Here is a 72,089-nt window from a genome sequence, read left to right on the forward strand (position 1 = left end):
CTATTTCTAAGAGTTTTACTATAAATTCTGTAGGGACTTGGTGGGGTGCTGGGCGGTTGTTAAGATGTTTTTGAATTACGCTGATTCCTTTCTCTTGGGGGATGTTAGTGTACAGTGACTCTATGTCTAGAGTCACTAGGATTTCACTATCAGGGTGGAATGGTTGTGATTCAATTAGATTGATCAGATGTGTAGTGTCTTTGACGTATGTGGCAGTATTCTGGACCATGTCTCGGATGAAGAAATCGATATATTTACCCAAGGGTTCTACAACTGACCCGCATCCTGACAGTATGGGTCTACCAGGAGGTCGTTCAGTGTCCTTGTGGACTTTTGGCAATGTGTAAAGCACAGGGGTGCGTGGATTTTTATTATTAAGAAATAGAAATTCATTTTTACTTAGAAAACCTGATTCAAGTGCTTCTTGGGTGATACTGAGTATAGATTCACTTATACTCTTAATGGGGTTGACTCTTAATTGTTCATAGTGATCTTTGTTGTTAATCTGGCGCAGGATTTCATTTTCATATAAGGTTCGGTCTTGGATAGCTATACCGCCGCCTTTATCACATGGTTTTATGACGATGTTGTTGTTCTGTTTAAGTCTAATCAGGCTATTTCTCTCTTCCCTACTGATGTTATAAGGCGTAAATTTATAGCTGTCCCTTATTTTGTCCAGATCTCGTAGCACCAAGTGTTCAAAAGTCAGACAAAAGTGAAGCGCCACTGCAGAAATGTACTGAAGGTCTCAAAGAGGGAACATGACACCGAGCAGCCCATGGGTAATGCTTTATCAACATAGAAACATCCCCCAAAATGCATGCCCAAGAGACCAAAATCCCAAGGATGGATGGGTAGGAGCCGGAAAGCCAACTGAATGTCACTCTTTGCCAGCAAAGCCCCAACACCTGCCGTGCGAACGAGCCGTAAGGCGTCATCCACTGAAGCATATGTCACGGTTGAGTCAGCTGGGTCAATGAAATCGTTGACGGATGCACCCTCAGGCCAAGACAGATGATGGATGAGGCGAAACTCCCCCACCGCTTTTTTTGGGACCACCCCCAGCGGAGAGACGATCAAATCAGGGAGAGGACAACTCAGAAAAGGACCAGCAATCCGACCCGCTGCAAGCTCAGCATCCAACTTCTTCTGCACAACCTGAGGGCACTCCATCGCAGACTTCAGATTGTCAGACCACCGACCCACCCGGGGACCCTGATATCCAATCCGGAACCCAACTCTGAAACCCCAGGACAAAGTCTTAGCAGCCTCAAAGTCAGGATAGTCCACCAACCACAAATCCAGAACGTCCTGCTTAATAGGAGTAGGAGCCCTTATGTACAAAGTGCGGAGGTTGTCCCCTACCCCCTGAACCCCTCCCCTGGTCTCCAACACGCTGTCCGGGAAAACACTGTGTGAGAGCATGCCGCCCCCCGCACTGCGCACACTCATGTTTATATCTGCATTCTGGCCGGTTACACGAACCCCTGTTAAAATGCCAGCATGCGCCAGAGGAGGAGGACTGCCCTCTGCCCCAACCATCCACCCCAGGGAGAGCGGGGCAAAACTGAAAGGGCCGATAATGCACCGGCTGCCCGCTAGCCATGTTGGTCGTAGCAGGCGGTTGAGCAGACGCCATCCACTGGAGCCACAACTCTGCATCGACCTCACCCCATGAACGCTCTGGGAAAACACTCACCTGAGCCCGGAACTCCTCGTCGTACGACAACCATGCAAAACCCCAAAATAACTATGGGCCTTCCGTATGACGTCAGCATATTTGAACATGTCCACTGCCTTACTCGGATGACGCTGGCTATACACGCTGGCATAAATCAAAAAGGCCGAAGTCCAGTTCTCTATAGACCTCGGAACTCGAGGCCTCCGAGCCAACTCCAACTCCTCCTCTTTCGACCCTTCCTTAGCTTGTATATCTCTATGGAGAAGCCGAAAAACATCCACAAATTCACCACTCCAGATGCGAGTTTTGGTCTTTTCAGACAGTTGAGACCCCAAAGGCATCGCCACCCCTGAATAAGGCAACTCCTTCGGCAGGATACTATCCTCCGGAACTGGTTTGGGAGCAGCCACCCCATCCCCAACCTTAGAAACTTCCCCTGTAGTTTGCACATTAGAAACATTCAGACTCACCGGCCGCTCAAGCCTCGGTGCCAGAGCGACTCGCTCAATAATAACCCCATCACCCGTACCGATTGATCTGGTACGCTTAGCCGGGAGACTCTCCCCTGGTTGCCACACAGCCCACCATCCATCCTTACCTTTTGGCAACTGTGCCGAAGTCTGCTGAAAATCAACATGAGCCCCTTGAGAAGTTCTACTCCATGCTGTCTCACGTACCACTGCGTGGCCCGCACATGACTCCTGCAAAATACGAGAAACAGGGAGTTGCCCCATCCCACCCCTTTGGGCCCGTGCTGCCAAAAGCCCAACCTCCTTGTCACGTAAATCCCCTTCTTCCAAATCATCATCTTGTACATTCATATGCAAAACATCCCCAGAAAATGAAACTGCTGCACTGTCACTTGGCAACGCCCCATCACCAATTCCCCCATCATAAAACTGCCAGTCAATGTCATGAAAGCTCCGCGCGCGCAACGCTGCAGAAGAGAGATCCGCTCCAGATGACTCTCCCGTGATTCCACTACTGGAAACAGCCGTAGGGACAGTTCCCAAGCCCGCAGAACCAGCCAACAGCCGCCCAGCTGGAGACGCAACCTGAAAACTGCGGCCGCTCAAGCCAGATTGTGAAGAACCTGCAAGAATGCCACCCCCCAGAGAGCCAAGGGAAACAGCCACCGAGAACCCAGCCATCGACGCAAACCCAGGGGCACCACCTAACCCGGATACCAAACTACCTTGTGGAACACCAGGCATCTCGCGAGAAGCCGGGTACAAAACCTGGCTGGGGGCAGGGTGCGCCCCCCAAATGTCCGAGCCCAGACCACCAGAAACATGCGACTGCTGTGGGGCAGAAAGGGGGCCAACAGGACCATGAATCTGGGACCCAGAGGCCAGGGGGGGGTGGGGGGGAAAGCATATCACTGGGCTGGACAGCACCAGAGGCCAAAGGGGCCCCCAAAGGGGGGGGGGCAATGCCAGACAACGCAGCAAGGGGCGCCTCAACATCCGAGCAGCCTTGAACCACAACACCAGGTAAAGGGGGGTTGAGCCTGCCCCAGCCCAGCAGGCGCAGGGGACAGCAAATAACATTGCCCATTAACCCATAAGCAGGGTGAGGCCCCAACCAGCAACCCAGAACCCGGGATGGGGGGACCCCCGGACACAGTGGCAGGAACATGGGCCCGTGGGAGGCTCCTAGGATCGAGACTCCTCCCCCTTCGTGTGCCAGGCCCCACCGAAGGCTTCTTAGCCTTCCCAAGCGGGGCCCCACCCAAGCGCTGTGTCTGCCGGCCCACGGAGCGCCCCGGCCTCCCCCCGGGCGCCCCACGCAAGCCAGCACTCTGCAATGGTAAAAGACATACCTGCTGGTGAGTGCCCGGGTCAACCGGCGGGGGCTCCAATGCTGCAGGACCCAGGGCCGGCAAAGGCAAAGCCGCCGGCATGGCAGCATCACCGTCTTCGTCCTCCTCCGGGCTGGGTGACAGACAAGCAGTCACCGCCCGCGACACGCCCTCAGAAGCCTTGCGAGGGGGGCGGGCCAACCCTACCCACGCCTCCGCCGGCACTCCAGGCTGCAGAAGGTCCTCACGCCCGGCTGCACACAGCGTCTGGACAGCCCTCCTGACCTCCGCCGCCTCCTCCATTGCCCCACTTGATAAGGTAAACACTAACGCGGAGCCAGCAAAAAGAACCTCCCTTCCCCTGCCTCCCGCTACGCACTTCCCAACCGCCAGCCTGACTTCCCTTTTTGCCCTCCCCTAATCACGCCCACCTGTTCCCAGATCCCTCGCGCGAACGCACCCAGGGAAAGACCAGCTCGCGCCTGGCTCTCCCTGGGTCCCCCCCTGCGTCACTTTAGAAACACGGTGGACCAAAAGTTAGAGCTATTGTGTCGCGAGACATTTCATCACTATGTCATCACTGTGTCAATGTCATGCCTTGATTCTGATTTTCGCACAGGTGATTCCCAGGCATAATATGCGTCACAATCATGATTCTTCTATACAATACAGGTGGAAAATAAATATGTAATTTCACAAACTCTACTCAAAGTGTAAGTACACTGAATATTGACATACTTAGCCAAAATCAATGCGTTACATTTGAAAAATATATAGAAACGTTCAGTGGTCTATAAAGAAAAAACATTGAAAAATTGTTTGCTAGTAAATTGATGTATTTTTTATAAAGATCAATTTTGATCCCCTATGTAGCATCATATTGATGTACAGGGAGGTATCGTAGATCCCAAAACAGACTGCAAATATATGTACGTAATAGAAATGTTTCTCAATTCTTGTATGGCAAAGAGTACCATACCCATAATCAGAAGTTAGTAGAGGCAGTGGGAGTGGCAAGGCTTTATGGGGGTCCATACACCAGCTGAGCACTCTTTTTCTGAGTATTATTTACCCCACTTCAGGTAATCTGAAACTCTTCCATGTATGAAAATGCATGTACATTATTCTACACCAGTAGTTTGTCAGTTATGTCTTTCCTGTAACTTAATCAGTTGTTTCACTATATCTATGCCCTACTGCGCAAATTAGAAAATAATGATTAACTAAAATTGTCAGTTAGGTGAGCTGTGTTCAAACATGCCAGAGACCTTAAAATAGAATGTACAAGGACTAGCTTAGAACGTCTTAATGCCCGTCCTAAGCTGTGCACCTTGAACAATGACACATTCTTGTAACTAGGGCCTGTGTCGGATATGTTCCAAAATGCCTCACCTCTCATCTTGAAATGATATTAGACGGGTTATAAGGTTACTTATCAATGGGAGTGCCCCATCCCATGCATTATAAATGAACACACTCTCACCCAGCACATTTTTGTGATACATTGATGACAATTTCAGCTACTCCTAGAATAATATGGTGCCATTCGGTCCTGCTGTATTTAAAGTGAGTACTCAGGTCCACAGTATAAACAGACTGGAAAAATATTGGATTCACGGTTAGATCGCTACATCCACATTAGCAAAGTCCTACCACAGTTTAAAATGAGTATATCAGTACTGTCAAGTACAGGAAGCATATTGCTCTTAAAGTACTTTGTTGACAGAACCTGTGGAGAAGTGTGGCTCACTGGTTAGAGGAGGCACACCTGGAAACAGGTCAGCCCGGGACCAGGGTTCAATTCCCAGCTCGGCAGGGTCTTGAGTCATAAAATGTCCATGGACTCAACAATTCTCGCTCCGGTGCCTACTCGATTCACGGGTTCACACTCTGCGACTCTGGGCAATAGCTTGCTTAATCTCCACAACGACCCCTCGCGGCGGGATGCCTGGCTTTCACCTTGCGGATACCCTGCCGGAGTTATCTCACAGGGCAATACCAGGATGGGTTCCCTAAGCAAGATCTTAGAAACCGCTCGGTGATTTGCGCTATATAAATTCCTGTACATTTACATAGTTTGAACTTAAGCGTGATGCGTATATTTATTTGTCAATGTCAGATTTGTCAGCCCTAGGGTGGTCGTCCGCTAAACCTTTTGCCTTACTTCTTCACTTTTGCTGATCTTGTTTTGTTGGCATTAGGCCTCTGTGCACTTTACCCCTGCTAACCAGTGCTAAAGTGTGAGTGCTCTCTCCTTTAAACTTGGTGCTGCAAAGTCATCCTGTGCCGTGGGCACCCCCAAATTTTTGCTGACTGATACTGGTGGTAGTTGGCTCTGACTGGCCCTGGGCTCTGTCATACCAGGCCCAGGGCCAGTGCTATGCTGAAAGAGACACATTAAAATACATTTAAAACACCTACATATACTAGGTTACACAATGATATGTGGGGTACCCCTGTGATTGGCATGACCTACCCTATAAGCCCCTAGTGTATAATAGGGCAGGGGGATTGAAACTACCTGGAAGTCCCCAGTACCCTGGGGCATGGCAGTTTAGAGGCCAGTAGCCTTTTTCTGCACTTGCATGTGTGAACTGCTGAAGCCTGAGGTCAGATTAAAAACAGCCCTGGGTGCCAAGACTGCTTTTATACGGTAAATTGTGCCCAAACTCGACTTTGGGGCACTTAAAAATGGATAACCTAAACTGTTTTGGCATATTAGGAACCCCCAGCCCCCCCTAGGTGTCCTAGGGGAGGGGGTCAGGTATTTATAAGGTAAACCCTTATAAAATGAGTTTTTATATGCCTGGGTGAAGTGAAACTTCACATTTCACTCCCCACATTGTGGTAAAGTGCTGTAAAAAATTCGACGTTGATGCTAGGAGCACTGTGGAGGGAGGATCTGCAATATTTCTACCGATTCAGAACCCCTAAAGTCTCCTCTAGTTGCAAATGGGGTGGGGTTCCTTTAGCTATAAGACCAGTACTTATACAATATGTTTTTGTAAGTCCTGGTGCTGGAAAAATGACCCCAGTCATTTTCCCATTGCAAATCCCCTGTTACATAGGTTAACATGGTAGCAAGGTATTGATTAATAACTCCTGATAGGAGAGGCCTAGAAAACCATTCAAAGACTTCCCAGAATGGTATTATTAAATCCCACAATGTCAGATTGTTGAATTTCTCCTATGGTGTACATACAAGAAGTTATAAGGCTTTCTTGTTTGTAAGTCCAAATGCAACCTTCCAGTGGTCTGCCCTGATTGGCCAGAGTTAAGTGGATTAGCCAGGCTGCCTTGATGAGGTGCTAAAGAGCCCCTGGGGTTAACCAGCTCTTCTGGAAGGGCATTGTGCTGCTCCATAGGAATGCCAGGCCAGGGGTAGGAGTTGTAAACTATTCTCTTCAAGGAGGAGAGTAGAGACCAGTGTAGTTTACAGCTCTGACCTTCCCACCTTATGGAGATGGTAGGATTAAGGAAGGTACGAGCATATGCAGGGGGGGGAGTCTAAGTAAATTAGTCATCCTAGGGGTGTGTTTAGCCAGCTCTTATCTCTTTGCTGGAAAATCAGCCATAATGGATTTGGAAGATTTGATGCACTCTGGGACAAGATAATGCCACACTCCAAAGGATGTGGTCTTATATTGGAGGAATTACCCTGACCCATTGGTCAGAAGTGACCTCCTGCTTGACCCAGAGAATTTGGAATAAGTATCTGAGAGGGGCAAAGCCCTCCAGATCTGCTGCTTGAAACTTACTGAAGCAAGAAGTACCCTGTAGAGAGGTTTTGCTGAGCAAAGATTTCTAAGGCCTGACCTTTGAAGACTGCACCATCTGAAACTACAGCCCAGTGGATTATCTTGCTGAAAAAGAACTATATAGTGGACTCCCTGAAAACTACAGGTTGAAAGAGCTCATCTGGAACATCATCAACTAAATCTACACCTTGGAGAACTACCAGTGGATTTGTAAGGGTTTTGTACTAATAGATTGTGATAACTAAGGTCCTCACCTTTCAAGGACCACCTTGGAGCTTCCAGACTCTTGGAGTGAGTTTGAAACGCGTTAGGACCCCTTGAGAACCTTCAGGAAGAAGTTCAAGAAGCTTGGAGAACTTTGAAGAAGCTTTGAAAAATAGCCCCATAGAGGGATCAACTCAACCTGGCCAGCCAGGCCGCCTGCTTTCAACCGTGAGCCGGCCAAGTCAACCAGGTTTGTTCCGCTAAAAGCTCCATTGCTCCAACTTCCAGAAATTCACCGGGACTAGAAGAAAACTGAAGCCGGCAAACCCGCACCGAATCCAGCTACATGAGGAGCATTTAGAGACCCAGCGAAAAAAAGCTCCATAAAAGTTTCTAAGTCCGCTCGTCGAAAAGGTGATCGGGAGCAACCGCAAACGGCAAGCCACCTGCCTTCCAGGCGTGCTGGCCTGGATTCTTGGGTTGCCCTGCTGAAAGGATCTTGAAAGATGTTCTACGTCCGCTCCAGAGAAGTTGACGGGGACCTCGTCACAAGTCAATCTGGGGAACCCTCACTGAATTCTGTCTGGCTTGGAGCTTCGAGGGGCCTCGAGGAGAAAAGCTCCATAAAAGTTTCTAAGTGTGAAGGTAGAAACTGAGACCAGGACCTGTCGCGAGCTGTAGCCGCTCAAGGGTCCATCGCACCCAGCCTGAAACTTTGGCTTTGGCCCGGTCTATTGCGAGCAGGTATCACAATATGGTGCTGTAATATTCTAAGTGCTATATTTCATTAAATCTTTGAAAATTCATATCTCTGGTTCCCTACATTGGATTTTTGTCGCTTTGGTGTCATTTTAAAGATTAGAATATTTATTATGTGTTGTGTCTCAATTATTTACTGAATTGGTGTTTTTAAATGCTTCACATACCTGTCTTTGAAGTTAAGCCTGCCTGCTCACAGCCAAGCTACCAAGGGTTGAGCATAGGAATAATTTTATTATTAGACCTATTATGAGTCCTGCCATGTGTTAGGGGCCTTATTGCCTGTGGCAGACCTACATTTGCCCCTACCAATAACACGCATTCAAATTTAATCAAGTTTTATTCAGTATAAAGAAATATAATCATAAAAACATTTCAAGATCAAGGGTATCCATCTCAAGAGAAGTGCTGTTGAAGAATGATTGGATCTGAAAGATGCTTATTTTACAATTCCTATGGCAATGAGCAGCCAGTCTTACCTTCAGTTCATCTGGCGGGATCCAATTTACCAATTGTTCTTCCTTCCATTTGGCCTATCCTCAACACTGTGGTGCTTCACTAAGGGGGTGAGGGCAATGGTAGCATAACAGAGAAAAAGAGAGAGAAGAAGAGAGAGAAGCATTCTACAATAAAAATGTTTCATCGTAAATTTTTAAAACTACATTTTCGTATCACAAATTTTCACAAAAGCACCAACATAAATGAAGCGTATCGTTATATGTGTGCGAGTCTTTACAGTATACACTAAAGATCGACAGGCTAGTCATACATTGATTCATACAAAATAATAAAAGAATCTCAATGGCAGTGTGTCATCATTAAAGAACTTTGTAACAGGGTGTGTAATATTAAAGTGTATCTATTTGATGTCATAGTTCAGCATTTCCAGATATGTAAGATCCTTTCTTCATTTAATAGCCATCTGGATGAAATGGGTAACCACATTACATATCGATGCATTTTTCAGATTACAAACATGATAAAAAGCAGATTTGTAAGAATACAACTTACTAGTAATAAATAATGGTTGTAAATTTTGTTTTCTAATGACCTGTAAACATTTCAGAAAAGTATAAAATGCAGAGTGCTCTGATTGGTTTTACCATCACATGGGCACCTGGGTAAGTTAGGGCTCCACTTACCCATCTCAGGGAATGCTACTTGGAAGTGGAGCATACACAATCTTAATCTTGTTAGATAAAATCTATGTTGTGCATTTCCTGTAAAAATAAGATACGGTTGTATGACCAAAGAAATTGGTCCTTCACAGTAAGATCTTACACCCAATTGTGTGCTGAGATAGGCTACCCTCATTTTTTCTCTAGATTATAAGAATCTCCTCTTGAACTCCAATTTACTATGAGGTTGGATGCTCTCAGGATCTTTAAAGTTTGTTACCATGTTACACTCAGTTAATAATCTACCAATATAATGTAACCATGATATAGTCGTATAGTAATCTAATTTAAGGCAATCCAGGATTATATCTTTAATAAAGTGTGCTTCCTCTTTTGTCCAAATACAATACCACAGTATAAGGGCAGCTGCATTGGTCAGATCGCTCATATATGGTGCATCTAGCTACTTGTGGGCTATATAAATGGCTGTTGAGTTTGGGACCGATAATACCCTTCTAAGAAATGTATTCTCAAGTGTTTGCAATGGGGAGAAATCTGCCATGCCCCATATTGCTCCACCATATCAAACGCCTGTGATACACTTGCTCCCATATAACTTTAAGATCTCAGGTATCAGCTTAATGACTATTTTCCTGAGAGAATTTAAAAATAGCATCACTTGATCTCACACATTTTAATTTACAAGAATTTACATGTACAGACCATGGTCCTTTGCTATTAAAAAGTAACCCCAAGTAGGAAAAAGTAGATGTCCTTTCGATGGGTGTTCCCCCACTTTCCAACACATGGTAAATTGGCTTATACCGGATTGGCACATTAAATGTACATGTATGTCTCTAGTAAAGTGCTCTTCCGTGTACCCAGGGCTGTAAATTAAAAGTGTGTTGTGACACACACTTCAGTAGCCTTTTAAACATGTGCCAGGCCTGAAATTGTAGACTGATTTCGACCTGGCTAAAATAGACCTTTTGCCAGACCTCAACCCTCCATTTTAAGGCATATAATTCATGCCTAGGGTATGCCCTAATAGTCTATATGGCAAGGTGCAAAGCAAATAAGAATTGGACATCTACATTTGACTTTTACATGTTCTGGTAGTAAAAAGCTCTTAAAGTTCATGTTCTCTACTGCAAGGCCTGCCTCTCTCATACAAAAACATTGGGTTACCTTATTATGTTTAATAAGTGCAGATTTTCAATTGGGAACAGGTAGGAATGTCGAGTTTGGTGTTTTTAGAATTGTAATTTAAAACCCACCTTAATGGTAATGTCGGTTTTGAAGTCACAATTAGGAAAATGCTACATTTAGAATGTTACCATTTTCTTGACAACCATTTGGGGCCTAAAGTCTGTTTCGTAGGTGACATGACTAGTTGCAGCTGGCAGTTGATATTTGTATATTGCTCCCAGACAGTGAAACAAAGAGGGAATGGGTGTTGGCAGGGTGGGCCACATCTAACTTGATGAAGAGGAGGAACTGTCACTTTCCACTCTTGCACATCACAAAGCCTCTGTTAGAGCACTCTCACAAAGGGTTTGCCAGTAGTCTTTTTCTATCCCCAGACCAGCTATGGTCAGGCCAGGTAGGCAGGAAATTCGAAAAACCTCCAGTGTTGGAAACCTCCAGAATTTTCTAGCATTTCATACTGGTCACAGGGTATAAACAAAGGACCCTCAATCCTCCCTCTTCATCACACCCCTTAACCTTTGAAAGACTCAAAAGCAAAGTTGTGATGCTCTGCAAGAAGGACTGATACTCTGTTGCCCTGCTATCCTACTGCCCCCCTACCTGAGTAAGAAGGACTGGACCTACGTTTTGATCCCTGGGACACCAGAGTGACTCCAAAGGATAGTTGGCTGGTCTCCTGATCAGAGCCTCAGGGAGAGAAAAGACTCCAGCTGCCACCTTGAACACAGCACTTTGTCTCTCTGTTCTGAGTCTTGCCACCCAAGTGGTGTCATTGCAGTTCTGGACCCTATGAAGTAGGACTGAAGGTGCTCCGTCATCCCAGCTATAGTGGCGTAGCAAGGGGTGAGACGGGGATGTGCGCCTTGGGCGGCACGAGTTTTGGTGGCAGTGCCACCCTCCCCGCTCTTCCATGCGTTTTCCAAGGGGCGTAAATTGTGGAAAAATCACAAGCACCCCTTTCCTCTCTAACACCTGCAATGGGCAGCAAAGGCAGGGACCGCTATGGATGGCACAGTGGCTAAATACGACACTGCCCAGCTGTTGTCCTGTGAGCAGAACCGACTCAGAGTGATGCTTCTCCTCACAGCTGCTTTGGAACCGCCACAGCGCAATGCATTACCTCTGCAGGAATCTCACATTGCAGCTTCCTCAGAACCACCTATGCGTGATGCATCCTCAGTGCAGGCACTCGCATTGCAAGCCCCTTGTCAACAGCAGCCTTGGCGACAATGCAGGACTTCGAATCACAGCCAAGCAGTTTCTACAGAACCACTGGTGCATGTTGCATCTTCGACGTAAGACTTCCCATCACAAGCCTCTTATTAATGACATCCTTGATGACAATGCAGGACTCTGCAATGCATCCCGGCAGCTCCCCTGAAACGGCTGCTGCATGGTGCATGCTCAACGCAGGAACTTGCAACCCTCGCAACTAGGATTCAGAGTAATTTGTTCAGTGATCCTAATGTGCTCACTGTATAGGACACATGCACCATTGCTGTTGACATTAACTTTGTCCTGTTCCAGTGTGTCTAGCTAACTACAGTTGGCTCGCTTTGCTTTGAGGCACTATTTGCACTTACATTTTTAAAATTGGATATGTCCGGTTCTACTGATAAAATATTTGGCATTTTGGTCTCAAATAATTTATTAAATGTTATTCTATTTTCAAAAGTTGTATGAGATTTTTCTAGTGTTGTGTTTTTACTTTATTACTCTTTGGAATGGTGCCTCAAAGTTAAGCCTGACTGCTTTCTGCCAAGCTACCAGAGGGTTAGTCATAGATTAATGTGGGGTTTGCTTGGGAATTTCCCTGAATGAAATTTGTGATTGCATCTTAAGTAGGGTTTCACCTCACTCAACCAGTCACCCATTTTCCGACATTGGTGTTCAGAGGTGGGATTCAGACTTGTACCTATACTGTGCTATACAGTGATTTTGAGTTATTCAATTCTTCTTGATTGGTTCTTTTACCTTTTTTTTCAAAACCACCCTCATTTTACCTGTCTGTGCCTGTGACCATATCTACAAGAAGGAAGTTTGAGCTTGCTATCATAGAAGTCTACACTTTGGCTGAGCTCAAAGAGAGGGAGATTATAGTCTGGGAAATTGGAACTCCAGAAGGCCATGAGGGCCCCGGCAGAGGCTCAGAAAATACTGGCAACAACGAGGAGGGGAATGAGGAGGAAGATATGTAGGTGCAGGGCCTGGATGCAAGCCCTGAGATGCAGCACTCAGGGGAGGGGGATGACTCCTGAATTAAAACTCCCTGTCAGAGCAGAGAGTGGGTTTTCACTAAGCCTGTCCCCAGAGGATCGGGCGAATAGGAAGGAAGAGAGGGAGTTTCGGTTGCAGATGGCCAAACTTAAAATAGAGGAAAAGAAACTGGCTATAGAGGAGAACTCGCCTTAGAGTGACTGCCTCATAAAAGGAGTCTCAGAGAGCTTGATACAAGAGTTAGGCAAGCACAGTCCAGCAATAATGGTGGCAGCATATCCACAGTATCTGAGGGGGGTAAGATAGTTCACATACCTAAAGATCTGGTGCCCAGCTTTATGGTAGGAGATGACATAGACAAGTGGTTTTCTGCCTATGAGGTTGCTCTTAATATGCAAAGGGTCATACAGTTTTAGGGGGCTTCACTCGGGAAACACATGCCTATAGTGTGGAGGGATACCTGGCTTACACTGGAGGTGGGGACCAAATGAAGTGCATCCAAATCAAAATCATAATTTTCACAAAGTTTGGGCTCACCCCAGAGAAGTACTGCATTAGGTTCAGGGATAGCCAAAAGATGTAGAACCAGTCTTGGGTGGATTTTCTGTATAATGCCAGAAAGGCACTAAATGGTTAGGTTTCGGGGCAGCAAATTAGATGATTTGTCTGGATGTTTAATTTGATACTACGAGAGTTCATGTTTAATCTCTGTTTTACACAGCTGCACAAGTACCTAGTTGGCAGGAAGCTTTAAGGGAGCTTTATAAGTGGGCCGACCTCTTGGTCAGCACCATAGTGTCCAAAACAATATCTGGAAGGCTCTCCAGGAGGGTGGCCAGGTGTCCCACCAGAAGAAGGGGCAGTAAAACAAAAATAAGGAGTTCTCATAAGGCCCCTAAAATAATTCCTGAGGGAACACAAGCAACCACTCCCAGTCTGAGCTAAAAAAGGAAGAGGTTCTTTGTAAAACAAACGGAGAGGTTGGTCCCCAAGTGTACTGACTACTGAAAGTATGGGCATTCCAAGGGATACACCCCTCACTAGTGGGCAGACACCTGGGTTGGCAAGTGTGGCACTTTTGGAGGAGGTGGTCTTAGTTAGCTTGGGGGAGTGAACAGAAGTGATTTGATGTCCCTAGGGGATATAGAGCTTGTGCCAAAAGCCCAAATGCCTTCACAGGAGCCAGTATGACTACTGTGAGGGGTCATCTTTTGTCCTCAGACCAGGTCTTCCCTAATACATTCTCCAAGGTCATAATAACAGACAACCATGAAAGTCATTATCTAGTGGCTCTGGTTCCCTTTGAGCTGGAAGGGTGTCTCAAGTTCTCTAAAAGTAGTTTTGAGCCTGCCAACCCTGTAGATTGTCTGTTAGGCAACAACTTAGAGCCACTGTCTAGAAGGAAATGGAGCTCAAGTCACACTGGAGATGTTAAGCTTGCCTGGCTGAGTTTGTATGATTACGAGGACCATGACTGGCCAAACAGGGAGTCAAGGAAGGATGGAAAAATGGCCTCAGCAGCAGGACAAGTGGCACAGAAACCAGCACCTGAAGTTTCCACTGTTAAAGTGGGTGGTCTGCCTGTTGAAGCCCAGGCACCAGGTGATACCACTGGAGATCACCTTATCTTTTAGGAGAATGACCTCCTATACAGTGAGCTTAATGTTCCTGGACCTGAGTCAGCCTGTGCGCTGGTAGTCCCTCAGTTTTACAGGGCCTTCCTTGTGGGGTTGCCGCATGATATACCACTGGCAGGACGTTTGGGGCCAGAGATGACCTTTGCCAGGCCTGTCCCCCAGTACTACTGGCCCAGGGTGAAGACATCCTTGGATACCTTCTGTAGGTTTGATATCACCCACCAAGCCAGCGGGACTAAAGGGAAAAATCTAAAAGCTCCTCTGGTTCTCTTTCCTGCTGTTGGCACCCCCTTTAAAAGGGGGTCATCAAAATTGTTGGTCCCTTGGACCCCAAGACAGCCTTATGCAACAGGTTCATACTGGTCTTTGAGGATCACTCCGTGAGGTTCCCAGAGGCCATCCCCTGAGGTGGGTGACTGTACTTGTGGTCGCTGGGTCCTTTATTAGGAATTTTACCCGCATGGGGTTCCTAAAGGAAGCTGTATCTGATAGAGGCACTAACTTCATGTCTGCATACTTGAAGTCCATGTAGGATGAGTATGTGGTAACCTACAAGTTTTCCACACCTTATCCCCCTCAAACCAATGCAGTTGTTGAGAGATTCAACAAGATCCTGAAAAGCACACTAGAAGGAGAATAAGGGAATTCAGCGTACAAGATACACAATGCAAATATTGTTATGTTGTTATATTAGTGAAGTGCTATACAGAGAAAGAATGTCATCCCTGCATACCCTGATGAATATCATATTGTTAAAGAGCTAAAATGACAGCCCCAAATCAGAGGATTATATTCTTCTGTGAATATACGCATGAAGTTGACAAAGTCATTTGTAATTGCTTGCCACTACACACCAAGAATAGCGATTTGGCCAACAGTGAACACTGTATGCTCTAGATAACAGTACTTATGTAAATATAAACATAGAACACTTGATTTTGGATATGTCCCTAACAAAAAGCTAGACTTTGGAGTATTTCGAATGGAGTGGACAAAGAGATTTGTAATGATTTGCCACTACACACAAAGAGTAGCAGCTTGGCCAACAATGACCCCTGTATGCTCTAGATGTCTGAATTTATGTAGATATAATAATAGTACATATGATGTCCCTATTAATGGCTAGACCCAAGAGTATAGCAAGGGTATGATTCACACAAAGAAAATGGCTGATCCGTCTGTTAATCTAGCTTCAGGCACTAATAATAGTCATACACATGATTTGACGGTTGTTTTATGATATCACAGTCCAGAGAACTGATGTGCTGACATTAGGTTCACATATCGATACAATGAAGGGTGGATATGGGAGCAGGTTGCCATCATGTCAGTGGAAGAAGTTGACCAATGCTTCTTTTGGACATACTACAAGATGGCGTAAACACTAAGAGACGTGGTCCGTCTTCTAAATGAGCAATGACGTGAGCATGCTCACTTACAGATATGACAAACAAGATGGTCCTCACTCAAGATACGGAAATGAGTGCAGTTGCCCAAGAAGTAAGAGACGAGACTGTGGTCCGTACACAGGTAAGCACTAGGGCCTCAGGCATTCGGGATGTTCAAACTAATTTAATTGTAGGATTACATTGATGAAGAGCACGTGATTTGGGGAATGCGGGGTGCCTCGGTGTTACAATCTAGTATTATATGCAGTTTCGGGGTCTGGGGGCACCTCAACTTTACTTATTGAGCAGCCTCTGACATGTTTAGTTTTAATTACAGTATATAAGTAATGGATCCAGTATTTAGTTTGGTTGCTATATATCTGTACACAGCAGGATGCCTTAATAATTTTTTTTTATTGTTCATCAACATCAAGAATACATTTTCATTACGTATTTCATAAGAATAAAAAAATTAGCAAAATTCATTTCAACAAATTAACCCATATCATAAGCTCACCATGCGAACGCTAGCTATATTGATTCTTATCAATCAATCAATCATAGACATTTATAGAGCGCTCTACATACCCGGAGGGTCTCAAGGCGCTAGGGGGGGGGGGGGGCGGGGTGCTGCTACTGCTCGAACAGCCAGGTCTTGAGCTTCTTCCTGAAGGCGAGGTGGTCTTGGGTCAGGCGCAATTCGGTCGGGAGGGAGTTCCAGGTCTTTGCGGCCAGGTAGGAGAAGGACCTTCCTCCTGTTGTCGCTCTTCGGATGCGGGGGACGGCGGCGAGGGCGTGACTGGCTGATCGGAGGTGACGTTTGGGAGCGTAGAAGTTGATGCGGTTGTTGAGGTAGCTCGGGCCTTGATCGTGCAAGGCTTTGTGTGCGTGGGTGAGGGGACGGAAGGTGATTCTCTTGTTGACCGGAAGCCAGTGCAGGTCTCTCAGGTGTCCGGAGATGTGGCTGTGTCGTGGGACGTCGAGGATGAGTCTGGCTGAGGCGTTCTGGATCCGTTGGAGTCTCTTCTGGAGCTTGGCGGTGGTTCCGGCGTAGAGTGCGTTGCCGTAGTCCAGTCGGCTGGTGACGAGGGCCTGGGTGACCGTCTTCCTGGTCTCGGTGGGGATCCACCGGAAGATCTTACGTAGCATGCGCAGGATGTTGAAGCATGACGAGGAGACGGCGTTGACTTGTTTGGTCATGGATAGGGAGGAGTCCAGGATGAAGCCCAGGTTGCGTGCGTGTTCTGTCGGTTTGGGTGCGGTGCCCAGGGCGGGGGGCCACCAGGAGTCCTCCCAGGTGGAGGGCGAGGTTCCCAGGATGAGGACTTCCGTCTTGTCCGAGTTCAGCTTCAGGCGGCTGGTCGACATCCATTCGGCTACCTCTTTCATACCTTCGTGAAGGTTGGCTCTGGCGGCGGTGGGGTTGTTGGTCAGGGAGAGGATCAGCTGGGTGTCGTCGGCGTAGGAGATGATGTTCAGGTTGTGTTGGCGTGCGATGGCCACGAGGGGGCTCATGTAGACGTTGAAGAGGGTTGGGCTCAGCGAGGATCCTTGGGGTACGCCGCAGATGACTTCGGTGGCCTCTGACTTGTACGGTGGTAGGCGGACTCTCTGTGTCCTTCCGTCGAGGAAGGAGATGATCCATTCGAGTGCCTTCTCCTGGATTCCGACGGTGTTGAGGCGCTGCACTAGGGTGCGGTGGCATACAGTGTCGAAGGCCGCGGAGAGGTCTAGGAGGATGAGGGCCGCTGTTTCTCCGTTGTCCATCAGGGCTCGAATGTCATCGGTGGCAGCGATGAGGGCGGTTTCGGTGCTGTGGTTGGCCCGGAAGCCAGACTGTGAGGGGTCGAGGGATCCATTCGTCTCCAGGAAGGTGGCTAGCTGCTTGTTGACGGTCTTCTCGATGACTTTGGCCGGAAACGGGAGCAGCGAGATGGGGCGGTAGTTCTTGAGTTCGGTGGGATCCGCTGTTGGTTTCTTGAGTAGAGCGCTGAGTTCGGCGTGCTTCCAGCTCTCGGGGAAGGTGGCGGTGGTGAAGGAGGTGTTGATGATGTTTCACAGGTGGGGTGCGATGACAGCGTCGGCCTTGTTGAAGATGTGGTGAGGGCAGGGGTCGGTTGGAGATCCGGAGTGGATGGAGTTCATCATGCGGACGGTGTCTTCGGTGCTGATCGGGGTCCAGGCGCGGAGGGTGGTGGTGGGGGGCGTTGGTTTGGTCTAGACAGTCGTGGCGTTCGTCGGATGGGTGCTGAAGCTGTTGTGTATGTCCGCGATCTTGTTGTGGAAGTAGGAGGCGAGGGAGTTGCAGAGTTCTTGCGATGGGGTGATGTCGTTGTTTCCGGCTTCGGGGTTGGAGAGCTCTTTCACGATGTTGAAGAGTTCCTTGCTGTTGTGTGCGTTGTTGTCCAGCCGGTGCTTGAATGCAGTTTTCTTGGTGGCGCGGATCAGTTGGTGGTGTTTCCGGGTGGCGAGCTTGAGGGTGGTCATGGTGTCTGGTGTTGGCTCCCTTCTCCAGGCTGTCTCGAGGGCTCGGCAGTTCTTCTTAGAGCTCTTGAGTTCGTCGGTGAACCATGGGGCCTTCTTGCTGCCGGGTCTGCTGGGCGGGGTCCTCAGTGGGGCGAGTTCGTCCGCGCAGTTGCTGATCCACTTCGTGAGGTTGTGATCTTGTTCCAGCTTCTACGGGCAACCTGTTGCTGGTGGTGGTGGATCGTCGTTCTTTTGAAGGTGAAGTGTACGCAGCTGTGGTCCGTCCAGTGGAGTTCGGTGGCGTGGGTGAAGGCGATGTCTTTGCTGGATGAGAAGACGGCGTCGAGTGTGTGTCCGGCGAGGTGGGTGGGGGTGGATACCAGCTGCTTGAGTCCGAGGTTGGCGAAGTTGTTGAGCAGGGTGGAGGTGTTGCGGTCGTTGTTGTTCTCCAGGTGGAAGTTGAGGTCCCCCAGGAGGATGTAGTCAGCGGAGCGGAGGGCATGCGGGCTAATGAAGTCGGCGATGTCCTCGCTGAATTGGGTGCGTGGCCCCGGGGGTCGGTAGATCAGGGTGCCTCTGAGGGTGGTCTTCGGGTCGGTGTGGATCTGGAAGTGTAGGTGTTCGGCGGTGGTCAGGATGTCGTCGGTGCTGGTCGTGATGCGGATGGTGTTCCTGTGGATGATGGCGATGCCTCCTCCCATCTGGTTGGCGGTGCGGTCCCTCAGGGTGATCTTGTAGCCCTCTGGGATAGCGATGGCGATGTCGGGCGCTGAAGAGGCGTTCATCCAGGTCTCCGTGAGGAAGGCAACGTCAGGAGCTGTGGTGTCGATGAGGTTCCAGAGTTGAACGGCGTGTCTGTGGACGGAGCGGGTGTTGAGCAGGATGCACTTGAGGATGTTGCTGCATGTGTTCGTCTTGGCGGGTGCTGGTGCGAGGCAGGTCCGGATGTAGGTGAACTTGCAGGCGGTGCAGCAGAAGGGTCCGTGGGTGCGTCTCGGGGTGGCTCGGTAGCATCCCGGGACTCCGCCGGTGTTGAGTGCGTTGAGGGTGGCGTTGTCGTAAGTACGGCGGGTGGGCTGGGATCTGCGGGGGCCAGGGGTCCTGGCGCTGGGCGCGGTCCGGTCGCGGACGGGTGCAGACGGGCTTACCTTAGGGCGCGCCCGCTGCGCGTGCACGCTGCGCGTGCACGCTGCGTGTTGCCCGCTCTTCCATATGTGGAGAGTGGGGGGCGGAGCGAGGGAGGGGCAGCTGGGAGGCGGGAGCGGGGCGGCGAATGGGAAGGGCTGACGAGGGGAGGGGCGGGGCCGCAGGGGGCAGCGGCGGGGAGGTGGCGGGAAGCACGGCCGGGGCCAAGTCACAGGGGTACAATAATACAGAAGCGGGGGAAACAGAAAATAAAACAGGGAGCAGAAGCTACACAGGGGGTCAAAGCAACGGAGTTACAGAGGAGCGAGTGAAACAACATGGGGACTAAAAATGCAAGGGAGCACAGAACACACGGGGGGAAGAGAAACAGACGGATACTTCAACACAGACGCGGCGCAGGTGGGGTAAGAGCGCCAACAGCGGAGTCACAGGGTCACAAGCGCCAACAGCGGAGACACAGGGTCACTGGACCCAGCTGAGAGCGGCGGCGGCGGCACTTGGCGGGAACGGGGGGCAGCCTGGGCTCACTCACGAGGAGTGTGCGAGGGGACGATCAAAATCGTTGAGGCCTATAAATATATTGCAACTTCCTTAAGCCTCCCCCAATCTTAACTTCCATTCTATTATTGGAGCCCATATCTGTCTCGCAGCCTCTCTTCTTACCCTTCCCTTTTTATCTAATAGGGCATGTTCCAGCGTGTATATAGCCATAACCCTTGAGACCCATTGTTGTAATATCGGCGGATTGGGGTCTTTCCATAGCGACGCTATACATAATCTACCTAAAGCCATGGCCATATACAAAAACTCATAATGAGGTACTTCCAAGCCATCCTTTGTTACCCCTAAGATCATCACTTCATCCAGCAATACTATATTCATTCCCAGCGAATTCTTGAAAAACTGCTCCAATTCTTGTTTATACGTATCTAAAGCAGGGCATGAAGCAAACATATGGATGGTATCAGCTTGGGTAGACTGACATCTTGGACAAGTTACGCCACTTGTTCCGCCCCACTGTGCCACCCTATGAGGGGTATGGTATAATTCAAACAGCGTTTTATATTGCTGGGTTTGCACATTTGCTGCTCTCAGCACAGTATTTGACAGTTTTACCGATTTCTCAGCCTCATTCCCTGTCAGCCCTAATTTAGTTCTCCATTTCTCATACATTTTTTCAGAGTCATCCTCTTTATATTTACATATTTCAGCATACAGTTGTGATATGGAGCATCCTGTCTCATTTCTTATATCTTCCATTAATTCTATTTTTTGCATATAGGCGCCCCCACCACGCTTCTTTGACAAGACAGACCTGACTTGTAAATATTTATAAAAATCTCTATGCCTTAAATTATATAGCCGTTGCGCATTCTCGTATGTGATTATCCCTGTCGCCCCATGATATCTCCTATAGTTCTTACCCCTTGTCTATCCCAGCCTTTCATTACTGAGTCATGAAATACTCCTGGGAGCGATGGGTTCCCATATAACGGTGTATAGTAATTCATTCTCCCCAATTTAATCTTCCTCTTAATTATGGACCATATTGTTATTGCGGCCCCCAGAGTCTTAAAGCGTACCTTCTTATAGTAGCTTTTCTCATCATATTTAAGAAGCCATCTGTCTGAGTCTTTAACCAAGAGTTCATACACGTCTGGAATCCCATTCCTCCCTCTCCATTTATCCGTTATATCCCCCCCCAACATCCCTCTTATATACTGCAAAACTGTAGCCCAGTAATAGGCTTTGAAGTCGGGAAGCATCAGCCCACCACGTTCTCAGGGTAGTGACAACATTTTTTGACTACGGCGTGTTTTTCCTCCAGCCCAGATGAATATGTTTGTTACCCCTTCCAGCTCCCTAAACCACTTATTATCAAATAAAAGGGGGATAGTCCTAAAAAGATACAGCACCTTAGGTAAGAATGACATTTTTATCAAATTACACCGGTCTATTGTAGTCAAATGTAAATTGTTCAACCTATTAAAATCGAGCTTGGCATTACTTATTATCGGGTCCATGTTTTTTGCCACAACTGTCGAAATGTCTGAAGTGATTAAAACTCCTAAATATACAGCTGTTCCAGTAATTCTTTGGTCTACCATCGTTATTTTTTGATTTATTACAACCTGCGTTTTGTCTGCATTTAGCTTATATCCTGACAACTTTCCATATATCGCTGCCTCTTCTTCTATCACCCGTAGTGCCAGTTCCGGATCGCTTGATGTGACCGCCAAGTCGTCCGCATATCCCAGGATTTTTGTTTCGTATCCATTCAGAACTATTGGCCGGATATCTCTATTCTGCTCTATTCTTCGTATGAAAGCATCTATATACAAAGAAAAGAGGAGCGGGGAGCAAGGGCACCCCTGTCTGGTTCCCCGCCCAATCGTTATTATATTACTCATTTCACCCATGATTCTAAGTCTTATTCTTGGGTTAAAATATAGTGCTCTTACAGTCTTTATAAACATGTTCCCAAGGTTTACTTTCTCTAATACTGCCCAGAGGAATCCCCACGAGACCCTATCAAATGCTTTTTCTGCATCTAATATTATTAGTGACATAGGATCTCGTGAGGCTGCTGTTCCATCCAACAGGGTTAATACTCTCCTAACATGCTCTGCGTGCCTCTCCCAGGGATGAAGCCGTGTTGTCTGGGGGATACAATCTTACCTATTATAGTCCCTAATCTATTTGCCAGAATTTTCGAATAAATTTTTACATCACTGTTCATTAAATAATAGGTCTGTATGATCCAGGATTAGTTGGAGTTTTTTTTTTTTTTTTAAACACAATCATAACTGCCTCACACCAAGACTCTGGGGGGGGGTTGCCACTTTGAATATTAGTTATTAAATTAAAAAAATTCTCCTCTATTTCAGGCATAAAGGTTTTATAGAATTCTAATGGAATAGAATCCGGGCCTACCGCTTTCCCTGTTGGAAGATCCAGGATTGCTTTATGTATTTCCCCCCGACTGAACGTAGTTTCCAGAGCCCCCTTATCATCCTCATCCAATTTTTCCAAATTTGCTCCTTCAAGAAACTCCTCAATATCGCTTATCTCAGCCCCTTGATCAGGGCTATATAGTAGTTGATAAAACTCCTGAGCCTTGCACATATGTCCCTAGGTGTTGTGGCTATACCTCCATCTTGAAGCATGATCTCCGCTATATCCCCCTTTGTGGCCGCCTGCCTTGTTCGTATAGCTAGTATGCGGCCAATCTGCTCACTGTATTCGTATTGTTCTTTCCTCCATGCCAGGTATTTCCCTGCTGCCTTAGATGCAAATATCTCCCCCACTGCTCCTTTTGCAAGTGCTAGTCTCTGCAATATTACAGTAATATCTTGTTTGGACCTAATAGCAGCACCAAGTTCTTCTTCGATGTTAGCCACCATCCTTATTCTCTCTGCCACCTCCTCCCTTTCGGCCTTGCTTCGTCTAGCTGTAAAACTAATTGTCTCTCCCCTTATGCCTGCTTTCATTGTATCCCAGACTATGGCAGGGGAAGCTGTTCCTCTGTTTATCTCAAAAAACCCTTTCATCCATTCTCTCCTATGGTCGATGTACTTAGCATCTTGTAGCAAGGCTCTCTCAAAAGTCCAATTCGAGGTCTGTTTGTGTTGCACCGGAATTGTAATATCTAAGATCAGCGGGTTATGATCCGACATGACCCGTGGAAGCCGACTCACTTTGCCTATAGATGCTATTATAGGGTAAACCAAAAAATAGTCTTACCTTGCTAATGCTTTGTGGGGTGCAGAAAAATATGTGCTGCCCCCCCCCCACGTTATGTTGCTGCTCCCATATATCTACTAAGCCATTGTCTTCAATTAGCCTTATCAAAGCCATATGGCTTCTCTTTTTTCTTCCAACAAATTTTTTGGGATCATTCTTCCATAACCCATTCAAGCCATTAATATTCAGATCCCCACATACCACCAGGGGCTGGGGCCAATTAGTTAGTTGTACATTCATAGCATTAATAACTTCAGGGTCGTCAGCTGTCGGGGCATATAATGAACATAGAGTAAAGTTAAATCCCTGTGCCTGACATTCCATCAACACCCAGCGCCCATATGCATCTGTTTTTTGTCTTTTAACAACCACACAGCCCTGCCGCGCTAGTACAGCCACCCCTCGCGTCCTCTTGCCCTTGTGTCGTACAAGCAAGCAGTTGATAACCTAGCTGCCCCAATAATCCCTTTTGAGCAACCTCTATATGGGTCTCCGGCAGGCATAGCAAGTCAACATTAATTGTTTTTTAATATTCCTTCACCGCCCTTCGTTTCCTCCCATCATTCAATCCACAAATATTCAATGTACCTATCCGCATTGATATACTTGTTTTGTCCTCGTATCCCCATTCTGCCTTACTTCGGCTCTCTCGTCATTCAAATTTTGAAGTTTCTGATCTCCCCCTTGTCTTATCTTGTCTTGATGTGATGATTTTTTTATTCCCCCCTCCTTCCCCCTTCCCCCCCCACCTGTTAGAGCAAGCAGGCCGCTGGCCTCTGTGATGGAGTCTGGCTATCGACTCCCCTCCGCCGACCTTATAATTACATTAAATTACCTGATTAAGTTGCTTCACTTTGATATCCCCCTCACCCAGTTCACCCGTGTCCTTTCAATTACCCTCGTCGTTGTATTACATTGTTCTTGTTTTACCCCATATCATCATGTGCAATCCACTTTGCCCCTAGCCCTCCATCATCCATGCTATCTCTCTGTGTATTATACGTTATGCATTAGACAAGGCTAAACCCATCTAGAACTAACATATCTTTGGATCTCTCCACAACACAAGATGGGCTAAATAGAAATGGAGTCCTCGAGAGTCCTTAAGGATTGTCTCTAGCTTCATTACCGGCATCACCACTGGCATGGATCATGTCCATGTATTCCTTTGCTTGAATTTCAGAGAAAAAAACCCTAGTTGAGTTTTTATAAATTATTTTGAGTTTTGCTGGGTTCATTAGGTAGGCCTGCAGGCCCATCTAATGACATGGATCCAGTAATTCTCTGAGCCTCCACCTTTTTTCAACAGTGCTATGACAGTAGTCTGGGGTTGAGAAGAAGGACTGACTCTCAAATGAGCGTCTAGCGTTAGGCCGAGCTTTTGCGTACACTTCTTCTCTCAATAGAAAGTTGCCAAAGTACACCAATATGGCTCTTGATCTTAGTACCCCCTCTGTGGTAGAAGGTCCTTTCTTTTTTATGGTCATTGGGAATCTGGGCACTCTTTGAATTTCCCTGTCCCAATCCCAATGGCTCAAATCCGGGAAAGCTCCTTTAAACATTTTCAGGGTGTATGTCCTAATATACCCACCTTCTGCCCCTTCCTCTATGCCCAGGATTCTAAGATTGTTTTGTCTCTGGCAGTTCTCTAGATCCTCTAGCTTCCACTGGGCATCCAACATCTGCTTTTCATATCCTGTCAGCCTAGCCGAATCTTTAGCTTGTTGATCTTCCATCATGCCCGTTCGATCCTCCAGGTGAGTCATCCTCGTGTTTGTGGCTGTGCAAATCTTAGCCACCTTCTTTATAGCGCCTTGTAGATGCTTGGTTGCTAGGCGTTTTTTTTCCCCTCGGCTTTTGTTGCATCCTGCAATTGCTTAATTGAATTCAGAATTAGCTGAAGCGTGGGTTCTGTTGATGCTGTCTGTCCCTGCGCCCCCCCCAGCCATGGAGTCCTCCTTCTCAATCTCGTTCTCATTATAGGTATGCTGTGTAGCCGAGTAATCCCAATTTAAACCAGGTTCGGTCTCGGTGCTTGCTATACTGATTCTTCTACGGCCGCTGCCAGTTTTCTCTTGTGACTGCGTACTTCTTTGTCACCTGGACAATCCTTTTTTCCTCGGCTCTGGACCTTTTCCCTTTGATGTAGATCCACTTTCACCTTCCGAGCTTATGGCCAGGCTTGAATCTGTGTGCGTCCCACCATTCTCTTCAAAGTCAGAATGTGTGTCCTTGGATGCATCTGACCCATCTGTTACTGAATAGAAATTATCTGCTAGATCTGCATTATCTTCCAGTCCACTCGGGCCGCTATTTGCTACTATATTCTGTACCAGTAGTCCAGTTTGTTGCGCTATAGTGATTACTGTCTCAGGGGTTCCACCTGTAGTGATTGCTTTCTCAAGCGTTCCATCTGTAGTTATATCCATATTTGTCACCGTTGCTATACATTCAGCGGGGCGTATATCTTCCTCTGCAGTATCCACTATGTCATTGATGTCCATTATGTTACCCCACTGAGTCTCTGTTGTGGGAGTACTGGGCGTACTGGGCTGCTCAGATGTACTAGCAGCAGCATCTACTTTAGCTGTGTTGGCTGTATTGGAGGGGGCAAAATATCCAGTAATGTTTTTTGATTGCTCTGTTAGCTGTGCAGCATTCATTGCAGCTTGCTTTCTAGCTCTCGTTTTGCTCCAAGCCGTTGCACCTTCTTCATTCAGAGCGTTAGAGGCATGCAAGTCCTTATCTGCAACTTTGGTTTTATTGAACTCCTTCTGCCCAGAAGGTTGTTTCCCAGAGTTTTCGCCCCCCTCAGGCGCTTCCCCCCATTCGGGTAATTTTTGGTGCCATTCCGACCCTTTTGGTTGCCTCTGCCACTTTTATCAGGTTGTGGTTTTGCTAGGATTCTCTCAACCATTCGAAATTAGGCAGACTCTGACTCTGGCATTGTATACAGCTATTTATGAATCTTACTGCTTCCAAAGCCCTTCCAGTCAGAATTGTCAATATCAAAATCTCCAGAATCTCCCTTACTGCCCCTCTGACCCAGCGTGCTGCCTCTTCCTTACCCCTGATGTCGTGGTTGACTCTGCAGTTCTTGCAGTCCTTGTGCGCAGCGGTCAGGGGTCCTCCAAGATCCTCTCCATGAAGATAGCACCGTGGCAATGTGCCCCACTGCTTACACCACCTCCGTTGTCCTTGCTTCAGCCACCGTTGCGTTTTCTCCGATAATCTACTCCTCTGGTCTCCGCCGTATCTCCTGCGCCGCTGGGTGTCACAGAATCCGTGAGCTCTGCACTCCGCACGGCCAACTCCGCAACTTCCGCAAATTTCGCCTGCTCCGCCGGGCCACCGACACCGCTGCACCTCAGCTGCCGCCACCGCCGAGATCAGCCCCAGGAACCTTTCAAACCTCATTCAGGTACAGTTAAAGCATACCCATATGTTCATTCGAGTTTTGGGAAATCGGAGTGTTTTTTTCTTTCACCAAGTTTCCTCGTATTCTTTATGCCCAATAGGCCGGCATCGGAGCGTTCTCCCCTAGCCGCCTAGCCAGACCCCATCTTACACTGCAGGATGCAAGATTTAACTGGTACACACAAATTCGCATTGTATCTATGAATACCACTTCTATGCCCACAAAGTGGGGAATATATTCATCATGGATGTATGTGATCTTTAGATACTATACAACAAATTATTAATAATATACCAGCATAAGAATCGTTTTCATTATAGACATTTACCCCCCTTTAGAGAGAAACTGCGGGCAACAGGTGTCATCTTAGAAGGGTGATGGTCACTCTTTTGGAAATTGGGTGATCTCAAAAGACTGTTTGAAATACAAAACACTAGTTATGCTTCCAGTGTTTTGAGCTCTACTGTGTCTTATGCTTATATGAGCTTTATGCCTTATATACCTTTCCTTATAAAATTGCTTGATGTTACTTCACATAATCTGCCCGATTAATGAATTGGTTTTACACATTGAAACATGAGTTTACAGGTCACATCTTTCAAATGATAATTTACCTCTCTAGGTTGTAGTGGCAACTAAAGTGATTGGATGCTGCCATGAGCTAAAGTATGTCGCATGTAAAAAACGGTGCACCGGATGTAACGTGGACCACTGTATAATGTTTTTATGAGTTGAGAATAGCATGGGTTTCCATTGGGAAATGCACACTGAGTACAATGTGTATCAGCTGGTTATAGTTGCAACAGAAGAAATAGGGCACTCAAATGTAATAAAGTGTGTCACATGTAAAGTACTGTACTCCGAAAGTGATGTGGATTACTGTAAAATGTTTTTTCAAATGGAGGAAAACATGGGTTTCCACGGGGACTGCACTAAATTGAGTACAACGTGTATCAGTTGACATGAGCACTGGGTGTAATGTTCTAAATGTATACAAAGGATGACTTTGTAAGACACATTTTAATTTAATCTTTCCAGCCCTGAGGAAGTTGTAGAGTTACTTACCCATTGACAAAACACATGTTGGCTGGCAGAGCAATCAGAATCCAAATAAAGAAAAGAATTGGAGACTAGAGGACGACTCTTATTTGTGTTTATATATGATTGCATGTGCTCAGAGACTTGTCTCATTTTAGATCCTGAAGGGCATGAAAGCAAGCCTACCTGAGTCCTTGAGGTGGAAGCGGGACATCCTCTTGCCATACCTACTATTCGCCTACTGCGAGGGGCCACAGAAGGGGGTTGGGTTTAGTCTAGTTGAATTCCTTTATGAACACCTCTCAGCTTTATGAGACAGGGGTGGGAGCAAACTCCCAGGAAACCCCCTCATGATGCAGTCAGCTACAGGCTGGCACTCGGTAACCAGATGCAGCACTTCTAGAAAAAAGCTCAAGTCAATCTTGAGGCCAGTCAAGAGGTAATGAAACTCTGCTATTACCAGGTGGCTACTCTAGTTCAGTTTCAGCCTGGCCAGAAGGTGTGGATCATGAAGCCTGTAGAGCCTGGATCTTTCCAAGATTTTTGGAAAGGCCCATATGAGGTGAAGGAATGGAAGGAGGAGGACCTCAAGACCCCTAGAAACTCAATAGTGGTTCTCCACATCAACTGCTTAAAACCCTCTTTGAGTGGCCCAAAGCTATGACACCGTAGGTGACAAATGACCAATGAGAAGAAATGAGTGAACTCTCCCTGGCTTGATGTCTTCCAAGGAGCATGATGGGTCAGTAGAGGGTCTTGACCTCTCCCAAACTCTGACCCAGAACATGCAAAGTGACTGTCACCAGCTACTGGGGCAGTTCTTTTCTATTCTCTGTCACTCTAGGGCTAACACACTTGTGTACCAACAATATTGATATTGGAGACAGGATAACTGTTAAAACCAAAATTCCCAGGTTGTCGGATAAGGTGAGAGCCAGTGTCAAGGAGGAAGTCTCCATGATGATGTTGTTAGAGGTAATTTGGCCCTCCTACAGACCCTGGTCATGTCCAATTATGCTGGTGCCTAAGATTTCCCCATGGGGCGCAACCGCAGAACTTAGATTCTGTGTGGGCTACTAAGGGCACAATTCCGTTACTATCACTGACACTTACCCCATCCACCGAGCTGATGAGCTCATTGACAGGTTGGGATGATACCTTTTGGCTTAAAGAATGCCCCTGCCACCTTTCAGATGTTGGTTAAGAAGGTTCTGCCTGGGAAGGATGCAATCTATTCTACCAGCCTAGATGACATATCTATCTTGGACTCCAGCTGGGAAGAAGACCTGTATCAACTTCAAGAGGTGCTGAATGCATGACATTGTTCTTCATTCTGTCCATCAACTGTTGTTTTTGCATTTGTCACCCCGAGTGGGACGGACATGCTCAGATGCGAGTCCCGTGCTCTCCATGCCACTGGAATCAAGCTATCCAGGCAGATGAGGGCTGAAAGCCCGAATCCAGTCCTTGGATACTTGTTTCCAGCCGAGGGAGGACCTGGCTTGGCAGTTCTTGCTGGACTGTTCCCATGGGGCACAGGGTCAATACTGATTTGCATATGGCTGGGTTCAAACTGGAATGGCATGGTGAGCAAAAAAACGATGGATTTAGGCCCAGATCTCTGTACGGGGGAAATGTATGACATTGTTCTGCATTCTGTCCATCAACTGTTGTATTTGCATCAGGCCCTGCAAGAGGCCGGCCTAACTATCGAGACAAGTAAATGCCAGATAAGGTAGGGTGCTGTGATGTATCTTGGCCAGGTAGTGGACAGGGGCAAAGTGTAACCCCTCCAGACCAAGACGGAGACAATCCTGGTCTGTCATCCCATCAAAACACGGACTGAGGTGAGGGCTTTCATGAGTTTCACCGGATATTACAGGAGTTTGTTAAGGGGTATGGGAACATTGTTGCCCCCCTTAGCAGAGCTGACTTCAAAGAAGCAACCCAAAAAGGAGACCTGGACAGAGGCCTGTCAGAAAGCCTTTAACACACTCAAGGAGGCCATGTGTACAGTACCTGTACTCAAGGTTCCAAACTTCTCGAAGGAATTCATTGTGCAAACAGTTACTTCAAAGCATATCATTGGGGCTTTCTTAGCAGCATTGTTAAGTTAGGAGGGTCCAGACTAACCTGTAGCCCTCATTAGCAGGAGCTCACTACCACAGGAACAGAGATGGAGTGTATTGAGAGTGAGGGCTTTGCTGTGGTTTGGGCACTGAAGACACAGAGACCATACCTGTTTTTGACTCACTTTCAGGTTCGGGCAGACAACAGGTCCCTCAGATGCCTCATGCAAATGAGGGTTGAGAATCCCAAGATGTTGAGGTGGTCAATCTTCCTAAAAGGAATGGGTTTAATGGTGCAACACCGTCCTAGGTCAGACGCTGCCAATGCTGATGGTCTCTCCAAGTTCTTCCACCTTATTAATGATAATTCCCAAGAGGTTGGGTAGTTATCCTCACTGTCAGCTGAGGCAAGGAGGGGGGTACATGTTAGTCGTATTAGCCTTAGGGTGGTCTTCTCTTAAGCCTTTTGCTTATTCCTCGATTTTTGCTGATTTCAATTCTCTTGGCCTTAGAACTTCGCATAATTTACTGCTAACCAGTTCTAAAGAGACTGTGCCCTCTCCTTTAACCGCATCGCTGCTGCGGTGATTTTTGCGCTGTGCGGCAAATTGCCAATTTGCTGGTGTCATGACGAGCTCAGCTCGTCATCAGCACACGACACCCGTGGGTGATGACGAGCTGAGCTCGTCATCAGCATCGAAAGGGTTAAACACCCAGTTGGCACCTTTAGTTTACTTGTGAGTCCCTAGGAAAGTTGTACTACATGTACTCAGGGCCTGTATTTTAAATGCTACTAGCGGGCCTGCAGTACTGATTGTTTCACCTACTTTGATATCCCCTTTAAACATGTATTAGGCCTACCATTGCAGCCTGGTGCATATTTGTAAACTACCATTTCAACCTGGCCCCAAGCCTTCTTTTGTAATGCATATGAGTCTCCCTTAGAGTAGGCCGTAAACAACCCATAGGGCAGAGTGCAGTCTATTTAAAAAGTTGGGTACGCAGTTTTAACATTTACATGTCGTGGTAGTGAAAAAGTCTTACATTTTTTTCATTACTGCAATGCCTGCCTATCCAATAGGATAACTTTGGGTAAACCTTTTACATTTAATGAGTGATAACTTTCATTCCGGACCAGGCAGGTACCTCAAGTTTGGTGTCTAAAGAATTCTAATTAGAGCTCCGTTTTCTGTTTTTACTGATTTTTACAGATATGTACAGACAAGTACAGACAGAAAACATTTATTTTCTTGTTTGTATTTATTTTTAAATGTGGATAAAAACGGAAAATAGATTGTTTTTTCAGTAATTCTAAATACTGTTTGCCACGCCTGCCAGGCCGATAGCTGTATAGATTGATAGGTAAGAGGGTAAAAAATAAAGGAATTTCGGTAATGAGGCTTTAACAGCAGGAGATATGCACAAGGCTGATACTGAAATGTGCACATTTTCATATAAATACATTGATTTATCTTCTGTGGGTGTTCCTATAATTGAAACTTGCCAGCCATTCAAGCAGGAGTTCATATTTATTGGTTAAAAAAATGTGGAAATATACTAACTTCTGCTTAATTTTTCCACAAAACCCAAGATAAATATAAATAAAATTAGCAAAAATCAAATATGGACATCTACAGATAAAATTAGCAAAAAAATAAATGTGGATAAATACAGACGGAAATGAGAAAAAACATAAATACCATAAAACCAGGAGCCCTAATTTTAATTTAAAGCCTCTTTAATGGCAAAGTAGGGTTTTAATTCACAATTACAAAAATACCACTTTTAGAATTTTTACATTTTCTTGTCTCAACAATTTAATGTCTTCATCCTGTATCTTGGGTGTTAGAAATGGGTTTTCTAGTTGACTAGGGTATGCGCCTAAGTCAGGCAGAACCCATCACTGTAGTCTGGGCAATTAGGTTTCACAGCTAAGATACCCTGTGCTCACCCTCTGGCAGCTTGGCGCAGAGCAGTCAGGCTTTTCATCAGAGGCAATTTGTAAAGCATTTGTGAAACACACTCATACAGTAGCACAATCATTACACCACAAAAGAGACTCCACACAGAATTATTTAAACAAATATTGTATATATATCGTACATAAATTATGGACCAAACAACATGAATCAATAATTACTTTGTCCATTTGACTGTTCTCAAAACATCACAGTTAGTGCAATAAGATAAAATCGTATATGTTACACACATCATGAAAACATCATCACTGCACATACAAATGCAAATCCTGAAATAATTCTCGTTAGTCTGACAATGCAGTATTATGGACACTGTGACCATATACATACTTCAGGATAACCCTGTTTATCCTCTACAAAATGAACTCACAATGGGTAAAACCATGTGGGCCAATCTAGAGCTAGACATCATTATCCTGCACAAATCCTGAGCAGAATGATATCCATACCATCTGTACTTACAAGGGACACAATTCCTGAGTGGGGAGACAGTCCTACCAAAGTTCCCCTTAGGCAGCACAGGATAATGAGTACAAGTGTCTCAAACAGCATTGTTTCAGCATGCTGGAAGCCCTGCTCACTGTGCTGGACAAGGAGGCTCACTCCAGACACAATTAGCGAATACCGACAATCAAAAGTGAAACAGACAGCTGCGAGGTGTGGCCCTCTTCTCCAGACAACTCAGGCCAGATCATTAAGGGAAAGCCAGCAAGCAGCTTCTTGTGATGGGTGCTGGACCATGTTGAAACAGGGCGGCTGCTGAGCGGCAGGCAGCACTTTGTAGGGGGTTGCCAGTGGGGGCAGGGACCTCGCAATCAGGGTGTCAATGGCCCGATCTCTCCTCTCGTGTGAGGGTATGTGGATGGACAGCTTTAGGAACTCCGCTGGTCCCGGTAATACCAGAGCATAAGACCATAGAGAGACGAATGGTCTCTGGGGCACATAAAGGAGTCCTAACAATGAAGGAACCCCAAAGCTGATGCGTGCTTGTGCCCTGGTGAGACTACTGAGTATGCATCACGATAGAAGCACTCCAGTAGGTCCCTGATTGTGCCTCGGAGGCTCTGCACAGTGTGCAATGGATCTAAGTAAAGGAATAAATGAAAGGCATGCTGAATTTTATGATTCACACAGCAGTCTGACAAGGTAACAGAAGTTTTTCTGGGCCATTAAACCAATCCCAAGAACAGGGGGAGGGGATGAAAGCCCACAAGCCCCTGAAGTACATGGAGGAACACAAGCAAAAATATAGGCAGCAGGCCAGCGTACATAATTCTTGTAGTAAAGAGGCAGTCCTGCTTGTAGCCCAGAGGGACAAAGGTCAGCACAAACATGTGAGTCCAGTGGCGGTTCTTCCTGGCAGCATAACAGTTCCTTCTGGCAAGGTGCAGTCTGTAGAGCCAGTAGCATCTGTTTAGAAGTCTACGCAGTGTCTAAAATCATGGGGTCATAGCCCTTGTACTAATACTCCAAATATCTTTTACGTGGAGGTAACTTCAAAAGAACTTTAGAAGTGCAAAACATCCCCTTTCAATACAGCTCAGGTTCCAGGTGTGCAGTAGGGCGTAAACAAGCCCATTGTGTGAGGTCAGGACACAGCCTATACAAATGTAAGGGCACCCAGTCTCCCTCCCTCCCAACCCGAGAACACCATGCAGTATGCAGATGAAGGCATAGGCAACCCTGTAATACCCCAACGTCCCTGTGTTATTGCTTTCTGAGAAGTATGCACAAAGCCTAGCTGTCACTCTGTCCTAAACGTTGTTTTGAGTCAGGCTGTAACGCTCAAAGAGTCATAAGCACATATACATGCCCAAATACAGAACTCGCTGTAGTGAAAAATAAAATAGGGTGTTTGTCACTACCAGAACATGCCACAAAATTAGGGAACATTTCCTACATTTTATCTGGATGGTACCTTGCCCATGGGGCTACCTATGGCCTATCTTAAGGGTGACTTATATGTAGTAAAAAGGTAGATTCAGGCTTGACAAGTAACTTTGAATTCCAAGTGTTAGATCTGGGGGTCTGTAGTTGGCAGAGGTAGGTACCAATGTTAAAATAGGGACCCTTGCTTCTAGTCAGGGGAAGGGGGATACACTCTTTGGGTAACCCCTGCTCACCCCCTTGGTAGCCTGGCACGAGCAGACAGGCTTATCAAAGGCAATGCGTAAAATATTAGTACCAACACTAACAGTAACACAGTGAAAACACCACGAATGGACTCTGCATCAGTTTAGAAAAACAAAGTATCTTTATCTAAACTACACAAGACCAAAACGGCAAAAATCCAACATACACTGTTCCAAAATAAGTCTTTAAAACGAGTTGAAGTGTTTGCACCAAAATAATCGACAGTTGTGTCACTTTTAGCCCGAAAAGTACCTGTAAATGCAACAAAAGTTCCAAGCGGCAACTGCAGCGTCAGAAAACAAGCGATGTGTCACTCCTGAGACCCTGGGGAGGCGATGTGACAACCCTTCTGCAAGCAGCAGGCAGGTTGCAATGAATCTGATCTGTATGGGGAGCGATGCGATACCTTGTATGGATTCCGGTTTGCAGGTTCTCCGGTAGAAAGCGTCTCGCCCAGGCACGATGCAACGATCTTCGGGATTGTGACGATCTTCGGTGCAGCGGCGATGCACGGTGCATTGTCGATCTTCTTCTGTCGCGGCCCCTCAATACGTTGAATCTGCGACGTTGTTCGCAGCAACTGGATGCGGTCCGCAGGCAAGCAATGCGACGAGTCTCACAGCGATGACAGGCTGTGCGACGATATTTGCAGCAACAGGAATATTCCCGCACCGGGGAGATGCGTTCTGCAAACAAACGATGCGTCAGTTCTTGCAGCAGCAACAGGCGCTGTGACAATCTATGCGGCGACGGGAATTCTCTCACACTGTCGATGATGTGCTCGGCAAGCGAGTGATGCATGCAAAAATGTAGATCTTCTTGTTTTCCAGCTCCCCAACAACAGGAAACAACCTCCAGAGGCCCAACAACTGGATCATGCACTCTAGGTAGGTCAGAGCTCCCACAGCAGAGTTCATGGGGAAAGCTGGGGGTGAAGTCCTTTTGTACCTGGGACTTCTTAACAGGAGGTCAGCTCTCCTCAGGCCCTTGGAGATCTCTTCAAGCGGGGGACACAGCAACAACAAAGTCCTTCCCTTCTCCTTGGCAGAATAGCAACTGCAGGTCAGCCTACAAAGACACAGCAGGGCAGTTCTTCCTCTTCAGTCTTCCAGCTTTTCTCCTTGTCAGAGGTTCCTTCTTGATTACAGGATGATCTAAAGTCTTGGGGGCTGGGCCCCAGTATTATACCAATATTCTCTTTGTTCTCTGAAGGCAGAGAGGCCTTTGCCTAGTCCAAACCAGTTCTGGTCCATCCTGGAGCACTCTGTTTTGAGAGAGAGGGGCAGGGTCATCAGCCGTCCAGCAGGAGCTGAAGCCAGCATTGTGGAAGCAGGCACAGCCCTATTCAGGCCCAAGTGCTATCCCCTCCCACCACTCAAGATGCAGATGAAGCCATTCAGCCTAGTGCTGACTCACCCAGCCTCATGGATCCACCTCAGCCCCTGTCACTCACAAACCAGACATTCCATTCACAAACTGGAAAAGGCACACAAAAAGGTAAGACAAGAAAACAGCCACTTTCTAAAAGTGCTGTTTTCAAACACAGGAGTTAAAAACCATCATTCCTAAAAGATGGGTTATTAAATTCTGAGTTCAGGGATACCAGACTTCAATTTTGTATCTTGCACCCATGGAAATATATGAGGGTAAACATTATACACAGCATTCCCCATTCTAGCCTATGGGCAAGATAGCCTTTCAATAGTGAAAAACAAATTTGGCAGCATTTCACTATCAGAGCATGTCACCCACACTAGTACATGCTCTACCTTTCACATACACTGCACCCTGATCGGGGGGTACCTTGGACTTCCATATGGGTGTCCAATATGTACAGAAGGGGAAGGGTTATGCCTGGCCAGTGGGGACACTGGTCAGGTCAGTATGGCAGTTAACAACTGCACAAAGGCACTGCGGTGGCAGGCCTGAGACACTATTTTAGGGCTACTTATGTGGGTGGCACAATCAGTGCTGCAGGCCCACTAGTAGCATTTGAATCACCAGCCCTGGCACACTCAGTGCACTTTACTAGGGACCTACTGAGGAAAAAATATGCCAATCATGGATAACCAATCACAATAACAATTTATATAGAGAGCATATGCGCTTTAGCACTGATCAGCAGTGGTAAAGTGCCCAGAGTCCTATAGCCAAACAACCACAGGCCAGGAAAAATAAAATAGGAAGAAGCAAAATGTTTGGGGATAAGCCATTCCCAACACCAAGTCAATGTGGCAGTAAACTGTGCATGTAGTCACTGCAGTGGCAGGCCTGAGACAGGTTTGAAAGGCCACTTCTGTGGGTGGTGCAAGCATCACTGCAGATCCACTAGTAGAATGTATTTTACAAGCCCTGAGTATATGGGATACCACTGTACAAGGGACTTACAAGTAAATGAAATATGCCAACCAGGGGTACACCAATCATACCATTTTAAAGGAGAGGGCACATGCATTTTAGCACTCACTAGCAGTACTAAAGTCCCCATTGTTCTTAAGCCAACACAACAGGTCAGAAACAATACAGGAGGAAGGCAAAATGTTTTGGAATAACCCTGCAAAAAGGGGCAGGTCCAGCACTGGGTCATATAACCAGGTGTGGCTGACAGGTGGTCTTTTTATATTGCTCCCAGATAGGGAGACAACAGGAAATAGGTGATCAGCCAGAATAGCTTGACTCCAGTGTTGTGCAGAGCATGAGACTCACGTCTGAGCATACCCATCCCACTCGGGGTGACAAATACAAAACAATAGTTGATGGGCAGAATGCAGAACAATGTCATACATTCACCCCAGTACAGAGTTCTGGGCCTAAATCCATCATTTGTTTGCACTCCACATCACCCCAGTTCAGACATGGCCATATGCAAATCAGCCTTGACCCTGTGCCTCATGGGAACAGTCCAGCCCAAACTGCCAAGCCATGTATTTCCTGGACCGGAATCAAGCATCCTAGGACCGGTTTCTGGCTATCAGTCGTCATCAGCCAGGATAGCTTGACTCCAGTGGTGTGGAGAGCATGGGACTCACGTCTGAGCATACCCATCCCACTCGGGATGACAAATGCAGAACTAGTTATGTGCAGTCCTGGAGCAGTTTGTTTACAGGACTCCTTCTTTCCTTTGATAGTGCGAGCCTCGTTCATCAGACACACCACAGGAGGTGGAACCAGCATTGTGGAAGGCAGGCACAGCCCTATTCAGGCCCAGGTGCTACTCTTCCCACCACTCATCATTCAGATAGGTCTATTCAGCCTTGTGCTGACTCACCCTGTCTCCTGGAGCCACCACAGCCCTCGTCACTCACAAACCAGACATGGAATACACAACCTAGCAGAGGCAGGGTTGGATGGTTAGGCAAGAAAATACCTACTTTCTAAAAGTGGTATTTTCAAACACAGAATGTTAACACCAGCTTCACTAAAAGATGTATTTTATCATTCTGAGTTCAGGCATACTTAACTCGAATTTCTACCTTGTTCCCTGAGTCAGTTAGGATTATAAGATGTTAGAATCAAACTGCCCATTCCGGCCTATGGGAACAGGAAGCCTTGCAATAGTGAAAAACGAAATTGGCTGTAATTCTCTATCAGGGCATGCTACACACATCAGGGCATGTCTTACCTTCTACATACAATGCACCCAGCCCTCTGACCTCCCTTTGAGGTGACTAATATGTAGAAAAGGGACGGCTTAGGGTCTGGCAAGTGGGTGCACTTACCAAGTCAACATGGCAGTACTTGACTGCACACAGGCTCTCCAATGGAAGGCCTGAGGCTGAGAAACACTTTACGAGCTGCTTCTGTGGGTGGCACAACCAGTGCTGCAAGCTCACCAGCAGCATTTAATTTACAGGCCCTAGGCACACATGGTGTACTGTAATAGGGTCTGACAATTAAATCAAATGAACCAATCATGGTCTATCAAATCCAATACAATACTTTACAATAGAAGCACTTGCACTGTGACACTGAATAGCAGTGGCAAAGTGCCCAAAGTATATAGACCAGCAAAACATATAGCAAAAATACAGGAGTCAACAGCAAAAAATGGAAGGAAGACCCATGCCAATGGTGCCAGTTTCAACACAGGACCTCACATTTCAGCCCATAGCTTCCTTGGAGCCGCTGCTGGATGACTTATCCTTGATGCAGGGCTTTGCATTGCAGGCCCACAGTTCCTTCAGAACCATCTGTGGGCAAGGCATCTTCGCCACAGAACTTTGCATCGCAAGCACCTCATTGACAGCATCCTTGACAATGATGCAGGACTCCACATCATAGTCCTGCAGCTTCCTTGTAACTGCCCCTGCACAATGCATCCTTGATGTGAGATCTCAAAACCAGGATTTAAGGAACTTTGTTCACTGTATCTGACTTGGTCCATGTATATGCCCCGCGTTCCTTTTACAGGTCGGCATGAATTTGTGGTTTTGTCACAGTCCGGCATGACCAGATAACCACATTTGGCGCTTTGTGCTTTTAGGCCCTATTTTTACTCAAATGTTTAAAATCGCATATTTCCAGTTTTACTGACTGGATTTTTGTTGCTGTAGTCTCAAATAATTTATTAAAGTTAATTCTATTTTTCTAAATTGGTGTGAGCTTTTTCTAGTGTTGTGTTTTCACTTATATACTATTTGAAGTGCTGCATGAATACTGTTCACATTGCCTATCTGCTTTGTGCCAAGCTACCGGAGGATGAAGTGCAGGTTTATTTACTGTTGCTTGTGACTTCACCCTGACAGGAATTATGGATGCTATTAGTGGCGGCTCGCATAGGGCGTGCTGAGGGGCGGTGGGCAGGGCAGGGAGGGGCAGAGGGCAGGGCAGGGGCAGAGTAGGGGGTAGTAAACTCGACATACGACGGAACGGAGAACCGTAATAAATACTTTCCTCTGTTCCCTCGTATGTCCGAGTTTATTACCCCCCCATCCTGCCCCTCCTCCACCCTGCCCCACCACCCCACAGCACGGCCTATGCGAGTGGCCACTGGATGCTACTTGAGTAGGGATTCACCACCCCTCAATGAATGGCCCAATTTCCAGAAGATGGTGTCAGTGCTCTTTATGAGTTTGAATTCTTGCTTAGATTCTGCTGGAGATTAACACATTTATGATTTTACATTTATCTGTATTCGGACCTTCATGGCTATTAATACATTATTTTCTCTGTAAATCTACTTTTTGCCTTTTCTTTGATCTACAACTCAATTCGTTTTACTTCCATTAATGTATTATGTTTAACTCTGCTAAATTGTGTTATCTAATGTGGAGTGTTGTCTCTAATCTCTAGCTCAACAGGAGACTGTGGAGCCAAATTATTTTAGTAATGTATGGGGTTGATTAAATATTGGACTTTCAGATGATAATTGGGGTACTCAAAAAGCACATAGCTAAACTACAATAGTTTAGCGCTTACCTTTCTGAAAACCTTAGGGGGCATATTATCAAGGGGGTTTATCTCCGCTTTTTTGGCTTTAAAAGCCAAGAAAGCGGAGATAAAATTATCTCCCTAATACCTAGCTGTCGCTAACACCATAGGAGATAGCGACCATCTTGGGCCCCGCTTTGCATGTCAGTGATATTTATCACTAATGACATGCAAAGTGGGCGTGCCAAGATGTTAGCGACTGGAAACAGTCCCTAACATCGCTATCTCCTATTACCAACTTTTGGAGATATTCGCGCTAAGCACGAATATCTCCAAAAGCTAACGCCTGCCCTGAGCAGTTCTTAGCCATGTTATCCAATGGGAGATGGATAACATGGCTAACAGCATTTGCTCGATAATGCATGAATATCGCTGACTTTTCAGCGATATTCATGCATTGCGGCCGTTTTTTATCGCATTTGCGATAAACCTTGCTAATAGCAAGGTTTATCTGCGATAAAAATCGCCGATGTGCGGCGATAAGTTTTGTCTCTAAACAAGTTAGAGATAAAAATTATCGCTAGTTGTTGGTTAGGTTACTACTGAAAATGTTGGTCCAGTTCCTATCGGTCAGTACAATACGTACCTAGGTCTTGACTTAACTGAAGTTTAAGAGCTGTCACAGGCAATACTTGCCTTTCTAGAGAGCACGATATATGTTTGGAACCCTGTGGTGTTTAGAGCTCCAACGTACTAGAGCCATCAATTTTCTGTGATAAAATGAATATGCCAGCTTCCCTTTGCAACTTAGCATCCCTGCTGAACTGCTCCACCGAAAATGCAAATATTGCAAAAAGTCAACTTTAATATGTAATTTATTCAAAGTATGCGATATCAGTGCTATTGATAATTATGGGATATCAGTGCATCATGTCTCCTCATCAACCCTCAATACATTCGCATACATTATTGCTGTCATTTGCATTGCTTGTGCTGCTTGTACAGCATTTCTAGTAGACATGCGGATGCACTCCTAAATACATAAATTAGAACTACACAGAACAGACGCTAAACACACCATGCTGTTGAGCTCAAAAGAAGTACATTTGAACTACTGGCCGATTCCACATCAACATCACTAGTTATGAATAGAAAAGAACAGAAGGCTTCCAGGGGCCTGGACATAGATACCCGTTATTGCTGACTCTCCATCAATGTCTTAGGGCATTCTTTCTTCCCAGTGGTTTTACAGCCAAAATGGTAAACTTACACCTGCAAAAAGTATATTAGCCACACTACTGCTCTGACTAGAACCAGGGGTTTAAATTCTGCGCAAATGGCAGTTTGTTCAGTAATCAGAATTTCAAGCAATAATCTTCGCACACTGCTTTTTCCCCTGACAGATTTCAGCAGCTCAAATCTGCCATCCTGGAAAAGATCCAAAAAATAGGCAAAAAATTGAATTCGATAGGATAAATACAAATACTCAAGGTTCTGCCTCATTTCCAAGCAGAAGTCTGGTAATAGTAGGTATTTGCCTCAGCTCGTGAATGCCTCATCTTCGGGTAATAGATTCACTGGGCGTCATAAATAACTCACTATTTTCTGACCTTGTTATGCTCATTTTAGAAGGTCTTGGGGTAGTCAGGAGCTACTGGCACCACAGCCATGGGAGCGAGAGTTGCTAGTCTCTACTTTCTAAAGGACTGACCTACTATAGTTCTCCAAACTGTCCTAAATGCAACACTCGCATTACTTTACTCTCAAAGTTAGCAATGGCAAGGTGTCACTGGCTTCTCAGGGAGGATAGTGTGGGGGTACTCAGGCTCAGTGCTCAAAACCATGCCCAGCAGTGCAATAAGATCATTGTCTAGCCCAGTCTTACTCTTTATAAAAGACAGAAACTTTATTACAGAGAAAACAGAAATATTACATGCTATCAGAATGAGTCAACACCTGGTTCACGAGTGTGAGTCTTAGGCACTTAAAAGTGAGTTCACTACCTCTAGGTGCAATATACTCTGCCCCATCTGTCTCTTTCTCAGAGCCTTCAGAGTTTGAGGCATAGTTTCTAAAAAGGTGCAGCAAATTCCCTCCTACTTTTAAGGCATTGGAGTATCTCATTCACCCTTAGTTGGGGTGACGCAGGAGCCGTGTTTGTTTATCCTGTGATGACAGATTAATCGGCGATAGGCAAGCAGGTGACAACTGACCAGCGTGTCCTCCTGGAGGCAGCGGCAGGACGAGGTACTACTGATGTTGGCCCTCTTCTGGGCTCCAACATCAGAGGACGTGGGCAAGCCTGGACGCTTCGGCAAGTCCAATCCTGAGTCTCCTATTAGTCTCTTGGGGGTTAGTCACACTAAGGATCTGCCAGGCAGAGACAGTTGGCAGTTCTCCTCTCCCTATGCGGGAGTCAGAACATAGTGACACACTTCTAGGAGCTGTCCTTGGATGCAATGCCATCACCCATTCAGGGCACTGAGGTCATCTGCAGCTTGACTGACAGACACTCTTTTCCGCATATAGTGCCATGAAGCAACAACCTTGGATCTTCCCAGCAGTGCAGAGTTTTTTACTCAATATGGGGCATCCCAGGGCACCTCAGAATTGGCAGTTCTTGCACCTTGGAACCAGTTGAGATGCATGACAAGGATCGGCGGTCCCATTGTCACACTATCCACATTCTTGGATGCACAGTGAGGTCTCAACAAGAAATTATCCCAGCTGCATTTGGGACTACTAATCAGGAACCTTAGTTGCCATGACAGGAATAATGCAAGGAGACCAACTGACTCATTCTGGTAGTGCTGCGGCTCCTACAACAAAGCTGCAAAGACAGATCACTATTCCTGATCTCCTTGGTCTGTTTGATGTTGAGTCCCTCTTGGGTGCACCCCTTTGCTAGGGTTAATTACTGCAGTCAGTCAGTATCAGACCGGTCCTTTTTGGTGCGTTTTACCGTGTCTAGTTTTGCTTCTAACCTCCTGTTTTTGACTGCGTGCTGCATTTCACTTTTGCTGGTTAAAGAACTCTCGGTACAAAAGGGGGTGGTGATGGACGGAGCATCTGAGTCAATCAAACACTCACACCCAGTCAAAAGATCTGGGTTTAATCCATCACCGTTCTTTAGCCCACTCTGCCACCCCAGTTCAGACATGGCTATATGCAAATCAGTCTGACCCTGTGCCTCATGGGAACAGTCCAGCCCGAACTGTCAAGGAGGATAAGGGAGTTATGCCTTTAGACAAACCCTCCTCACCCCCTTGGTAGCTTGGCATGATCATGCATGCTTATCTCAGAGGCAGCATGTAAAGAATTTATGCACACATACAGTAATACAGTGAAAATACTACTAATGGACACCACACCAGTTTAGAAAAATAAGTAATCTTTATCTTAACCAAACAAGACCAAAACGACCAAAATCCAACATACACTAATCAAAATATGCACTTTGCAAGAATAATCAGAAAAATGCAGCTCCTTGAAGTCGGTAGCTCCATCCGGGGCTACCGCGGTGCTGAAAACAACCAAATCCAACAGTTTGGGTCCATCTGATTTACAGACCCTTTGCAAACACAGTTCACTGTAGTTGGGATTTAGTAGTAAATCAGATAAGCCAAACATAGAAACAACAACCCATTAACATAATTTACAAGGAGATCATCTGCACTTTAGCACTGAATAGTAGCGGTACAGTGCCATAAAACCAACAAAAACAGGGTCAAAAATAGAAGGCCAAGATGCAAAAAGTCTAGAGATAAAACTGCAGAAAAAGCCAGGTCTAACAATTGGCATATTTGATTTACTAGTAAGACCCTAGTACAGTGAACTGTGTCTGCCCAGGTCCTGTAATACAAATGATACTTGTGGGCCTGCAGCACTGATTGTGTCATCCACACGAGTAGCCTGGCAACCATGTCTCAGACCTGCCACTGCATTGTCTGTGAGTGCAGTTTTAAATTGCCATGTCAACTTGGCAAGTGCACCCCCTTGCCATTCCCAAACCTTCCTTTTTACTACATGTAAGGCACCGCTAACGTAGGCCCAGGGTAGCCCCATGGTCAGGGTGCAGTACATTTGAAATGTAGGACATGTACTGTTGTGCTGTTAATATACAAAAAAGGAAAACAGTTATAATTCACAGTTGCGGGAAGTGGAGAAAGAGAAAAGAGCAAAGAAAATCAAAATTATGCATGACTCTTTTTTTAACACATTTTTCACCCCTTAGGCCCTGCCCAGTTGGGCTGGACCACTCGTCCTCCCAATATTCACCCACCCCTCCCCCGAGCTTGACAAATAATAACTTATTTACCTTTGTTTAAGTTCTATCTTGTTTCCCTTTTAACAATGTCCCCCCCTTTCTTCGAACCATCTAGTCAGAGGTGCCCACATTTTTAGACCCTTTGTTCGAGTGCGCAGACCCCTTTTTGTCTATATAGCTTTTTCAAGATTATATAGCTAAAAAACGAGATAACCATTGCTGAAACATGGGAGGGTTAGGGTCCAACCATGCAGATGCCTGACATAACCGTAGTATTGCCATACCAATGAACAGCAATTCCTTTCCAAACTTCTCCTGAGTGCTCTGGGCTACACCGAGTCCTATCAAGGTAGGAGAAAGGACACATTTGACGCCCAGAGACAGCCTGAAAAAGTTAGTGATGTCTTTCCTAAGTTTATAGAGGGCATCACAAGAGGCAAAGATATGCATCAGATCTGTCTGGAATAGTGCACACCGAGGGCAGAGGGTTACTCTCCCCGTCCCTCACTTTGCAATTTTTTAGGTGTATAGTACAGCGAGAAGCACATTTTGTAATATTGGGCCTGGAGTGGGGCCGGAATCAAGGTGTTCTGTGCTAATTTGACAGAGTGAAAGAATAGATTTCTGAGGCTCCAGTTTCCACTCCCACTTTGCGGCTCGAGCACCCAAATCATCTGTCATTAGTAAGTTTAAAAAGTCATAGACTGTACCAATGGATAGTTCTGTGTTCCTTCTCAAATTGTCAATTATGTCGCTTCTAGCGAAGCCAATTGGCCCTCCTCCTTTCTTATTTAAAAAGTCTCTAGTTGGAAGGTAAATGTATAAATCCCACCAATCTAGCGCATACGGTACTTTAAGATTATTGAAGGAAGTCAGACCTGATGAAGAAAAGAATGCCCCCAGATTGGTCGGCCCGGCATTGCACCTTTTTTGGATGACTAGGTGTATAGTGATTGTACCTGCCCAAACCAATCAGGTTACGTATTAGTTTCCAGATTTTGTGTCCCGCTTGCAGGGTTTTAAAGCGAACCTTCTTATAGTGGTTGTCGCCTAAAAATCGACAAAGCCCAGCCCCACGCTTCCACACCCATTATAATTTTGAGGTGGGTTGGTACCTCCTCAATCATACTATCTCTTGGCTTTTCTTGTATTACGACTAAATTATATAATAGTGATATGCCCAGATAAAATGGGAAAATACATTTTCGATTTGTTTGAGACAATTCGTGGAGAATTCAAGTAGGATGGCGCGCATAATATTTAAAAAATGAGGGGAAAAAGCACATTTTGATGATATTACATCTACAGATAATAGACAGATGTAAGTTGTGGATTCTCAGCAGGTAAGGTTTAGTTTTAACAATTAATGGGTTTATGCTATCTTTGACTACTTTATTGATCTTAGCTGAGATATCGACGCCAAGATATATTGCATGTTTGAATACGCGAGAGTCATTGATGGTTAAGTTCTTATTAGCGACAATTTGCGTTTTAGTTTTTTTTCGAGAGTACCCAGAGAGTGTCCCATATCTCGCCGCTTCTGCCTTCCATTTCGACCATAGCAGTTACAGGGTCGGGCTTCACAAGGGCAATGTCGTCCGCATATGCCAGTACTTTATTGTCCCAACCTTGGGTAACTATGGGTCTGATTGTTTCATTAATTTCCAATTGGTGTAAGAATGGGTCTATGTAAATAGCAAATAGAAGGGGCAAGCTTTGGCATCCCTGACAGGTACCTCTTGTTATATTAAAGCTATCCGTGAGTGCGCCATTAACAAAGGGTGAAAATATTTATTGATTTATTTATTTTATTTATTTAACTTATATAGCGCAACAGCTACCCAACAAAGGGTTTCCCGGCGCTAATGATTCAGTAGTAGATGACAGGACAAGGCATTTTCAGATGTTGAATAGCCAGGTTTTTAAGGCTTTCCTGAATTTCATATAGCTCACCTCAGAACGCAATGCTTGTGGCATAGCATTCCAAAGTGAGGGTCCAAGAAATGCAAAGCATTTACCACCCATGCGTGATAGTTCTATTTTAGGGATAACAAAATGATTGGCTGTTGCAGATCTCAGAGTCTGGAGGGATGATAAGGGCGGACTAGTTTTTGTAGATACTTGGGGGCTTTTTTAGTGAAGATCTTATGCATAAAGCATAGGGATTTAAATTTGATCGGGTTCTCTATTCTCAACCACTGTAGCTCTCGGATATATTTGGAGGTGGATGAGGAAATAGGGATTTTCCATAACAGTCTCGCCGCTGCGTTTTGCACTGTTTGTAGTCTGCGGATCGTTGCCTTTTTTGCCCCCACATATAACACATTGCCGTAATCAAGCTTAGATGTTATTAAGGCATTGATGACCGTTTTCTTAGTGTGTTCGGGTAGCATCCAGCAGATCTTTTTCAGCCATTTTAATATTGCAAAGCACGTGGCCGATGTCTTCACAGCTTGCTGATGCATTTTCAACGAGTCATCGACAATGACACCTAAATTTCGAGCCTGCGTAGTTGGAGTCGGGGGAGTACCCATTTCGGATGGCCAATGTTGGGGTCCCCAAAGTTCTTTATTTTTTCCCAAGACAATTAACTCGGTCTTATCACCGTTCAGTTTGAGAAAGTTTTCTTGCATCCACCCTGCAATCTTTCCCAATCCTAGTTTTAAGATAGAGGGATTATCACTTTCCGCAGAGGAAAGAGAGAAGAGAAGCTGAGAATCGTCAGCATAGGAAAACATTTGCAATCCAGTCTCTTCTTCTACTTTGGCGAGCGGGCTCATGTCTAAGGTAAAGAGTAGCGGGCTCAAAATTGAGCTTTGAGGTACTCCGTGTTTGAAGGTCAGGGTGTCTGAACAGGCAGATTGAGAGAAGACTTGAAAAGTACGATTTTCTAACAATTATTTAATCCAGTTAATGGCAGCACCACGAATGCCTATAGAATGGAGTGTCCGCATAAGTACCGCATGTGACACCGTATAAAATGCGGCACTGAGGTCAAGAAGCACAAGTGCCACTGTTTCTCCACTATCTATCAAGGGTCGGATACTCTCTGTTACACCTAACAAGGTAATCTCAGTAGAAAAGCCTGAGCGAAAGCCTGATTGATGGGAGGGCAGCAAGTTGTGTGTGGTTATAAATTCCGTGAGAGACCGGTGGACGTGTTTCTCCAGAATTTTTGCAAAAATGGGCAAGAGGGAAATTGGTCGGAAGTTGGAGGGCAGGTTTGGGTCAGCATCAGCTTTCTTCAACAGTGGATGAATCATTGCATGTTTCCCTTCATCTGGCACATGTTCTTCCTGAAGGGATGCATTTAGAAGGTCGATGATGATAGTCATAGCTTTCCAAATAAGTTGTTTTAGGACTGAGCATGGCAAAGGGTCTCTAGGCGAACCCAATTTGATCGTATTGAGTAAATCAACGACGATATTGATGTTAAGAATAGGCCAGTTTTCTAATGTGGCAATAGGAATATCACAGACACTAGGGCCTAGTGTGTCAGTTTGATTGCTCAGTCTATCAGGAAAGGTATTAAGAACATCCATATTTGCCTTATTTTGTTCATTTTGTGCTTGTTCAATGCCCTGATATATTTTATCCACTTTATTTACAAAGAAAGTGGCTAGTTGGTCACACTGTATTTTATAGAGGTCTGGCGGGGTTTGTGAGGTATTTGAGCCAGCCAGCTCTTTCACTATTTTAAAAAGTGTTTTAGATTGATTTAGGGCCTCTGTGATTTTGGTACATACAAATTCAGCTTTAGCTTTACTACACATCGTTTGATAGTATGTTAATTTTATTTTATATTCTTTCTTAGCTTCTAAAGAATAAGTCTTCCTCCACTGACGCTCAGCATTTTTACATCAGTTTTTTTCTTGCTTTAAAGTCTCGTTAAACCACGGAGCAGGGGGGTGCAGATTGTTACGTTTTAACTTCGTTTTAGGCAAACATGAATCAATGGCTGTCATGAGCCATTTTTGGACTGATGTCGATAGATTTTGCACCCTAGACTTGGTGCAGGGTATATTATCTTCCCAAAAAGTATTAAGAATGTTAATGTCTAATTTTTCCCACTTCCTAACAACATGGGTTGGAACCGATGTTATGTCCTTATTCGACAGTTGTACTCGGAATGAAAATTTGATAGGAAAGTGGTCTGACCAAGGAACGGGCAGGGCAGGGAAGGTAACGATGTCATTGATATTGGAAAAGATGGGATCCAATAAGTGACCGGCAGTGTGTGTAGGTCCAGAGTTTTTCAAAATCAGGTTAAGAGACGCTAGATCAGCAATAAGTTCAGTGGCATTTATACAGTCCCCTTTGTCCAAATGTAAATTCATATCACCAATGATTGTAAAGTTAGCAGCTTTCATTACTAAGGGGCCAATAAGTTCTGACATACTAGTCAACCAGTTTGACGCCACGCCTGGCGGTCGATAAATAAGCGCTCCTGAAAAGGTGAAGTTTAGGGCAAGTATAAGTTTAAAGATAGCACCTTCACAACCGGAGCATGGGAGTTTGTTGAATTCAAAGTTGTACATTTTTTTTAAATAATTGCTATTCCTCCGGTCAAGTCGCGTAATCGCTTATGAATCCGGGAGAGCCACAGCAATATCAGGTCCGGAGCTTTCTTGAAGCCACGTTTCAGTTATGAACATGGCGTCTGGTGCCTCATGTAATAGTAGATTAAATATCTCAGTCTTGTGCTTAGGTAGGGAACGGCAGTTCAGGCTGAGAAATGAGAATGATTTTGGATCATAATTAGGATATTTCTTACTGGCTTTATCCTCCGTAGCTTTCGTCCCTACAGAATGTATGGCAAGAGTACAATTGTGACATACAGCTTTCTCTCTGCCTAACTCAAAAAGACTGCAGGACAGTTGTCTTGGGGATCTCAGAGCCTTTAATTGCTCGGAGGTATATTTTGTGAGAAAAGGTGCTGTCTTGAGTGTATGTGTTTCTCCCCCAGATGATACCTGTAGTAGGTTATTGGGATGCAGTGAAGTATGAGCCATGGCCCTAAGGCTCGTCCGTGGCGCGGACGGGTGCAGACGGGCTGCCTCTGGCATGACTCCAGCGCTGAAGGAGGCTCGTCCGCAAATTGCGTCCGCTAACGCCGAGAATTACCGTATCCTTATATAGGGATGGCTAGAGCGCTTTCGAAGCTGCCACCTCCCACCCAAGATGTCTGCCGTTGGGAATATTTTCCCTTGGACTCGGTACACAGCCCTAAAATCGTCTGTGACCGTCAAAGTGCGGGGAAAGGGATTAACAAGGGCAGAATACTAAGGTATGTGCAAATAAATGAAAAATAACATTTAAAATTTGCATATAAAATTTCAGTTAACACACACTCGCATTCAGCAGGTTAACATACAAAATTCAGCAGCAGTCTACCTCCCGGCTTATCGCCTCAGGAGGGGTCCAGTTCAATTAGCCAAATACACGAATCTCGCGTTTGTTTCTAATGGGCTCCTTATGTAGGGATGGCTAGAGCGCTGTCGAAGCTACCGCCTCCCACCCAAGATGTCTGCCGTTGGGAATATTTTCCCTTGGACTCGGTACACAGCCCTAAAATCAGCTGTGACCGTCAAAGTGCGGGGAAATGGATTAACGAGGGCGGAATACTAAGGTATGTGCAAATAAATGAAAAATAAAATTTAAAATTCGCCGTATAAAATTTCAGTTAACACACGCTCGCATTCAGCAGGTTAACATACAAAATTCAGCAGCAGTCTACCTCCCGGCTTATCGCCTCAGGAGGGGTCCAGTTCAATTAGCCAAATACACGAATCATACACAACATTTTAAAAGCTTGCAGAAGCACTTTACCGACTCCGACCCTCAACAGGGTTTCCCATAGAATAAGCCAGGAGACCCCGTCAAAGGCTTTTTCTGCATCGAGAAAATGTAATGCCATTGGGTAACTAGAGATATTTGCAGCATCAAAGAGTGAGATAGCCCGTCTTATCTGGTGCGTCGTCCCTCACCCTGATATAAACCCATGTTGCCTGATTGAAACAACCTTATGGATAACACAGCCAGCCGAGTGGAAAGGATTTTAGAGTAGATCTTGCTATCACTGTTGATTAAGGTTATAGGACGGTATGAACCGGGTTCAGATATTATTTTATTTATTTCAAGAAAAACCACAATCTTGGCCTTCGACCAGGATTCAGATGGTCTGCCACCCTTGAACACGTGTATGAATAGCTGAGTCATACAATCTTTGAGCTGTGGCAAAAATTGTGCATAGAAATCAAGAGGTATACTATCTAATTCAGTGGCCTTGCGATTGGGAAGACTGTTGATGCATAATAATATCTCGACCCATTGCAGAATTTCATCGAGCCATAGCCGGTCTTTTTGGGAGAATTGTTCCAAGGGGATCGGGTTAAGATATGCTGTCATGTCTCCCGGATTCCTAGAGGAGTCTTTACTATATAATTTCTGATAGTATATGTGAAATACCTCTTGAATTCTATCTGGGTCTGTTATCGTCCCTCATTCAGGGTCATTTATTTCTTGTATTGTATTCCGAGTGGTTTTTTGTCTTGCTCTGATTGCCAGGTGGTGGCTTACCTGTTCCCTACACTCGTATACCTCCTCCCGCCATGTTATAAGTTTATCAGCATCTGTGTTTGCTATAATCTCCATAACAGCTGATTTAGCGACTGCTACCTTAGCCTGTGCTTCAGCTGGGTCGCCCTGGATTGAATCGCGGTAATCAATTCTTCTTCAGCGGTGGCTAATCTAGCTAGTCTGTCATTTGTCAAGGAGTGTTTTTTTATTCAGTGATAAGGAAAATCGAGGGTTTCCTCCCTTATTCCAGCTTTTAGCACATCCCAGACAGTTTCAATTTCTGTGCCCCCCAAGTTGTCACCGAGAATTTGCGAAATCCACATTCTTATATAATGACAGTAGTCTTCGTTAAGAAGTAGAGCTGGTTCAAAGCTCCATGTGGCACTTCTCCCACCCTTGGTCAGTTTCCCCTTTAGCTCTACTGTTAGAGAGTTGTGATCAGCAAGAATGAGAGGTGCTTTTTTAATAACACAGTTGTAAAAAAGAGAGTGCGATAATAATATATGGTCCAATCTGGCATGTTTATTATGGGGATATGAGAAGTAAGTGAAGCCAGGGTCGGAAGGATTCTGCCAGTTCCAGTGATCGGAAAGAGCATGCTCCAGGCATAATGTCCTTAGCACCCGGTACACCTTGGGTTTCTAGCTAGTATATATCCAATCAGTTTCTGCGTTTAATTTTTGATCTGCGGGTATATTGATGTTAAGGTCCCCACAGATTATTATGGGAAGTGGCCAGGCGGCTAATTCATTATTTATATAATGAAAAACCTCCGGTTCATCTAGTATGCTGCCATAGATCGATCAGATGGTGAGCGGGTCCCCATTATCCCTGCAACATTCTGTAATTACCCATCTCCCTAGTTGATCAACTGAAGTGTGCCTAAATTGTATAGTATTGTTTGCTGTCAGGATCACAAACCCACGTGTGTTTTGCTCCTCTCACCAGAGTGTATCCAAGTGTTTTGAGTCTCTTGCATACAAATTACGTCGGCCTTCAATAAGCGTAGACCAACTGCAGTCTTACCCCTCTTTTTGGGGTCATTTAGGCCACAGATATTGATCGTAGTGATACCAAGTTTACTCATCTAGGATGCAGGAAAAGAAAAAGGGCGAAAAGAGAATAAATTAAATTAATGTAAATGTAAATGTAAATGTATTGGCATTTATATAGCGCACTACTTACCCGTAGGGTCCCAAGGCGCTTCGACCGCTGCGAAACCTTTCCTGGCTTCCCTGAGAGATGGTCCCTTAATGGGTATCTCCAGGGTGAGACCAGGCATCCCCGGCGGTCTGGTGGGGCCGTTAGTGAAGATGAGGCAAGCTAATGCCCAGAGTTGCCGAGTGTGATCGCTGATCAGAGTGGGCACCGAGGCGAGAGAATTATCGAGTCCGCTGACCCTGGTCCAGAAACCTGCCGCGCCGGGAATCGAACCCTGGTCCCGGGCCGTCCTCTGCTCTCGGGTCTGCCGCCTCTAAGACATTTCAGATTGTATTGCCAACCCCCCGGAACCCTAAAACCCCCCTCACCCTTCCCAACCCGGCCCTCACTCCACCCCCCTCCTACCGCTGAGGTTACCTGGTTCTGACCGAGCCATGATGATGCCATCTGAGCAATTATAGCCCTGCGTCTTCGCAGAGCTGACCGCCCATTCGGGCCCCAGAGCCGCCCTCACAGTGCCCTCAGTGCAGCATAATTAAAAAAAGAAAAGGTTTTAGGAATTTGACTTTAAGACCTTGCAAGAATGAGATCTACCCTCAGCTATCTATTAAGAATTTTCTCAGTTACCATGCGAAGATGCAGTGTAATTGAGAGGCGAGAAGGAAACAGTTGAGTAGATAGTGACTTTGTAATAAGATTCTTGATAGACAAATTTATAGTCTATTATCCCCTAAGTCTTGTTGGTATGATTCACATTTTGGCCGGTGATTTCCTGTAGATACACTTGGGCCTAAACTTCCGAAATGAAGCTGTGCGTGGAGCCCTTGTAGGCGACTTTTAGACAGGCTGGGTTCTGTAGGGAGTAAAGAGTTGTCTAAGTCTGCATCTACGGTCAACAGTTGCATGAGCAAAATCGGGTCTTGTGAAGAACGATACTATATTGAATTCCTTCCTGGCAGTTGGTCTAGCGAGGTCATAAAGAATTTGGTGTAAGAGAAAGTTACCAAAGTATAGGAGCATTACGCATGGGTGTTGACGAGTAGCTGAGGGACATTTAGATGGTATCAGAAGGATTCTAGGGGCTCGTTGGATCTCTTTGTCCCAATCCCAGGTGTGTAGTTCGGGGAAGGCACCCTTCAGACACGTGATCATATAGTTGCTGGGATCTCCCCCTTCTGCCCTCTCCGGGATGCAGAGAACACGAAGATTGTGCGCCGTTGCCTGTTTTCGTATTCCTCAATTTTCCACATCAGGCCCTTCACAATGCCATTGTGTTCATTTCCTTGAGCTTTTAGAGTGACAAGATCCTTCTTGAGATTTTCAGTGCGAATTTCAATGGATGCCATCCTGTCTGCTATTTCAGCACAAGTCCTGCCAACCTTCCGAATGGCCCCTTGTAATTTTTTGGGTGGCTAAGCAAGATCTCCCGTTTTCTTGCCTGGCCTCTTCTCGGAAGCTCCTAATAGATTGTAAGACCACAGCTAGAGCAGGATAATTCTGGACCTCCAGCTCTTTACCTTCAGTGCTGCCAGTGACTCTACGATTTCCTCCTGAGCACACTGTTAGGTCTGCCATGCTAGTGAGTTGTGAGGCTGAGTAGTCCCATCTGAGGTCCCCAGTGCTACCAATGTCGGTGGCCCCCGCCCTCTTTCTCCGGATTCCTTTTTTATTCAGATTTGTGCTATGTCCATGCATTTGGGCGGGTAGTTCTATGTGAGAGTCTGAGCTGCTTTTCCAATTCTGTCCCTCTTCTTCACTGGAGGTGAATATGCTCAGATCTGAAATATCCGATTCATCTGTTAGTGAGTAGAATTTCTCAAGGGTATCGGGTGTCATAGGCCGGGGATGAGGGGTATTCGCCAGATTAAGTTCAGGGGCCTTACAGGTTGAGGATGATTCACTGCCATTTGTTCGGGAATTTCTTTCTAAAGCTTTTTTGTAACCTAGACCAACTGGTGTGACAGTAACGTCAAGAGTGTCAGCGTGGAACTCCGTCTTGAGATTACTTCCCAATGCTTCCTCACGGTCAGTGGTAGGGGTAGACATTGTTTGACCATGCATGCCTGCCAATGAGACTGGAGCCAGGATAGGAGCAGTACCAGCATTCAAACTATCAGCAGTACTTAAGCCAAACTCCCTCTTTTGTTGTTTGTTTCTTTACAGAGAAGCCTTATGAGCTTTCCCATCGCTTGGACCAAAAATATTTAGGATTAAAGTTTGAGAGTTGCCCGGGTCCCTGAGGGTTCTATGCTGAGTTTTTTTTGCCATGTCAGTTTTTTGAAAGTTCTCAAAGTTTTCGGTTTACTCTCCCCCTTTAGTTTTGGCCCCACATGTGTCAATGTGCTGGGACGTTATTGATGGGAGCGAGGGAGGAGAGCTATTAGATTTAACAGTTTTGCCTCCACGCACTGTCATCCTTACTTTTCTGTAAGCTGGTTCCCTTTTGTTCCACTGTAACCATGAGGTGCTCCGAGCTGTGGTAAATAAAGTATTACCCTGTCATAATTTCTATACTTAAACAAAGGGTCATGCATAAAATGAGAGGCAGAGTCCGTGGTGTCCGATTCAAAAGGGCTTTATTTCAATAACTCGAGTTAGGGGAGAATCGGTTCCATCACCACTAAGGTTCAGGAAGGGTCTTCTAAACTTTATTCAGAGAGTACAATATTTATACATTCAATCTCGTACATAGAGGAGGAGCGCTCCAGGCAGAGCAAGAGAAAAAGAGATAAGAGCATGTGGGTGTGCATATGGGCGTACATGTGGGCGTTCACTTGAGGAGTCATAGGTGAGTCATAGGTGGGTGGATGCATGGAAGGGGGTTGCATGGCCAGCTTAAACGTTGCCCTATTTGTGTGCGCAACTTGATCATGACGTGTCATTGACGTGTAACTGGGGGGAAGCTGACTTTCGGCCTAGTAGGGAGGCCTTCAGTGTCAGGGCCACCAGCACGTCTGGTATTATCTGATATCTTATGTCCGGGGATGTATTATCTGAAGCAAAGGTCGCTCTCCACTAAGAGCCGGTGTGGGCATCTATGTCTTCGTTCATTGCGTGGGGGCTTTGAGCTTTCTATGGTTGCGAGCACTGCAAATCACTTAAACGGAGACAGAAAGGCTAGGCCCTATCTCTGCAGACGGGTTCTGTTTACCTTCTTCACCAGGCAGGAATGTGATTCTGTAGAGCAAGCAGATAACTGTTGTGCAAAATACTGTCTTGGCACCCCGGGCTGGGCCCCTCTCGGCTGAGCAAAAAGTATGCAAGGTCAGGGACACGTAGCTGCAGCCCTCAGAGTGTCTGGAGGCATGAAAGCCTGAATTCGGTAACTGGCTCTGGCTGAGCCACAAAATGGGTTTTTCGTGATGCATTAATAGTGCATAATGCAAACACATGGGCAACATGGGCCTTAATGCAGAATTAACGTTTCTTTCATGGGGGACATGGTGACTGACATCCTAACGTGGGACGTAAATGCAGAGGCATTATTATGGCAGGTCATAGAGTTAATAATAAAATAAAGGGAAAATGCATGGGTGACATACACGTACACTAAATGTTGGGGTACACGCAGGGGACACATTGGCCATGTAAAATTTCTTTTTCCTCATTCCCTCCTTGTCCCCTACTGTACCCTTCAGGACACGTCTATATTCATCATACCGTTCAAACAGCATCATTTGTTCATTCTTGATCCTTTGTATATGTGGATGTGGAACACAGGCAGTCGCACACAGGCCGCAAATGGCCGGGCCACACTGCAGACAGAGACAGCAACTGAATACCATAAGCAGTATCATTCCTAGGAACGACAACACTTTCCATCCCCATGCCAATATTACACCCCAGAACCAACTGGACCAAGTCCATGTGCCTGGGTCTTGATGTATCTCGTGAGCAATCTTGTGGAGCCTTGATATTGCTGCGTACACAGATGGCGCGTTATTTGGTATGAAAGCGCAGCAACTGGAGCCGATCACTCTACAAGCCCCGCCCCTATCCGCCAGGATGATGTCAAGAACTTGGCGGTTCTGAAGAACAACTAATCTCATGGCAGACTGCTCCTGGGTCAAGTTCGCCAGGGCAGATGCAGTCTCATTCACAACTGCTTCCAGAGTTCTTGTTAACCTGCGTATGAGTTTACTGTTTTGGACGGGACCTATGAAGAAAAAGAATCCTCTGTTGAAATCTGCATATTGCTTCCAGGCTGTCTCAGTCTGATCAATCACGGAGGAAACGGTCTCTCTCCTGTGTCTAACATGCTCTAGTCGTGAATCTCGATGATAATTGGATGGAGCCAGAAAGACGGGTGGCAGCAGGAACGCTATATAGCACGTCCCACCCCAGTCTAAGGGCAGATGTACATAGGCTGTCTGACCGCAAATGAAATAGGTATGGCGAGATGCTTTGACTTTCCTTTATCATTAAACTCTACCACAGCATTACACTCGCTGTGTCGCATATGTACTGATCCTTTCTTTCTTACGCACAAATCACCTTTTACTGGTAGGACTGAAATAAACGGTGGACCTGCATCTTGCATGGGCTGAACATTCAGCATCATAAAGCTGAAGGAAGCATTTCCTTGCTCGTACTTTTCATTTTCTAGATCGGTCCCCTTCCTTTGAGGGAGTCCGTCTACGTCTGGAAAACATGCCTCATTCATTACTTTATTCAAGTTACCCCATATCCAGTCATCCTTGTAAACTGTGTATTTTCTGTCTATTGATGACATTAAGGCAAACCATGCTCCGCACAAACCATTGTGGGAGAACGGAAAAGGGAAGAAGGGCAGGATTCCCTTCGTCTTTTGATAAGGCGGGAGCTGGCCACATACCCAGCAATCTGTTGCATTGCTGGTCTGATGAGAACGGTGCAACATTCGAATAAAAGTATTGTTGCGCAGGGCTAGTCGATATGACAGTTCATGGGGTGGCAGATCACTAAATGTATGCTCTACGGTGTCATTAATGGAAGAATGTAGATGTGAAGCAATAGGAGGAAAGAAAACATGTAGTATTAAGCTGATACAGATTATAGTGATGCACAGAAGAGACAGAAACATCAAAGTTACTATACATCTACTGCGTAATATCTTGCAGTATTTTTTTTTCATTTTGCTCTTTTTACTATTATGGTCCACGATCCTATACATGTCAGAAACTTGCCTAACCGATTCACCACCTAGTGGACTTAAACAATTAAACGCTGTCTGACTTACTAGATCGTAATTTGGACCTATACTCTTGCTGTAGAGTCTTTTCTAGCAAAGGGGGCTCAAAGTCTGTAATGTCTTTAATGTCTTTTTTCTTAACCAAAGTTCTAGAGTCTCCAAAGTACTTTTTACAATGATGGGCATGGAGCCATCATTTTCTCCCTTCGACCTTGACGGCTGTCCTCGTGGTCAGTAACACTAATTTCGGAGTCTTCCAGCGCGGCTCAAGGGGGCTTGATCGATCAAAGTTCCTGATAAACACGAAATCGCCGGGGACTATGGCGTGCTCCTTGACCTGGGTGTTGTCAGGGAAGGCGGCGGCAACCTGTGAACGACAAGAGAGTAGTGCAGACATCAAGGAAGCCAGGTAATCTGTCAGCATGTTACTGTCAACATCAGTTATTTTCTTAGGCATAGGCGTACCCCACATATTCGGCGGTCTACCGAAAACCACTTCATATGGTGATAGGCCTGTTCTGGAATGGGCTACCATACGCATGTAAAAGAGGGCAACCGGCAAGTCTACCATCCAATCCACGCATTTTTCTGCACAGATCTTTGCAAGTTTCGTCTTAATTGTCTGATTATGTCTTTCGACAAGACCAGCTGCTTCAGGGTGTCTTACACAATGAAACTTCCAATTATATCCTAACAGAAGAGACACTTGTTTCATTAATTCAGAAGAAAAAGGCTGACCATTGTCTGAGTACACGACACGGGGCAATCCGTATCTAGGGAAGAATTCACGCACCAATTGCCTGGCGGTTGTCACAGCAGTATAATCTGGGACTGGATACGCTTCTGTCCATCTAGATAGTGCACACACAACTACCAGGACATACTTGTAACCTCTACATCTGTCCATTTGGATATAATCCATCTGGAGGCCCTCAAAAGGATGGTCAGGAGGAAGAAATCCACCTTGTTCCACCGGGATGCCTTTACCTGGATTGAACTGACAGCAGATCATACATGTCCGTACTTTTTGTTTCGCTGCTGCACGCAGGTGCTTGTTAAACCAGATGTTGTGTATCATTGCCTTCTCTCCCAAGTGTGCTGGACTATGTGCTGTGTTTATGAACACTTGTACCATGGAATCAGGAAGAAACCATGTTGCTTTGCCCTTAGTCATCCAACCTTGGTCAGTCTGGACCCCTCCTTGTTCAGTCCATTTCTTTATTTCGCCTGAAGTGGCATGTGTCTGTATGTCGAGTACATCTTGAGAAGGATCCCTGACTGTCATACTTTTTGTCAGTAATGGTACCTCTGTCTTTGTCGTGTCTGTTGGTGTCTGGGCTGTAAGTTTAGCAGTTCGGTCTGCCAGGTCATTACCCTGGGAAATGGTGTCTGTAACTTTGGTTTGTGCTTTAAATTTCAGGATGGCTATGGCTGTAGGTAAATGTATTGCTTCCAACAGGGACTGAATAAGCGGGCCGTGCTGAATTTTGGCCCCATGAGAGGTCAAGAAACCTCTCTCCCTCCATAATACTCCGAAGTCATGAACAACGCCAAAAGCATACTGTGAATCTGTATAAATGTTCACTTTCAAGTCCTTAGCTCTTATGCAGGCTTGTGTCAGAGCAATGAGCTCTGCTGCTTGTGCTGACAGTGTGTCTATTCTTTGTGTCTCTATGACTTCAGTAGCAGTGGTCACGGCATATGCTGCCACTAACTCTCCCGCACTCGTTCTCATGCATGATCCATCTACATAGAGTGTCAGGTCAGGGTCTGGCAGTGCCACATCTGTCAGGTCTTGTCTTGGTTTCATCACTATATTCATTACTTCCACACAGTCATGTGGTGCGGTGTCTACTGTACTTGAGGGCAAAAGTGTAGCAGGGTTCAGAATGTTGCATCGTCTGATCTCTATGTGTGGCTGAAATAACGTCAGTTCGTATCCAGTCAGTCTCGCTACAGTCAAGTGTTGTGTCTGTGTCCTGTTCAAGAGAACTTCCACTGCATGCGGTACCTGTACTGTCAGGGGGTGACCCAGCACTATCGAGTCACTTTGTCTTATGGCTAGGGCTGTTGCAGCAACTGATTTCAGGCACGCAGGCAGAGCCTGGGCCACTGGGTCCAGTGTACTAGAAAAATAAGCGCAAGGCTTGTGTTTTCCTGCTTGAACTTTTGTGAGAACAGATAATGCTGTTCCATCTCGCTCAGTTACGAAAAGCGTAAAGGGTTTGCTGTAACACGGAGTCGCTAAAACTGGCGCTTGACATAAGGCTCTTTTTAATTCCTCAAATGCCAAGGTATGTTCTTGTGTCCAAGGGAGGACAGTCGAAGACGCTGCCTCCTGTGTTGTCAACTGTATGAGCGGTTTGGCTAGATAGGCATACTGGGGAATCCGCTGTCTGCAGTATGAAGTGAGGCCAATGAAGGCCCGTACTTCCTTTTGTGTCTTGGGCTGTGAAAGGTTAGCAATTAACTGAATGCGTTCTTGTGTCAGCTGTCTACACCTCTTGGACAGCAAGTGTCCAAGGTACACCACTTGCTGTGCACAGAATTGCAACTTTGAAGGGGACACTTTGTGCCCCTTGTCTGCCAGAAAGTGTAAAACCGTCAGTGATGCATTTTCGCAGTCTGGTTCTGATCGTGCTGTAATTAGGATGTCGTCTACGTACTGGAGCAGTACAGTGTTGGTAGGCATATTAATACTGTCCAGTTGTCTCTTTAACGCCTGACTGTAAATGCTAGGACTCTCTGTAAAACCTTGTGGTGCTCTCGTAAATTTAAAGCTGCATCCTTTTAGACTGAATCCGAAAAGGTACTGGCTATCTGGATGAATTGGAACACTGAAAAAGGCATTCTTAAGGTCAATTACTGTAAAGAACGTTGCCTCTGAATCAATAGCAGTCAGTAAGGAAGAAATGTCTGGAACCACTGGGTTTTGTGGGACTACGCATTTATTCAATTCTCAAAGGTCAACAACTCGTCTGTAAACTGGTGGTGCATTAGGGTCTGATCGTTTAAGGATAGGAATGACAGGTGAGTTACATACATTCAAGTCAGTCTCCACTACCACCCTTTGTGCAATGAGTTCGTCAATAATTTTCAATAAGGCCACTTCGGCTTCAGGTGGTATTCTGTACTGTCGTATACGTGGTAGTACTACTCCTGCTTTGAGAGTGACATGGTGTGGTGTTATGTTCATGTAACCTACGTCAGTCGGACCTTGTGCCCATAGGTGATGTGGTAAATTCTTAAGTCTGTGGTCAAAATCTGTCAACACATAATGTTCCTTAAAATCACGTAAGAACAGTCGCACTCCCTCCGGAGAACAACATATAACTGCTCCTAGTTCTTTTAATGTCTTTATACCAAGTAAGTTTTCTGGACATGATTTAGTAAGTAGCAAATCTGTGGTACGTGCCAGTGGACCAACCTCGAGGGAGACTGGTTTCGATACTTCATTAACAATAGGCTTTCCTGAAAATCCCAGGGAAATATTCTGTGAGCCCGAGAGGGGTGCCCCTGGAACCTCGTCATGGCTGATGGTCGTTCTGCTCGCCCCTGTGTCAATCAGAAACTTTCTGTCCTGTCCCAATACACGACTATGTACATAGGGACCCTCTTGATCTACAGGAACCTCAATAAGGGGCAAGCCATCTTCCCTCTCAAGGCTGTTTCATGAGAATGCTTGGTATTCTGGATAGTCTGACTGTGTGTACTGATACATTTGTTGTGTGGCATGAACAGGAGGTGGTGGGGGTGGAAAAGTCGCTACTGTCTGTTGTGTGCTCTGTTGGGTGCTATTTTGCCTAGGCGGGTGCGGTCGTTCTTTTGTCTTGCCTGTAGCTATGTTGTGTTTCAGGACAGCACAATCCTTTACAAAGTGACCTGGTTGCTTGCAATAATTACAGTTCCCCTTGACAGGTATCGTGCCATTTTTGTTCGTATTTGCTGGTACCGTTTGGGCAACCAGCACCTTCATTTTTGTCTCTTTCATGCGTCTCTTTTCCTGATCCTGCTCTTCTCTAATCCTATTCTGGTGATATTGTAGCATTTGCAACATTTGTGAGGGGCTGTTTGCTTGCAAAGTACTCTCAACCTTCAGTACTCTATTCTTGATCTGGGGTAGGGAATTCTCTACTAATTTACTCACAAAAAGATGTGGATATGAGTCGCTACCAGGCTTAAGGCCACTATTCATAGTAAAGCATTTCTCGAATCTAGAATAGAAATCACTTGTGTCCTCGTCTGGTTTTTGTTTACAGGCTGAAATAGCATCCCAGTCTTCCTTTTTAGTAATCAATAGTCTCGGCAAGACCTGTATTAGGAGTTCAGGTAGTTCTTTAGCTTTGTCACCAAGACCAACCCCCGGGAGCCTGGCTTTATCCTCTGTTTCCAATTCTGCCCAACTTAACTTTTTCTCTCCCACCTCCCAGTCTTTTTCCTTAAGCTTTTCATAAATACCTGCAGGCAACAGTACTTTCAAAAGTTTCAGAATGTCAGCGTACGTATAATCTCCGATGCGGAAAATGTCTTTTAATTCTCGGTGGAACCCCCCCGGGTCTTTATCATGGCAGGGCAACATCTTTTTCATTTCCAGTATTTCTAATTTCGTCAAGGGGGTGTAAACATACACTCGTTGAAGCTCATTGTTTGCATTTTTGACGGGATGTACCTCTCGTAGGGGGTTCTGTCTGTCTATGTATAGGGGCTTTCTGTCGCGGTGTGGGGCGGGAAGCATGCGTGTGGTCAGAAAATGTATATACTTATGTCGTTGATCCAGGATGACATTAATTAAATCATTACCTATGCCTGTCCATCTGTCTAAAATGATATCGTCCAGTAATTTATACAATTGACCGGGATCGGAATATTGACTCTCATACAACGTTATTAAATGTTGGACCATGTAAATACCAGCCAAACGCTGTTCGTTCGGCGGAAGGCTCAAGAACGTTTGGGCCACTATATCGCTACTATATATGTTAGAATTGGACACCCACTGGGTGGCTGACCGGGCCAACTCCATTTCGTGTGGGGTGTGAGATCGCTCGTTCTCTATCCGTCATTTCAGTGCTTTTTCAGTAGCTTGGAATAGATTTTCAAGGGAATATCTTTCTTTTATAGCCTGTCCCTGTTTACGGTAGTCGAGGCACTTGGGCCTGTCAAACTGTCTTGCTTTACCTACATAATTTATCTTGTCCTTTGCCTCGTTTTCCTCCAACTCTTCCATTGATGACCCACTCTTCTCGTCCGACTCTGCTCTGTGTATTGCCAATATTTCCTTTCGTATTTTCTTCATCATGTTATCTGTCTGTCCCTGTTTATCATGCCGACCGGCATCTATGTTACCACTCCATTCTATCAAACCAGGCTTTACATCCCCGTCTCCTTCGTCTTGTTCCCTGATCAGACAATTAATCATAAAACGGAGGATGTGGTTCTTAACCCCTACCTTTCTGTTTTGCATAGCCTCTGCTATGCACTCGGGGCCCTGCCCCGTCCTAATGAAACAATATATTTTATCTAGGTGTTCTTTCATGTCTGGTAGTGTGTCCAAGTATGTGACGGCCTGTCTTAGTCTTAGTGAAATCACGAGCATTGGGCCCTTTTCTGGTTCTGGATCGTATATACAGTGGGGGATTACTACATCTATGGTAGGCTCCCCTCCTCCTACGGCCCCTTGTCATACTTCGTCTTTCACTACCTGCTGGAGCTGTTGGAGCTGATCTGCTGATGGGGGCGGAGGGAAATCTGCGTTTGCGTAGTCCGGTGCGGGCTCTTCTAGATAGGAGGAAATAAAAGCCTTGGATGCTGTAGGCTTTGTTCTACGTACTCTATAGGGTACAGGTGGTGGCGTACGCGACCTACGGGGTGTTTCTGAGGGGGTCACTCTAGCTAGTTCTCCTGAGAGGACGGGATAAATACCAGTAACGACAGCATTTCTATCTCTATCAGCCTGTTCTGCCTTGACCCGTTCCCCCTCCTCCCGCAGTTCTTTTTCTTTGGCTTTTTCCGCTGCTTGTTTACTTCTCTCTGCTTGGTGGAATTCTTTCTCTGTTCTCCTATGTGATTCTTTACGCCATAACTCAATGGCATCTTTCTGAGAGGGTCTTGATTTCTTTTTCCATAGCGCTTCCTCTACTCTCATAATGCATTCAGAATCCCACGTTCCTGAGGCAGGCCATCTGTACTTCTCCTCTAAATCCTTTGTGTAATCTACCCATAGATCTAAATACAATATGGCATCTAGCCCGTGCTTATTATACATGTAATGACCAGGTGTGTCTCTAGGCGGGATGTTAGCTGACTCTTCTAGTATGCCTTTTCTGGTCCCTATCTGACGTAACTTTGAAAACAGTGGCATGTTGAAACTAACTTAACGAAAACACAATACACACAAAAATAGACTGACTGAAACAATCATTCACACTAAAACACTAAAACACTAAAACAGATACAGTTTAACTAGATACATGGAGAAAAACATGTACTTGAAAACAGTTAACTTTATGCACTGGAATACAGTACAACCATACCGGTCTCATAAAGAGACACGTCTTGACCGTGCTCACGTTTACCGTGAACCCGTCTTTACCGTGTTCGTGTGAACGGACACGTCTTGACCGTGTTCATAAAAATGAACCCGTATTTAATCTTTATGCATTCCCAATAGCGGTACTCACCGGGAAGCAGAACTTGAAGGCCTCGGATACTTGATACTGCGCATGCGCTTCGGAACAGGTGGGCCTCTGGAAAGCTCGGACCTTGCTCTCTCACGGCTTGGGCTCTGGTTGGGATGATCCGCGATCCTCACCGCCTCGTGTGGATGCCTGGTCGCAGTCCGTCTCCTCTGTGGGCCTGAGGGAGTAAGCAGGAAGTCCCGCTGGCGTGTACACTTTGAAGTCCGTCACGGCTGTAGAAGGGGGCAAGGGCTGGACCTACATCTCCGGCGCGTGGGGAAGGGGATTTGACCCTATTCGGCGCCAGATTTATGTGGTAAATAAAGTATTACCCTGTCATAATTTCTATACTTAAACAAAGGGTCATGCATAAAATGAGAGGCAGAGTCCGTGGTGTCCGATTCAAAAGGGCTTTATTTCAATAACTCGAGTTAGGGGAGAATCGGTTCCATCACCACTAAGGTTCAGGAAGGGTCTTCTAAACTTTATTCACAGAGTACAATATTTATACATTCAATCTCGTACATAGAGGAGGAGCGCTCCAGGCAGAGCAAGAGAAAAAGAGATAAGAGCATGTGGGTGTGCATATGGGCGTACATTTGGGCGTTTACTTGAGGAGTCATAGGTGAGTCATAGGTGGGTGGATGCATGGAAGGGGGTTGCATGGCCAGCTTAAACTTTGCCCTATTTGTGTGCGCAACTTGATCATGACGTGTAATTGACGTGTAACTGGGGGGAAGCTGACTTTCTGCCTAGTAGGGAGGCCTTCAGTGTCAGGGCGACCAGCACGTCTGATATTATCTGATATCTTATGTCCGGGGATGTATTATCTGAAGCAAAGGTCGCTCTCCACTAAGAGCCGGTGTGGGCATCTATGTCTTCGTTCATTGCGTGGGGGCTTTGAGCTTTCTATGGATGCGAGCACTGCAAATCACTTAAACGGAGACAGAAAGGCTAGGCCCTATCTCTGCAGACGGGATCTGTTTACCTTCTTCACCAGGCAGGAATGTGATTCTGTAGAGCAAGCAGATAACTGTTGTGCAAAATACTGTCTTGGCACCCCGGGCTGGGCCCCTCTCGGCTGAGCAAAAAGTATGCGAGGTCAGGGACACGTAGCTGCAGCCCTCAGAGTGTCTGGAGGCATGAAAACCTGAATTCGGGAACTGGCTCTGGCTGAGTCACAAAATGGGTTTTTCGTGATGCATTAATAGTGCATAATGCAAACACATGGGCAACATGGGCCTTAATGCAGAATTAACGTTTCTTTCATGGGGGACATGGTGACTGACATCCTAACGTGGGACGTAAATGCAGAGGCATTATTATGGCAGGTCATAGAGTTAATAATAAAATAAAGGGAAAATGCATGAGTGACATACACGTACACTAAACGTTGGGGTACACGCAGGGGACACATTGGCCATGTAAAATTTCTTTTTCCTCAGAGCGCTCGACTTCGGAAGCCGGGAGACAAACGACACACCCCAGTGCTTTCCACGTAGCTCAGCTGAAAGGTATTCCGTTGGGTAGGTCTCTGGTGATTGCCGAGAGGATTCAGCCCAGCTGCTTGGAGAGGGAATCCGGCCGCAGGGTGATAGTTTTCAGCGATGATGATGATGGATCGAGTTGAGCTGCGGTAGACGTTAGCAGAGCTAACAACGGGAGTGGGTGGCTGAGCACTCCCGAGGGATCGTGCTCACAGACGAGTGTAACAATGATGTGCAGGTACTGGGGCTGCTCCATAAGAAATAATTATTTTTTCATTTAAGGCTCTGAAGTTCTAACAGGATTCCTGGGGGCACAGCTGGCGGAGCATCGCAGGTGAGATGTTTACTCCGACACCATCTTGCCTCGCCTGGAATAATGCTCTTTTACTATTACAAGGACTACCTCTTCCTTAGGTTATCATTGGAGTAGCCTTGTTTGTAACCTCTTACACGTGTAATTTATAATTGGAAAGAGCTAGAGATTTTGTGTTTGGGGTCCCTGAACTCACAATTTAAAAATACATCTTTTAGTGAAGTTGGTTTTTAAATTGCATGTTTGAAAATATTGGGCTTTCTTTACCTTATAAACTAACAAAATATTTAGTTGCCACAATTTGTTTACTCACTCAAAACAAAGGGACCAACATTCTTATTTGATTAGCACTCATGATTTATTTCACTTTTCTTTTATCGTTCTTCTCAAAGTTTTTTGTAGCAATATTACATGTCTCTGCAAAGGGTAACACTTTGTTATGAACCAAGAAATTCAAATGTAGACATCAAAAACACATTTGATATTATAACAATACAATTCAATTCAGTTCAATAAGCTTTATTCGGTTAAAATATGGTAACCATAAAAGCAAAAGTACAGGTAAAATTAATAAAATCTGGTTACAAATTCATTAAATAGACAGAATACATTCACAGTTCTTGTAACATTTAAAACATCATACTTTTCCTTGCATAGATTGATCTTAAAATAAATGTTGCAGTAAAAAAAAATCTCAGGCTCTCGGAGTGTAAACAGTAGACTCATAGAAGTATTAGTAGTTATAGTATGGTATTTTTTAAACAAAGGTTTTAAATGGACAATGCGGAATTTCAAATACAATTTACACAGGAGAAGAAAGTGCAAGGTGCTTTGTTTTGTATGTCCGTCACATGGACAAGGGGAGACTGGGCGCTGTTTCACACTAAGAAATGCTACTAAATGATGAACAAGGCCCAGTTCTTGTTAGAACAAAACTATGTGAAGGTCTTGTTACCTGAGTCAAATAGGTTTGAAAACCATCATAATCTAAATAGAAACGATAAAACTGAAACGTTGTTTGCTTCCCTACATAACTCATTCTACGCTCCTTCCTTAGTAACAAGAACATATTCTTTATCCCTTGTTTGGACAGCTCTGTTACTTTATTAGGGTTATCCAAAATAGAACATTTTAATAAATCTTTGTAAGCCTGTGCTATATAATTAAACCATGGGATCTTAAAACAGTTGTCTAATGTAAGGCAATCTTTGATGATCATTTTATTAAATAATGTCTCTTCTTTCAGCCATTCTTTCAGCCATATTGATCTCCAAAGCAGAAGGGGTCTAAGCACAATTAGGTCCGACAAGTGATTAATCCCCACTTCAAAGTGGATTAATTTAGAGGACGCAGACAAAGTAGCTTTTAAGAAAAAAAAATTCCTCAACTTGCAATTCTTCGCTAGGATGGTGGCCCCATACCCCTGCGCCATATAATGCAATAAAGGTACATCTATCTTTATAAATATGTGTCATGTCTTTAATTTGGCAATCCCCTAATTTAGATGCGAACCTGAAGACCCCATGTACACTTTTTAACATCTTGGCCTGAACTTAAGACATCTCCCGCGACCATTTCCCGTCACCAGAGAAAGATATCCCCAGGTAGCAGAAATTTTCCACGGTTTGCACCTTTTGACGATCTATAAAAAAGGATTTTGTCTTCCTGGGTTTCGGACCACAGATCATGGTATAGGTTTTAGTCTTATTGATCTGCAGCTTCCTCCCGTTAATAAAATCAGCAAACTTGTCTATTAGCCGCTGTAGGCCTACGGGCGTTCTAGATAAAAGTACTGCGTTTTCTGCATAAAGCAGAACCGGCACATCCTGGCCCTCGGCTTGAGGGGCATCCGACTGTACAAGTTTAAGTACTACATCTACTTCATTAATAAATAGTGTACAAAGCAGTGGTGCTAGCATGCAGCCTTGTGGGATGCTGTGTTTAACTTTAAATTTGGGGGTACATTCGCCCCTTTGGCCATACCGTACTGATATTGATAGTTTGTCATAGAGTCTCGCTAAAACATAAATAATGGACTCTGGGGCTCCAAGATTAAGTAGAATTGAACAGAGTATGACGTGGTCCACTAGATCAAAGGCACTGCTAAGATCAGCAAAACATAGAAAGACACCCTTGCTTGGCACAGGTATATTTTCCAATTAAAAGTTCTAAATTAATACACTGTTCTAAGGTGCCCAGCACCTTCCTAAAACCGTATTGGGCCTGTGTTAATATCCCTTTGTCCTGAGCCCACTCCTCTAGCCTAACTAGTAGAACCCTACTCATCACTTTTATTGATGAGTATAATAAAGAGATTGGCCAATAATCCTTAGCTTCTGATTCATTCCCCTTCTTATAGATGGGTATAATAACCGATTCACCCCAAGTTCGGGGGGGCTCCCTCCATCACTGCGGCATTAAAAACTCTGGTGAGTATCGGACTCCAGAGGGCAGGCACAGTTTTATAAACATCTATTGGTACCCCATCCGGGCCTGGGGCTTTCCCTCTCTGACTGCTTTTAATTCCTTGCTCAACCTCTGCTAGGGTAATGTTTAAGGGGATAATGGGCCATAGACTTTGGTTAATAAAATCCTCATTATTGTTATCAGATGAGTTAAAAATACTGGAGAAATAAACCACCCACGCCTCACTGCTAACATGGCACAACAATTCCAGAACAAGATCATTTTTAAACATTGACAAGTTGACTGTTTTCCAAAACAGCTGATTATTTGAAGTATTTGCAGCCAAAGCTAATTTATCCCAAGCCTCTTGTTGTAGTGCTCTCTTTCTCTGGTTTTGGGTTAATTTGTATTCTAGTCTCAGTTTTTTAATAAGCGCTATATCCCTCGGGCTGCTAGACAATGCTTGTTTCAGCTGATTCAGTGAAAGGGTGCAGGCATGATTGAACCAATGTTGAAGTTGGTATTTTCTTCTTTGCCCAGTATACCTATTTCCGTCTCTAAATCGGAAAGTACTTTATGGCGGGTACAGTCAAATAAGTTATTGTAGAAATTTATCAATAAGGCTTCCAGACTGTTCTTGTGGTATAACCATAATATCTGTGAGTGGCACCCTACATTCATAACTCTTTTTACTTCCAGAGGCAGTTTTTATGACATAAGTATTAGCAGCCAGCTAAGGAGTGCGATGCTGGTTGATCATAAGAGGTGAACCCTTCAAAATAAACATGATCAGTACTCCATGTTTCCTGGAGGCATATTATATCATGTCTATTGAGGAAATCCATCCAACCCAGCATATCTTATTTGCCAATCCGGCTATATTCCAGGAAACTATGGTGTACCCATTGGCTAGGGGGCTACCTGTATTAACAGCAGGTTGGGCAATAGTACACAAACTGCCCTCCGTCTCACTAATTAGAGAGTCCAATACGAGAGAGTCAGTAGCTATTTCCATTAATTGTCCTCTAATTCCGTCTAAATTAACCCCTTGCTCCCTGATTAGATCATTTACAGCAGATGGATTTGTGTTCTCCATCACATTTGGAACCCCCCTACCAGCGGCTCCACGCACAGCTGCCCTGTGCCATCAAGGCCCGCCTTCCCATTTGTCGGGCGGGCAGTACTTTGTCAATCGTTTTCCTCAAGTGAACTGAGTGGATGGAATGTATTAGATATAGGCATGGCGAAGTGCGACTGGGGTAGCATTACCAAATTGGCTCTGCATTGTTCCTGGTCTTTTCCCATAATTGGTAGGGACTTTAGATGTCTATAGAAAAAGCCTCGTGAAGTTTTAGAATCGTTACGTGGTAAGGCAGCTTCTCTGTCCAGGGAGGTCCTAGCCCAGTTGGGGTTACTGAAATTAATAATTACACAGTCACCTTGCGTGGTTTTCCTTAAAGGACCAATGCAATTAACTCTTCTGGTCGTAAGTATATGGTCTGCATGGTTCACGGAGTAACCACAATTTCGATTTAACCAATAAACCACTTTGTTTTTTAAAGAAGAGTGTGTTTGCCTTTGGCCAGGATCAAGTTGTGGGACGTTCACCAAGACTGCCACATATGGACTGCACTCTGGGGGTAAATTGGTTGATCTACTATTTCTTCCCTCTGTGTCCTCTATCTCTGGTACCTTTTTAGGGGCCTGGGTTATCCCTGCTTTTGAAGTCCTGTTCCCTCTGGTATTAGAGGGACCGTTACTCCATATCATATTCTGTCTGAGGCCTAAAGGAATAGAATTGGTTCCTGTTTGGGGTACACAAGGGTTAAAGCCTTCCTCTTCCCTAACCCACTCATTCCTGTCAGTACCAAGTAAAACACCAGTTAGTGGGTTAGCAGTTGATGTCCCAAATTTTTGGCGGTCTTGTAGCCCCCCCTGTTGACCATTGGTATTTTCAGTAGGCAGTTTGATGGTATGTTTAAGTAGGCTGCTAACTTTAATAATTTCTCCATTTGGTTTATCTATTTTGTCATGGAGTGTTTTAATAAAAGCTTCTAGTTTAAGGTTAACTTGCTCATCGTGCAAAGATCCTGAACTGGCGGTATTCTCCACAGTTTTAGCAGAAGGATTCGATAGTGGAGCTTTTTTAACTTTATTAATTATCCCTTGTTTTTGCTGGGTTTTTCTACAGCTCCTTTTCCTTTTTGGTGCAGGTGAACCATTGGGTGACAGTATGCATAGTACTTCAGTAGGTACAGGGGAATCTAGGCCAGGATCTGGGATACCAGATTTCAGAATGGGAGTAGTGTCTTGTTCATTTCTTAAGATGGGCTCTACTACCAATCCTGTAACATCATCAGGCCCTGTACCTAGTCCTAATGAGAGGCGGCGTTCCGACCTATCTATTTCAACATTAATAGCGCTAACCGCCTTCACAAGATAGGAATCAATAGTAGAGCATGGGGGATCATCTAAAGGTTTATGAGCTTTTTGTAATTTACGTGCTATATTATTAATAGGAGAATATGTATCAGGATCCACAGAGAGCCTGGTACGACGCCTATAATGTGCAAAATGGGGATATGCTAAATACCAGGTATATAAAGTGCAAGTAGTGCCAGGAAAAATGCTAAATATATACACAACTATCCCAAAGTAATGGAGTAGTCAGGTACCAGTTAAAGCAATAAGAGCCTATAAAATCCAATAAATAAATTAAAAACGCTCAACTCACGCTAATTATCCCAAAAAAGATATATAAAACAATACAGTGATATACACTAAAGACACACTTCTATATTTGAACCCGGTATGTTGATATCTAGTATGCTTCACACACCCTATCTAAGTCGTACTATTGTGCAGCTTATTGATCACCAGAATTTAAAAAAGAAATACAATAAATTGGTTGTTATGACAATAACCAGGGCTCTAGAGTAACAGGAGCAAGATTATAAAAACAGAACCCTCCTCCCTCTGAGCAGCAGTACTTCGTATTGGCCAGTGCTTAAATTCCTGCCTGAGAGTTTTATGATTTTAAACAGTTAAGGACTTATCCGGGCTACTTACAACTTTTTCAATAGTCCAGAGTGTCCAGGTCGCAAGACCAAGAGATGTGGCCCAGCCCAGCCTCGCACAAGTTTAGACGTGCCGTGTCCCACACTGCAGGGTGAGCTTGTGGGTTATATAGCGCCTCCAAGCGCAAACTGGTGCATGAGGAGTGGGCCGCTAGTCAAAGGGGGCTGCTGGGAGTCGTGGTCTTTGTCCCGCAATGGCCGTTCACCTCATGGCATCTCAGAATGGACCCAGCCGTTCCCGTCACGGTGCTGCACCAAGTAAGTAAGCCGTTCCCATCATGGCACAGAGAAATACAGGTGTTGCTCGTTGCAAAATCATATAATGACAAAACAACACATTCTTCTCTGTGACGAAACATAATGTGGATAACCTTTCTTTGACGAGTCCTTTGTGGTGTTTGGCACTAGGCCCACATTACGGTGACCAGGGAGACGCAGACACAGGGTAGTTGGTTGGTAAACTGGCCTCGAGCACGAGCGCCCAGCCCCCTTTATTAACTGGGTCACGTGACTCATGACACCAGCGGTGGGTGGGTGTAAAGTGTGGGTTGCATCCTTTAAACAACTAGACTGTGTCCAGCAGGACAATACATTCCTCCCCAACTTTAATAAAAGTTGAGACAAAACAAAGTCCGAACCTGTGGGAGGAAAGATACAAAAATATGCAATCTCATAACTTTAGAAGGAGTCTCTTCAGCCGCTTGCTAGATGACAATGGTGGAAACTTTCAGCTGAAACGTTCGTTCTCTTGGGCTCGACGTCCTGGTCCTCGGTGGGCGTGCTCTTCTGGACTTGCGCCATGGCAGTGTGTTCTTCAGTCCATTGAGGTCTTGATTTTGGGGTGACGCTGAACAGGACGACCAGATGGTAGACTTGATGGAGGTTGTCTTCTACTAGTCCGTCGGGTGCCTTCACTGTAAGCAGCTTGGCTTCACATTGCAAAGGAGGGAGTGGGTGAAGGACATCCCTCTACCTGGGACTCCCCTCTTGCAGGTGTTCTCCTGCCGCGACATGTCCCAGAGGCCCTCTTCTTCAGGTTTCCGCTGGGCAGGGTGTTCTCTGCGGCGATGCACCAAATCCACAATCTGGTGTGAATGGAGGAGGAGGTGAGATCACTACCTCGCATCCGTAGCTCCACCTGGAGGGTGGCTGTTGACTCTTTCCTTTGCGCACAAGTTCCTCTTCTTCCTGGGACGTGCAGGGTAGACGGCGACAGATCCATCTCTCGTGTCGGGACCCTCTGCCACCGGTGTCCCTGAGGCCTTTGCCCCTTGGATATCCACGGGCTGGTGTGGAGTGGTCAGTTCTCCTTCTGCTGGACGTCTGTACATTCTCCGCATCCAGGCTTCCTCTCAATCCCAAAGATGGGTGTTGCCAATGGTCCAGCCTATTCATTCCTGCAGTTGACGGGTTGTTCTGGGAACTTGTAAGTAGATGCCAGTTCTGTTTCTAGTGCCATCAATGTTTTCCTGGACATGTGGGTCACTGTACGCGGTGTTGTGGTGCGTGTCACCTCTTCTTCTGATGGGTGTGTACACTTGTCACACCTCTCCTCACCTTTCTGGATGTTGTTGTTCTTGATGGCGTCGTGCCACATGACTCCTTTCTTCTTCTCCTTTCTTCAGGGCGTTGTGCCCTTCTCCTCCGTTTTCCTTTTCCGCGATGCGGTCTGGTCATCTCGCTGCTCTTGTCCTCCTGACCAGGTTTCTCCGAGCGGTGTGCACTCCGCCCGTTTCCCTCTGGTCTTGTCCTGGCTCTAGGACACTGTCTTCTTTTCAACTCTGTGACTGGACCGGTCATCGCGACCTTCTCCTGTT

This window comes from Lissotriton vulgaris, chromosome 3_2, assembly GCF_964263255.1.
Source record: "Lissotriton vulgaris chromosome 3_2, aLisVul1.2, whole genome shotgun sequence".
NCBI lineage: Eukaryota > Metazoa > Chordata > Amphibia > Caudata > Salamandridae > Lissotriton > Lissotriton vulgaris.